We start from the raw sequence: 72,089 nt of genomic DNA, 5'->3' as shown, positions 1-72,089 counted from the left end.
TGAACCCAACTGTGACTGCTTCCCTGGGGTTTTAGGTTTAGATAAGCTAGGAGTAATGGTGATTGTAGAATGTGTTTTACAAGGTGTTCAGTCAGGCCCAGCAATGGCTGGAGTGAATAGTAAAAATCAGAAATTGGTATCAGGGTCTCATGATAACTTAAATAAAATAGAGTTCAAGAAGATAGCTTAAAATAAGCAGTGGTTTGTGAAATGTCTTCTACTTGAATGTTTCTATGAAGGAAAAATGGAAAGGTAAATATATTAATTTATTGTCACAGCTCCCTGCTTCTACTGAACCCGTAATAAAACAGGAGAATGATAGATTTAGGCCATTCCATTGTACAGCGCTACGGAATCTGATGGCGCTATATAAATAATAAAATTAATTCTCGTCTAGATCATTTAATAAATTACTGCAAGTGTTCTGCATATTTGCTAGCATGGTACGTGAAAAACATCCTACGGCGAGTGTTGGTTTATTTCAGCATGTAGAATCCATTCTTGATGCTTATAAATATTATAAACAACCCTAAAAGAGCAAGAAATAGTGTACCTAGGAAATATAGATAATAAACTTCAAGTACAAGAATTAATGTCTAAGTCTACAAGAAGAATATCGATCAGACAAAGTACTCCACTGATAAAGCTAAAAAAAAATAATTTTTTATTATGAATACATATAATACCAGAGTATACCAAAAGTGCTAATGTACACAAAAAAGTGAACCTAAAAATAGGTAGTGAAACCGTTGATAAGAGTAACCTAAATACTATAAAAACAAATATTACAGTGGTTCAGACTAAATAGTCCGTTTAACACTGCGTATGAAATCTGCAGGTAAGGATGTTCAAAAAGGTATCTTAATATCAATTACCAAATGCTATCTCTACTAACAATAACCTTGTAAGGAGTCTTACCTGATGGGGAGTCCAGCTTGCAGAGTTATACGCTGACCCTTGCAAAGTAGACACAGACCAGGGTGACCAGGTAAGACGCCATCTGACCTGTGAGTCTGTGCACGGGGGCTTTCCAGGAAAAGTGCTCCAAGTCGCAGTACAGCAGGGATAGCAGAAGCGTAGTCAAGGAAAGCCAAAATCAGGGAAGCCAGAGATCAGAGTAGTCCAGCAGGAAAGCCAAGGTCAGAAGCCAGAATCAGTCAGGAAAAACTGGAACGCTGATACGGAGAGACAGGAACCAAACAAGGGAACCAGAGTCAATGAACTAACACCCTTAGCAGGGGGGAAGCAGGCTTTTATATCCAGCCAATTAATATGGGATACAGGTGTGCTAGAGCAGCCACAGGTAAGTTCAGCTCCCAGTGCTGTAAACAAGGCGAGGACACCTATTAGGGCAATACTATGAATGGCTGGATAACACAGTGGCAAAAGAGCAGGATTCAAGAAGCCAAAGTCCAGGGTTCAAATCCCCTGCTGGGGTGACCTCGTCCGGCAGACTTGATGTCGTGGCGAGAACTGTGACAAACCTCCCTTCCAATTACTTCATATAAAGAGGTTCCATATTGGTGCTAGATACACTTGATAGGGAATATTACTATGTGCAAAAACAATAGCAAACTACTATGGTAAGTATAATGAAGAGATGCAGGTAAAACAGATTCTTATTAGTCACAGCCTTCTGTCGCTCAGTTGATGTAGCCTTCTGTGCCCAATAAGTGCCTATCTAGGCACTAAAATACTGCCAGTATTGATAACCTGTGGGAATGAATATCTCCACAGGATCGGCAGACAGACCACAGGTAATTCGGTATGTATATAATGTAACTTAGCAAGTATGTTCAAATATCCATAATATGGGGAACCTAATACAAGTTATAATTGCTTGATAAAAGGAGGTTACTGATGAATCTTAAAGGCACTAGGCAGAAAGTATCGATATGATCCTCACAAGTAAGCTATCTGTTAAATAGTCTGCCATAAATTGTTGATGTTAAGTTGTTACAATTAGTCACTCGATACAAGCTGTATCTATGAGGTAAAGTGAGATAAAAGCGAACTAGCACTTAGCAAGTACTAGGGCTGAAAATATCCAGTGCTTATTATTCTCCCTGTGCCTTCAAGGGCACCTGTCTCTAGTTGCCAATTACTGCTAGATACTAAATCCTAATAAACAGAAATCATAATGAATAAAATAAAAAGAATAACGTAAATATTAAACTAAGTAGCGCGGTCGCAAGTCCATGTGCTGAACTCTAAATCCATAAGAGTAGCACACTGCAGACCCCTGACGCGCGCGTTTTGCCCAACCTGGCTCGTCAGAGGAGAGGTGTACCTTATTTGGCTCTGTCTGTTTCTCCTTTTGCTTTATAAACAACCCTGCTAGTTTAATTGTGATGATTTTTCTTTCATTCTTTAAATAGGAAGATTGACGCTTCATGATTTATGCTTCACTTCTTTTGATGATTTAGCTGACAGGATCATTGAATTTGGGAGTAATGTACTGCATGTGAAAGTCAATATAAAAATTGCTTTTTATTTCTTACCAGTTAAACCAGAATATGTTATGATTATGTTATGATTTCAGTTAGACAGTAAATTTTATTTTAAGTGCATGCCATTGGGAATTGGGATGCTTCTTTTAATTTGAATTACTTTAGACTCTTCTGGAATTCGGTTTGAAATACAAATCTGGTTTAGACTACATTGTTCATTATTTGGATGAGTTTTCGTTAATTGGCCATACAGGAACCAATGTTTTTTTCAGGGCAGCCATCAGAAATCACAATATTCCTTAGAAAAAAAAGTTTCTGACCCAACACCCCACCCCCCACCGCCCCGCATACACTGTCTGACATGCGCACTAATAAAAACTAATAGACACATAAACATTTCCAAACACCGGATAAACTCGGACAATCACAGATACACACTTTACAGACAAACATATGCATTCCCAAACAAACACTGTGATTTGCATTCATAGACACACATACCAACACACAAATACACACTGGCAGATACACACAAAAATATACATCCCTACACACAGATGCACACATTAGTGAATAATTGCAACATATTTTTAGACAACCTCCTGTTTACATATCTTTTGGGTGGGGAAGGGTTGGTTAGGATAGAATTGCTGCTGGTCAATGTTTACCTTCTGTATCCCCTGCCCCCTTTGTATGCAGTGATCTACAATTATTTCCTCACTTTCCCAACACTGCTCATTGAGGACTAAGTTGTTTTCTCAATGTCCTGGTCTGGGGGATTTAAAAAAAATAGTTTTTATTGAAAGGAGGAATGGAATACAACATGATTCACACACTGTTACAATAGAAACAAAAGTGTGATGGGGGGTGGATTACGCTCTTCCTGTGCCACAGCACCATCTATTGGTTGAACATTCCTAGTCACCAATGTGATTGCATATATTTTGCATAGCGTGACAAAATAGAATGTTTTGAGTTCTTATGGTATATGTTACAGACCTCCCTTATGTCAAGGTCACATTTCATGATTGTACTTGTCAGTATTTTTACTATGTGATTACATTTTACTTTGAGTGTGTCACCACAAGTTAAAGGGACACTATAGCACACAGACCACGTGAGCTCATTGAAGTGGTCTGGGTGCACTGTCCCTATCGGTTTAGTCCTGCAATTGTAATTATTGCAGTTTTCTGATGCTTGTTTGATGTACGTGTGGAATCTAAAAGATACCACGTACGCTGTTGTGATTGAGCGAATCCTGTTTTGCTCTCGTTTTGTGAGTATACATCCTTTTATTTTTTTTATTATGGTATCAATACTAAGAGCACCATGTTCTGTTATATTTTCATTCTATATACTGGAGTAATTTTAATGCTACAATATGGCTTACTGGAGAAGAACACTTCCAAGTGCTGATCACCACAAGTCAGGGCCGGATTAAGAGCCCAGTGGGCCTGGTGCTGACCGTTATGATGGGCCTAATTACAGAATCTTATCGACCAAAAACACTAAAACAGTCATACCTGTCACGATTCGGGGAACCCAACACGCTAACACACACACAGACACACACAGAAAGTGTGCATTACCGGTCTTTAGAGTGGCCGGGCTAAGCACACACAGAATAGTCAGGAGACAAGCCGAGTAAGGGGAACCAGAAAACAGAATAACGAGAAACAAGCCGAGGTCAAAGGGTAGGAGAAAGTCACAAAGTCAGTATAACAAGCCAGAGAGTACGTAACCAGAAAACACACGTTCAGAATCAATACCATAAAGCAAAGACCACAACAGGGCAGGGAGGAACAGGAAAGGTAAGTATTTAAACCATCAGGTTAATTCTGATTGGATAATTTCCAATCAGAATTAACAATCACACGTGGGAGATATCTAAACCTCCCACTGTGATTGAGGCACTGTGCCTTTAATGCCGGGTCAGGTGACTGACCCCGGCGTGACATATCTTGGACAGTCTTCCAGCGTGCAGCGTCATGCATGCTGCCGCTGGGGGGCGTGGAGGAAGACGCGGGCGGCATCCGAGGCTGGAGGGATGCCGCTCGCCGAACCCACGTATAGAAGGGGACCGCGGACGGCTGGAGGGTGAGTGCCGCGATCGGACTGCAGCCTCCCCTTGCAGCCGCCCGCGGGATCCTGACATTACCCCCCCCTCGAAGACTGCCCAGAGGGCGGGAAGCAGAAGGCTTCAAAGGAAACCGGGCATGAAAGGAGCGGACCAAAGAGGGAGCGTGCAGATCAGAGCACGAAACCCAAGATCGCTCCTCAGGGCCGTACCCCTTCCAATCCACCAGATATTGCAGCCGACCCCTAGAAACACGAGAGTCGAGAAGGGCAGCCACTTCGTACACATCACTGGGGACAGCGCGAGGGGAAACAGGCCGCCCGAGGGGACGAGAGAACCGGTTGCAAAGCAAGGGCTTCAAAAGCGAAACGTGAAACGTGTTCGGAATGCGCATGGAAGAGGGCAAGTCCAGGGAGTAGGAAACGGGGTTAACCCTACGTAACACCTTGTAGGGACCAAGGAACCTGGGAGCGAACTTCATCGAGGGAACCTTGAGGCGGAGGTTCCTAGAGGACAACCATACCCTATCACCCGGAACATAGGAAGGGGCCGCACCCCTATGGCGATCAGCAAACTTCTTCTGAACAGCCGCTGAACGGGACAGCGCAACATGGACCTGATCCCACATCTTCCGCAAAGAGGCGAGGTGCTGGTCCAAAGCGGGCATTCCCTTGTCGGAGAACGCACCGGGAAGGACGGAAGGCCGAAACCCATAAGCAACCTCAAAAGGACTTAAGCCAGTAGACGAATGTGAGACCGTATTCCTGGCAAATTCAGCCCACGGAAGGAGGCGAGACCAGTCATCCTGGTGCGCATTAGTGAAGCAGCGCAAATACAATTCCACAGACTGATTAGCACGTTCGGCTGCACCATTAGATTGCGGGTGATAGGAGGAAGTAAACGACAAGGAGACCCCCATCTCAGCACAAAAACCCCTCCAAAACCGAGAGACGAATTGAGGACCCCTGTCAGATACAATATCCTCAGGTACCCCATGCAAGCGGAACACTTCCTTGGCAAACACCTGAGCAAGCTGAATCGCAGAAGGCAGTTTCTTAAGCGGAATAAAGTGCGCCATTTTAGAGAACCTATCCGTCACAGTTAATATCACTGTCTGACATTCGGAAGGAGGAAGGTCTACAATAAAATCCATGGATAAGTGGGTCCATGGTTTCTTGGGTATCGATAGAGGCATCAGGAGACCCTGGGGTCTCACATTAGGGGACTTACACTGCGTACAGACCCGACAAGCCTGCACAAAATCCACCACGTCTCGCTTGAGTGAAGGCCACCAGAACTGTTGAAGGAGGCCCTTATAAGTCTTGGTAACCCCCGGATGACCAGCAGTTTTGGCGGTGTGAAATAAAGTTAATAACTTCTTTCTGTCATTCACTTTAACGTATAGTCTGCCAACAGGCGTCTCAGGGGGTGCTTGAGTTTGGTATGTCTTAATATTATCAAGAACAAGAGACGAAACAACCAAACGGGTAGCAGCTATTATCTGAGACGCAGGTACAATAGGTTCAGGGGTCGGGTTAACAGATTCTAGAGGTTCATACTGTCGAGAGATAGCGTCAGCTTTGGCATTACGGCAACCAGGTCTATAGGTAATCACGTATTGGAAGCGTGAAAGAAATAGAGACCATCTAGCCTGCCGGGCGGACAACCTTCTAGCATCAGCTATATAGGAGAGGTTCTTATGATCTGTTATAACCATAACTTTGTGTCTAGAACCCTCTAATAAGTACCTCCATTCCTTAAAAGCTAACACAATAGCTAATAGTTCCCTGTTCCCAACATCGTAATTCTTTTCCGGATCAGATAACCTTTTAGAAAAGTAGCAACAGGGATGAAGGGGTTCGTCATACGATGACCTCTGTGACAGTACTGCTCCCACGCTTGATTCAGAAGCGTCCACTTCCATAACAAAGGGAAGAGAAGGATCAGGGTGGCGTAGTACTGGAGCAGAGGCAAATGCCTTCTTGAGAGTGTCGAAGGCCTTAAGGGCTTCAGGAGTCCAAACCCTAGGGTGTAGACCTTTCTTAGTCAGCTTCGTTATAGGGGAGATAAGTGGTGAAAAGTTTCTTATAAATTTCCTGTAATATTTGGCAAATCCTATAAAACGCTGGATAGCCTTAAGACCTTGGGGAAGCGGCCAGGATAGTATGGCTTCTAATTTAGCAGGATCCATACTGAAACCCTGTTCGGAAATTATATATCCTAGAAATTGCACCGAGGTCTGATCGAACAAACATTTTTCTAATTTACAATAAAGTCCGTTCTGTAATAACCTTTTAAGCACCATCCTAACATGATTATGATGTGTCTGCAAATCAGGGGAATATACAAGGATGTCTTCAAGGTACACCACGGCACAGACATGTAATAGATCCCTGAGGACATCGTTTATGAGGTCCTGAAACACAGCGGGAGCATTACACAGTCCAAAAGGCATGACTAGATACTCGTAATGTCCGCTACGTGTATTGAATGCTGTTTTCCACTCATCATTCTCCTTTATACGAACAAGGTTATAAGCCCCCCTGAGGTCTAATTTAGTGAAGTATTTAGAACCTTTGACCCGGTCAAACAACTCCGTGATGAGGGGAATAGGGTAGGCGTTTTTAATCGTTATATTGTTCAGGCCTCTGTAGTCTATACAAGGCCGTAGGTCACCCTCCTTTTTGGCAACGAAAAAGAAACCAGCCCCAGCAGGAGAGGAGGACCTTCTGATAAAACCTTTACTTAAGGCTTCCTGTATGTACTTCTCCATTACCTGGTTCTCTTTTTCAGAAAGAGGGTATACCTTACCCCTAGGCGGCATAGTACCAGGTAAGAGGTTTATGGCACAATCATATTCACGGTGCGGGGGTAGTTTATCTGCCTCCCTTTTTTCAAACACCTTAGCTAGGTCTGCATACACAGGAGGAACATAAACAGAAAGTGGTTTGGCTGTGGGTACATTAAGCAAGCCAACAGGACAAACACGAGTCATACATTCCCTTTGACAAGATTTCCCCCAGGAGCGAATCTCCAAACAACCCCAATCAATCATCGGATTGTGTTTAACCAACCAGGGGAAGCCCAAAACGACAGAGGCTGTAGGGGAGTTGATTATTTGAAAGGACAATCTTTCCTTGTGCAAGGCACCCACAGACATAACCAGTTCTTTGGTCTCATGGGTCACCAGAGGTTTCTCCAGTGGTCTACCGTCTATGGCCTCCACAGCCAAGGGAGTGACCTTTTGGATCAGAGTCAAAGATGCGGTTTTAGCAAAACTCTCATCCATAAGATTGTCAGCAGCCCCTGAATCTATCAAGGCTTTGGTAATCACGGTAGTATTACCAACAAAAAGGGTAACCGTAATAAACGGTCTAGTAATGGGGACGTGAGGGGTAAACGACATAACACCCGAGGCCGACCCCTCTATAGGCCTTGGGTGCTGCAGTTTTCCCCGCAATTCAGGGCAGGTTCTTAGAAGATGTCCCCTTTTCCCACAGTAAAGGCATAACCCTTCCCTTCTTCGGTATGATTTTTCTACCTCAGTTAACCCAGTAACACCCAATTGCAAGGTTTCAGGGGGAGGTTGGCTAGAAGGGGGTAATGCCAGTAACGCAGTACTGGGTAAAGCAGGTAACATCTGTGTATACATACGCCTCTGACTACGTCTCTCTCTAATACGATTATCAATACGGATGATATAATCTATAAGATCATCCAGAAGGACAGGCAATTCCCTGGACGCTATTTCGTCCAGGATGTAAGCAGCCAAACCCTCCTGAAAGGCTGTAACGAGGGCATCATTATTCCAAACCACCTCAGCTGCTAGAGTGCGGAATTCGATAGTGTAATCCGCTACAGATCTGTTAACCTGTCGGACCCTAAGCAGAGCTTTGCCAGCAGAAGCAACCCTACCGGGTTGATCAAATGTGCGTTTGAATGCGGTCAAAAAGTCTGCAAAGGACATTGGGGAAGCATTCTCCCACATGGGATTAGCCCATGCTAAAGCTCTCCCTGACAAGTGGTTTATCAAAAAGGCAATTTTAGTTCTGTCAGTGGGATAGGAACGTGGATTCATTACCAAATGGATGTCAATTTGATTGAGGAAACCACGACACAAAGCTGGGTCACCACTATAGCGCTGTGGCGGTGTCATATGGACTACATGAGCAGGAACGGGTACTGGAGTGGCAATGGGTTCGGACACAGCAGCAGCCACCTCCTGGACGGCAGGCTGCAAGTGTGCAGTACGAGCCAGTATGGTCTGTAAGGCTTGAGCAAACCGATCCATACGGTGGTCCAAGCCATCCATTCTAGCCTCCTGATTAACTAAAAGCTGGGGTATGTCAGCAGGTTCCATTATGGCCCTGTTGTAATGTCACGATTCGGGGAACCCAACACGCTAACACACACACAGACACACACAGAAAGTGTGCATTACCGGTCCTTAGAGTGGCCGGGCTAAGCACACACAGAATAGTCAGGAGACAAGCCGAGTAAGGGGAACCAGAAAACAGAATAACGAGAAACAAGCCGAGGTCAAAGGGTAGGAGAAAGTCACAAAGTCAGTATAACAAGCCAGAGAGTACGTAACCAGAAAACACACGTTCAGAATCAATACCATAAAGCAAAGACCACAACAGGGCAGGGAGGAACAGGAAAGGTAAGTATTTAAACCATCAGGTTAATTCTGATTGGATAATTTCCAATCAGAATTAACAATCACACGTGGGAGATATCTAAACCTCCCACTGTGATTGAGGCACTGTGCCTTTAATGCCGGGTCAGGTGACTGACCCCGGCGTGACATATCTTGGACAGTCTTCCAGCGTGCAGCGTCATGCATGCTGCCGCTGGGGGGCGTGGAGGAAGACGCGGGCGGCATCCGAGGCTGGAGGGATGCCGCTCGCCGAACCCACGTGGAGAAGGGGACCGCGGACGGCTGGAGGGTGAGTGCCGCTGTCGGACTGCAGCCTCCCCTTGCAGCCGCCCGCGGGATCCTGACAATACCTCTCTAGCGTCATGTATATGATGGAGATGGTGCTAGAGGGAAACTCAAAGGATGCAGCTATACGAAAACACATACTCTATGCTAATCTTTTTATCTAATTTATGCTTTCATCTATCAATTAAATCCATACCCCCTAACAGCAGTGTCCAGTGAAGCAGCAAGTCAATGGGCGGGGTAAAAGGGTTGGCCACTGACGCGAATCACGTGACCAGAACTGCCAAAAGGGGAGAACATGCCCAAAAAGGGGGCATGTCTGTCCAAAGAATTTGAAGGACAGCCTGGCATGTAGCCTGCCCAACTAAGGGCATACTATGCAGGCAGCAACCTGAGCTTGACATAAATACGTCTAATGATGCGCTCACTCCATGCTTTCTAAGGACTGTCCCCTAGCACTCGCTAGTCCACTTGACTCCTTACCTTCTTACTAGCAGGCAGAAGTTCCTGGTATATAGTCTGAGACAGAGAACAGGGGGATGTAGTGAGTGTTGAAGAAATGGGACATGCCACAGTGACCAACGTCTGCATTATCTAAACTAATTTTATTGTCAGCCAGTCCACACAAGTTTTGTTCCCATACATCCCTCTTAAGCTTCCAAACTTAAAGGGACACTATAGTCACCAGAACAACTACAGCTTATTGTATTTGTTCTGGTAAGTAGAATCATTCCATTCAGGCTTTTTGCAGTAAACACTGTCTTTTCAGAGAAAATTCCTCCACTGGCCACTCCTTAGATGGCTGCTAGAGGTGCTTCTTGGGGCAGTACTGCCTAGTGTGCAGCACTGCCATTCAGCGTCTCCACCCTCTGCATGCAGACACTGAACTTTCCTCATAGAGATGCATTGATTCAATTTGTCTTTATGAGGAGATGCTGATTGGCCAGGGCTATATTGAACTTGTGCTGACTCTGCCCCTGATCTGCCTAGTTGACAGTCTCAGACAATCCTATGGGGAAGTATTCTAATTTGCTCAGACCACCACTTCTGATGATGTCAGCAGACAGTCAGTTCAGAGGCAGAGCCAGCAGCTGCAGACCTGAATACAAGTAATATTTTACTATATTTAGCGAGGCAAGAAGGGGCCAGGGTGGTGGTTTTAACATAATAGGGTCAGAAATACATGATTGTGTTCCTGACCCTATAGTGTTCCTTTAAGCAAGAGTATGTGAAGAGTAGTTCCACCTTTCTTGGAAAAAAAAATACCAGCCATTTGTATAATTAATTAGTTATGCATGACATCACATGATGTAAATCACAAGGAGTGACATCAGAGAAAATTCTGTAAAATCACCAACAAACTACTCACAGTTTGATTTTGCTGTATAGATGAATTGCTCCCAGTGTCTCCATGTCTCCCAGTGTCTCAGTCTCGCAAGTCACCCAGTGTCTCAGTGTCCCTATGTATCACAGTGTCAGTGTCCCCATGTCGCCCAGTCCCCCATTTCTCCCAGTGTCCCCATTTCTCCCAGTGTCCCAATGTCTCAGTGTGTCCCCATGTCACTAGGATACTGGGGACACAGTGAGACATGGTGACACTGAGAGACCGGGGGACACTGAGAGACATGGGGACACTGAGACATTTAGGGAAACTGTGAGAAATGGGGACACTGAGACACTAGGGACACAGACACTGGGAGACATGGGGACACTGAAACATTTGGGGACACTGAGCTACTAGTGTCTGTCTCCCAATGTCCCTATGTCTCACAGCGTCCCCATGTGTCTCAGCGTCCCCATGTGTCTCAGTGTCCCCTAGTGTCTCAGTGTCCCCAAGTATCTCAGCGTCCCCAGGTCTCCCAGTGTCCCCTAGTGTTTGTATTCCCATGTGTCCCCTAGTGTCTCAGTGTCCCCATGTCTCCCTGCAGCCTTTCCCCCCATCCCTCACTTACCTGAGCTGTAGAGCTGCTGTCTGGACTCTGTGCTGTGTAGCTGCTCCCCCAAGGATCAGTGAGTAGTAGAGAGAGGCAGGGATATGCTGTAACTTCCTATCCTTGCCTCTCTCCACACACACAGTGACCCCTACTGGCCGGTGCTAGTATTGCAGAGTATTACCGGTATTACTGCAATACCAGCATGGCCAGGCAGCCTTAAATACCGGCTGTGCCAGTAAAATACCAGTCAGGTGGCAAACCTAAGAGTAGTGTGTGTAAAAAAAAATATTTTTTTTTCAATGGGCCTGTTCCATGGGCCTGGGCCTGGAGCTGCAGCTCCATCAGCCCCTATGTTAATCCGGCCCTGCCACAAGTTATCCACTGACCTTGAAACATCTCTTAACAAAAAAACAGGACTATCAGTATATCCACAGGCAGGAATTGTACCACCCAGATGCACATATTTGGAGCTGATCATAAGCTCCAGAAATTAGTGTTATTTCTCTTATTTATACTCACCAGCAACTCAAATACTTCACTATATTCCATACCTTTAGCCTATTTTCTTCCATATTGCTTCACACTGTTCCAATTTGATTGGATATTCTGAAGGCCCTGCTTCCCTGCACCATCTCTGCTACAGAGGGTATATTCCTGCCTGGAAGGAGACGGTAGTCCATGAAAACTGAGGAGAAGGACAGACCCTATAGTGGGACAGGTCTGGATTACAAGTCATGGACAATCACTCCCTGTTCCCGTTACACTCCTCAATTGGACCAAACAAAATTAAAGATAGACCACTTCCTGCAAAGTATGCTCAATCAGCAAAATCCTACCTCAAGGATACTAAACATCTATTGCAGGAACTGGATTCCATTGAGTGGCACTAGATGTGAGTTGCTCAATTTCTGCCTAGGAGCTGTTAAAGAAAATCTTGATGAAGACACAACTTTGACTTTACTGCATTTCTATTAGAATCGATTAAGTTCATACTTACACATACGGTTTTTATGTTCAATGAAGAATTTTTCCTACAGATCAAGGGGAGTGCAATGGGCACCAGGTTTGCCCTAAATTATGCGAACATATTTATGGATTGTTGGGAATGCTCATCTGTTTGGGACAACCCATATGGGGCAAGCCTGGTGCTCTGGCATTGATACATCAACAATATCCTTGTTATTTGGAAAGGGTCTGATGAACAGCTACAATATTTTTTGAGTATCTTAATAACAACACTTTCTCATTGGTCCTTCTTTTAGTTCAGCCTCCATTTGATTTCTTAGATTTAACTATCTTTCATGTAGACTCCATAGTTAAGACCAAAACATTCTTTAAACCAACAGATATGAACAGCTTCATTGAGTCTAGCAGTGGACACCATCCAAGATGGCTCTCGGGAGTTCCGAAGAGACAATATACTAGACTCAGACGGAACTGTTCAGATCTAGAAACGTATTCCGAACAAGCGGAGATCCAACTTGAAAATTCCTGGAAAAGGGTTACCAATTTGAATCTCTACAATCAGAGGTTCAAAGAGTCAGTGATATCAATAGAGGAGATCATGAGTGTTACCACTCGTTTTGATATATTTTGATAGCCCCTTACATAGGGCAAACATCTATTACATATATTTAATGGTAATATGTGTATATTGTCCCCAGCACCAGGTCAAGTGATTGTGGGCATGGTCACGTGACCACGACAGAATTTTGGCGACAAAATTTTAAATGAGCTCCCTCAAATCCTTGGTACTGTTCGATGCCTCACCACTTCCGTTGTTGCCCCTCCAAATAGCACCCTGTTTGGTGGTCCAGGGACCGAGAGAGACCTTGAAGAAGTTTTACCAGGCCGCAGTAATTCCGTGACCCTACTTAGAATATTTGTAGGTTGCTCCCAGTCAGGCGCACTGTCTCCTCCAGGGTTTTGATGCCTCTGGGACAGTTGGAAAAGGTGTTGAGCTGGGCCGCTTGGTCTGGAGGGGGAGAAGGGGAATGATCACAGTTCTTTTAGGGGGAGATGGTGGTTGTGAACCGTGTACTAAGTCCTAAGTAACCAGGTGGTCTGTCACAAGCCTGATGTCAATTGTGGGGTGACACTCCCCAAACAGTGAATCTGGAGCTTGATGAACAGATGGGACTACTAAAAAGATATGTAATAAATATGAGGCTGATCAGAAAGATGACTGATGACTGACAAACTGCTTTGTGACAATTCAACTGCTTATCACCATAAAACCTATCTTGATTTACTGGCTGACTTTCAGCTGTTTAAAGAATTACTCTCACTGCATTTTTCTTTGGACTGATAACCTGGCCTTGAACTTTGGAAAGGGTAAATTAAAGGATTAAAGGGACACTATAGTCACCAGAACCATTACAGCTTCATGTAGTGGCTCTAGTGTCTACAGCATGTGCTGCACTAGTGTTCAACATCTCACACATTGCATGGAGATGCTGAGCTTTCCCCATAGAGATGCATTGATTCAATGCATATCTATGGAATTATAGATGGGATGGAGCTTCACAGGGCCAGCCTTGGCGAGACCAGAGCAGCGTGGGAGAAAAGGTGAGTAAAATCACCTTTTTACTGTACAGATATTGGGCTGGTTACCTTAACCGCCAATTTAGTACTATAGTGTCAGGAATACGTTTGTATTCCAGACACTATAGTCTTCCTTTAACCCTTAATATTACTGCATGGTCTCCCGGCTGACAAGGAAAGGGCTCCTGATTATTCTCTCTCTCATAACCTTTTTACTTTTATGCAGTTATATGGTTATGCCTAAATATAATCTTTATCCTGCAATTTAATATGTAAAAATTAAAATAAAGCTTCCTACACCTATATTTAAAACAAGTCTGTCTCTGAGCTGATGTCACGTAAGGTTGAATTCTGCCTAGTCCGCAAAAACTTTGTGGGTGAGCCCCACATTGAATTGGCAAATGGGTGACCGATTCCAGTTCTTCCTTATGAGCTGGAGACCATCTCACCTCATGCTTACCTTTATGACCATGAGTGGCAGAAATCCCTACACGGGCATTAAGAGAGGCCTTAAAGTTGCCCAAGATAAACTTTTGGATGTAACAGAACCTCTACCTCAGATGTTGATACACCTTGATGAAGACTTTTAGCTTTTATGGTGGGACTGGACAGTGGTGAGAACACTATTTAGTTTGACAAATCTGTACTGTGTCCATCATGTAATTGGCTCTCTAATCATTTATAGCTATTTCCCCCCCCAAATTTTTAACAATCTTTTAAACTAATATTGTATATATATAAATAAAATATTTGCTTTCTGCTACACTATGCTGTTGTATGATCGTTAGAGTGGAAGATGATCGGTTTATCTGAAGCTAATAAGGGGGCACCCCTTGTGCATTTATTCATAGAGCCTAAAGAGTAATCTTTATTATTTTAAAACTTTTTGCACTATGCTGTTATATTCTATATTTGTTCCGTGTAGGATGTTGCAAATACTCTGCTGCTACGTTGCCAGTGGAACTCACGCACGATGGACATCGCGTTCCCAAGAACTAGGCCGGGAACGTGACGCAAGTAAATGAACCACAGATGTAACCACTCGGTGTGGATTTGTTTCCATGCTTTCTCTTCTATTTTTTGTGTTTTTTCTCCGATTTTCTTGTTGGTCAAATATCTTGCCATTAATCAGTTTTGCATATGCTATTATGTATGTTTGCTAATTTACTGGTTCAGATTTTCCTGTTTTCTTTCTATTTCAGTCTGATTTCCCGTGTTCGCATTCTCAGGATGAAAGTTAGTTTGTTTGGATTTTCCAGGTGGTTTCCTGAAGTATTTTCTACATCTTTTGATCCAGGTTTCTGCTTGATGATTTTTCTTTGCAATTATTCGAGCTTTCAGTTCTGTTCACTGTGCCATCAGAGAAAGAGGAGGTTCTTATGTTGGACTCATCTCCTATAACTGCTTTTTTTGATTGGTTCTTTGTTTCTATGTTAATTTTGATACCGGAGAAACTGACGGAAGCCAAGCACAGAGAGATGGGCACAGGTTTCTTCAGGAAGGAAGAGATTCTTTATTGGATCACCGATCGGGACTCAGAGGGACTAATGTCACCAAAATACAGCAAGTTCTGAGCCCCGGACAATAGTGCAGGCTCCTTATATAGGCACATAACTCCTCCCATATTAAGCTCCACCCGCACATTCTCTTGACCAATCAATACAAATAAGAATTAACTTCCTGCTTGACCGCATGGCCTGTCCAGCACAATGGAGGAGGGGAATACTATATCCTGTATTCTTGCACATGCTCCGTACACTACTGATCGTATCTTGCCTCGTGCAACCAACTGATCGATACGTCAGCATATGCACGTACACATGCCACGTGGTAATCTCGGCCTACTAAATTTATTTTTACCGAGATTCCACCACATTCCCCCCTTTGATGCCTCTTAATATTTCACAATTACTTGAGGCATCACTTAACCTTAGTTTGCATACACCGCAAGTTACCTTGAACCAGACCAGACTTATCTTATGATGTGAATCTTCAACACTCATCTTCCTGCATTGGTTCTCCCTGATCTAGAGCCTTATATTTATAAATTGCCATTATCTGTGCAGCAGCCTTCCTCTCTGCTATATTTTCTATCAGGCTTTGCACAGACCTAACTACTAAGGGTATAAGACACGGCAGGAGTAGACACAACATCAAAATCAGTAGGACTCCACCTACCACTGCCTTAAGCCCTCCAAACCACTCATACCAGCTACCAAACCAACTGCTTGGATTATACCCTTTCCATACCTGAGTAGGCACATGCGCTAGTTTAACCATATGGCTAGTAAGCTCAGCTATTGCTTGCCATTCGTCATCTATTTGAAGACAGCAATTGCTCAGGTTAAACTTCCCACATACACCTCCCTCTACTGCCAATAGGTAATCCAAGGCTAATCTATTTTGGTACACTGCTGTCCTCATCCTGGTATTATGCTTCGCTAGAAGATTGAGCGCTTGTGATGTCTCATTAGTAATGATCTCAACCACCGCTTGTAATCTTATAATACGGTTGAGCATATAAATTGGGGTTCTATAACCAAAGGTACCATCCTCTGCCCACGTGGCTGGCCCATAATAATCTATAATACGCTGGGGAGGCCATTCATTATCTTCCCAGGCGCCTATCTCTATGGGTCCCCTTTTCTTCCTATGATTCACATCATACACTTTAACACCTAAAGTCTCACCTGTTTCAATAGGTAACAAGAAGAAGGATGGTTTGAGCATACCCAACACACATGCCCCTTCCCAGTCCTGTGGCAACTCCGAATAGGCTTTCTTACCACAGATCCAGTACAAATTTGCTGGGGCTCTCCAGTTAGATGTGATGGATAGGTCAAACCACACATCCTTTAAATTGGCGTATCTAGCAAACGGGTTAGATGGTTCTGAGACATTTGAAGCCGACCACCAAGTTGTATTCTTCGTATCATCATCATAAGCTTTTTGCCCTAGACAAGTTAATTCTCCTACAGAAGTATTATACATCATTCCTTTCCTTGCTATGCAAACATAACCTATGATGGAGGTCTTTAATCTCCACTCAGATTTACCTCTAACACTCATATGATAATCGGCTTGTGTAGATATTAATTGGTCAACTGCCTCAGAACCGGACATTACCTCCTTTGCTTCCCAAGGCCATTGGTCTCCCATGTTAGTACCTCCACACACATAGCAGTTGGTAACATTAAGACTACCGGCAATACTTTCGGCTAAATCAATAAACAGGTTTTTAGCATTATGGGGGATCTTATTTTCTATGCTCATCTCTTCATAAAAGGAATGGTATACTTGATGAGTCTGGGAGGATACCGTATCAGTCTCTATCCCTATAAACAATACTGTCCCAGGATCTAAACCCGTCCCATATATTTGAAACCCAAATAAATTACCATATTTATCTAAGAACTTGTCGGGGTTATTTATAAGTATATGGATGGGATTGCATTCCATAGACTTACAATATGGGCTGGTAGGCAACTTAGTCACAATCATGTCCTTGTCTACTGTCTGTCCCCAAGTTGCCCACCCCACACAAGACCAATATGGGCAAAAGTTATAATCTCTATTTGGGCATCTAGGACTCACATATTTATTTTTACTACTGGGACAAATATATTTATCGTTAGACCCATACGTCCTCTCCCATCTAAGATCCCCACATACATTCCACGGCTTTCTACCACTTGATATCGCCTTACACGCATCAAATAGCAGAACACCCGAAGAATGTACGGATTCTAATACCGTCTTATTAATTAGGGTCCCCTGAGGATCTCCATTCCTGAGAGTCAACCAAATTGTACGAGGTTGATACTCCGGACTGAAGCACTTAGGTTCTCCTACTCCTAAATGGCACACACTATATTCTATATTTAGGTATCTACATCTTGATACATCTCCTTTACACTCGTATTGTGAATGCCAAATTAGGGTTTGGGAAATATGGTTACCTGTTCTTGTAGTCTTAATGCATACCTCACAGCTAGGAGTGTCGGTACCTCTACCTTCCTGAATATAAAAATACACATATAAAAACATTATCATAAACACATCTTTCGTCGTCATCCTCAGTCTTCGTCCGTGCGAAGGCACCTCAGCTTCCAGGATGTAAGGGCTGCAGGGAATGGAGTTCTGCTCGTCTTCACAGGGGTCCCTTCGAGACTTTTCCTGGCTTATATACTATACGTCGGTGAGCGGACAGGCTTTATTATGGCCTTCTCACTCACTTACCAAATCTCTGAAACAATAAAATTTGTAATCCACAAGGTTCCTCGTCACTCCGACTGAGTCGTGCGCTTTAACCGGATCTTGCAGGGATTCTCTGAAACTGCTGTAACTTGCCAAGAATCGACTGCTGCTGGTTTAACCCTGGAGTGATGTATCCACGGAGTCACTTCGGCTACTTTTATCGCTGTAGGGGTAGACAAAAGAACAACATAAGGACCTCTCCACTTGGGCCCTAACGGTACATTATTCCACTCTTTAATCCACACTTGGTCTCCTGGGTGGTAACTATGAACTGGGGGATAAATATTCACAGGTAATCTATCTTGTACCCATTTCTGTACCTCCTCCATAGTCTTACCCAACTCTACAACCTGCTGCCGGGTAATTCCTTCTCCCAACTGACTCAAATCCCCCCTTAAGTTACCAAGTACGGGAGGTGGTCGCCCATACATGATTTCAAAAGGAGAGAGGCCCATCCTTCTGGTAGGTGTACTGCGGATTCGCAATAGAGCTATGGGCAAGAGAACGTTCCACTTAAGTTGGGTTTCCTGACACATTTTAGCCAACTGATTCTTAATAGTTCTATTCATTCTCTCTACCTTACCAGAACTCTGGGGTCTATATGCCGTATGAAGCCTCCACTTTATACCAAGCATATGAGTCAGTTGTTGTAGGCACTGATGAACAAAAGCTGGACCATTGTCCGATCCTATAGAGCAGGGTAGTCCATATCGGGGTATTATTTCTCGTAGCAGGAATCTCACAACTTCTCCTGCTTTCTCTGTACGAGTAGGACATGCTTCTACCCAGCCTGAATAGGTACACACAACCACCAGCAGGTAGCGATGTCCACCCGATTTAGGCATTACTGTATAGGCAATTTGTAAATCGGACATGGGGAGTCCCCCCATAAACTGGACTCCTGGTGGCTTTACTGGTCCTTGCCTTGCATTATTTTTAGCACACGTTACACATCTTCGTACAATGGCCTGAGTCAAGTTGGACAATCTTGGTATGTAGAAATGTTTTCTGAGAGATTCTTCTGTGCTGTCTCTCCCAGAATGTGTCCCGTTGTGATAGTTTTGGACAATTTCTACCGCTAGTGATGCTGGAATGACTATTCTTCCATCTTCTAACTGATACTTTCCAGGTTCAGTCTTTAACCACTCTTCTTCTTGAGCTGTATAAACTGGAGTCCATTGAGACAGTGGAGTTGGTATAAGAGCAGCTATATGACCCACATACTCCTGTCTTCCCGATTCAGCGGCACGCTTAGCTGCACTATCTGCCATCCGATTTCCTTTGGTTACATCACCATCTCCTCTCAGATGCGCTCGACAATGTATAATACCGACTTCTCTCGGCTCCCACACTGCTTCCAATAGTTGTAGGATTTCAGCTGCATACTTGATTTCTTTGCCTTCTGAATTCAATAGTCCTCTTTCTTTATACAAAGCTCCGTGGGCATGAGTGGTTAAAAACGCATACTTGGAGTCCGTGTAGATGTTCACTCTTAAACCTTCAGCCAATTGTAACGCTCGTGTCAGTGCTATCAATTCTGCCTTTTGTGCTGATGTTCCTTTTGCTAGTGGCCGAGCTTCTATCACCTTGTCTATTGTTGTCACTGCATATCCTGCATAGCGGATCCCTTCTTTCACATAACTACTGCCGTCGGTGTAATATTGAACATCGGGGTTCTGAATGGGAAAATCACAAAGATCTGGTCTACTTGAAAATACTTCATCCATTACTTCCAAACAATCATGTTGACTTTCAGTAGGTTGTGGCAAAAGGGTAGCTGGATTTAAGGTATTTACAGTCTCTAAATGCACTCTTGGGTTTTCACACAACATTGCTTGATACTTGGTCATACGGCTATTACTAAACCAATGATTTCCTTTGTAATCCAACAACGTCTGTACTGCATGTGGGACTCGTACATAAAGTTCTTGACCCAGAGTGAGTTTATCGGCTTCAGCTACTAGCAGGGCGGCTGCAGCTACGGCTCTTAGACAAGGTGGAAGTCCGCTGGCCACTGCGTCCAGTTGCTTAGACATGTAGGCAACAGGTCTTTGCCATGATCCCAAGTACTGTGTCAATACTCCCACAGCCATTCTTCTTTGCTCATGTACATACAGGTAGAATGGTCGTGTGTGATCAGGTAGACCTAATGCTGGGGCACTCATCAAAGCCTTCTTCACATCTTCAAATGCCGTTTGCTGTTCTTGAGTCCATAAGAAGGGGTCGTGCTCTGTACCTTTGATAGCTGCATACAGAGGTTTTGCCAGTATCGCGTAGCTGGGAATCCATATCCTACAGAAGCCTGCTGCCCCCAAGAATTCTCGCACTTGTCTTCTATTCTTGGGTATCGGTATTTGGCACACAGCTTCTTTTCTCTCTGGCCCCATAATTCTTTGACCTTCAGAGATATGGAATCCCAGATATTTGACAGTTGGCAAACACAACTGAGCCTTCTTCCTAGACACCTTGTATCCTGCCTTCCAGAGAATGTGTAGTAGATCGTGCGTTGCTTGCTGACATATTTCCTTTGTAACTGCTGCTATCAACAAGTCATCTACATATTGTAACAATACACACTCTCCTGGGATGGACTCGAAATCCAATAAATCTTGACTTAGAGCTGAACCAAATAGGGTAGGTGAATTTTTAAACCCTTGGGGCAGTCTTGTCCAGGTCATTTGGCGTTTTGAGCCCGTTACAGCGTTTTCCCATTGGAAAGCGAAGATACATTGACTTTCTGCGGCAATTCGGAGGCAAAAGAAGGCATCTTTGAGGTCTAGGACTGTAAAGTAAGTAGCCCCGCCCGGAATTAAAGCAAGCAGGTTATATGGATTGGGCACAACTGGATGTATACTAACAACCGCATCATTGACTGCTCTCAAGTCCTGCACAGGTCGATACTCATCTGTACCGGGCTTTTGAACAGGCAGCAATGGGGTGTTCCAGGGGGAAGTACAGAATTTTAGGATACCATACCGTATGAACTTATCCAGATAAGATTGGATGTTCTTCTTAGCCTTCTGCGGGATGTGATATTGTCTTAGGCTCACTGGATAAACCCCAAGTTTTAGTTCGATTTTAATAGGTGGAATATTGCGGGCCAGTCCTGGTGGGTTGTTCTCTGCCCAAACTCCTGGTATGTTGAATAAGGATTCATCACTCCTAGGGTTTTGGCTAGTCAACGCTGTATAAAGTCGCCACTCTTCTTCCTTTGGTACGGATAATGTCATAATACCTGAAGGTCCATTAAACTTTAAGGATGTTGTTCCATTTGGTAGGAACGTAATCTGCGCTTGTAACTTAGATAGCATATCATATAAAGGAATTGATGTTTTACTACGTGGCCTCCCAATGTACAGAGTCGACTTTTAAGAACCGGTTTTGCAGCACTTCTTCCAGTTGCTCCTATTACAGTAATAGTTCTTCCAGATGGAGGAGCAACTAGGTCAGTCACCACCGAATGTTCAGCACCAGTGTCGATCATGAACGCACTCCTTTTTCCCCCTATTGATACATCGACCATAGGCTCCGCTCGACCAAGGGGGATGGAGCCCGGTTGGTATCAATAGTCCTCCATGACCGTGTCAGCCAATCCTACAAAGTCCCTACCTTCTCTATCGCGGGACCTTTGCGCTGCTGGATAGTACCTATCTTCCCTTACACTTCCTCTGTTCCCATTACTCCCTCTATTACCATTGCTCCCTCCGGGGCCTCCTCTACCTCTCGCTCTGCCTCTAAAGTTTCCATAACCTGTCCTAGGTCTGTCTCTCTCATACTGTTCTCTTCGCGGACACTCATTTCTCCAATGCCCTTCTTCCCTACAGTATACGCACTGATTTCTACTCAGAGGTTCCTCATTCCACTTACTATCGCCTCTATCTGGGCCCCGTCTATCTACGCCTGCGATCGCTACCGCTAGCATATCTGCCTTTCTACGCATCTTGCGCTCTTCCTCTTTCTTTGTCTCTGTTTCCCTGTTCATATATACTTTATTCGCTACCTCCATTAGTTGGGTAATAGACATACCTGCAAACCCTTCTAACTTTTGTAGCTTGCGCTTAATATCTCCGTAAGCTTGGCTGACAAAGGCGGAGTTCACCATTCGGGAATTATCTGCGTCTTCCGGATTAAAGGGGGTATACAAGCGGTATGCCTCCAATAATCGGTCATAAAAGACACTGGGCGCTTCATCACTTTTCTGAATCGTCTCAACTGTCTTCGACATGTTAATAGCTTTCTTCCCTCCGGCTTTCATGCCAGCAATTATAGCGTCTCTGTAGGCTCTGAGTTGAACCATATCTGCGCCATTTACATTCCAGTCGGGATCGGTATTAGGGTAATGTGTTGCGGCCCATGCTGCCGGATTGGCTTGATTCAAAGCACGGGCTCTATCCTCTAGCGCTTTAATGGCCGCTTGATTAATCCTTGTCCTTTCCTCATTATTAAACAAAGTCATTAATAACTGCTGGCAATCAGCCCATGTCGGATTATGTGTCTGAACTATCGAGGTGAACAGATCGGTCATAGCTTGTGGTTTCTCAGTGTACGAGGAATTGTGGGTCTTCCAATTCAAGAGATCGGTAGTCGTGAACGGGACATATACGAAGACTGGGTCAGCATGTGCCATTTGACCTGCGGCATCGATATAGGCTGACCCAGGATTCAGACGAAGAGGCATCTGATAATGTTTTAATTGTTGGGTACCGGTCAGTTGTCGGGTTAATATGGGGCTACGTGGAGGGGCGTCAGTTATAGGTTCCAGTCGGGGAGAAATAGGGCATGAGGATGTGGGAGCTTGATTTGGGGAAAAGTTAGTAAATAGAATACTCCCAGCCGAGCTAGAAGAAGCTTGACCGGAAGTTTGAAGTGGCGCCAAATCAGGATATTTAGATCTAACGGGGGTTGGTTCTGGTTCCGGAAGGGGAGGTTTAATACGAGGGGGGGTGGATTCTGTACTAGAGGAGGAAGCGGAAGTGGATGAGGGCAATGAGGGGAGGGGTATAGAACTTCCTGCATTCGCGTCATTTCCTCTTAAAGGGAAGTAAGGGGGCGGCAAAGGGATCTCGGACTCAGGGGGCGTGTCCAAAATGGGCCTAACCACCGTCCTAGTGGACAAACAAGTCCTGGCCACCATGAGGCGACATTGCTCCTCGTGGCATATCTGAATCCATCTTGGCGAGTCGTTTACGGCCTGTCTCCAACAATCAATATATGGAAACTGTCCGTAAAGTTCAGGCCTACCTGACACAGCCACGTGTACACGCTGTATCAGGGTTGGATCTAAACTACCACGTGGCGGCCATGCCGCAACCAAAGTAGGCCACTCCCTAGTGCACAGAGTGACCAAACGTACAGGAGACATTTTAACCCCAAAATCACATGTTTTGAATCCCTTTTAAAAATTCTTTACCATACAACCTAAGGGATCCGGAATTGTTGACTCCGACGCGCCCATACTTAGCAATGGAACGTCGTTGACAACGAATACTATGCACGCGTACTATTCAACAGTCACACCCGTTTCCTCTGGCAACAGCACCACGTGGTACGGTTACCAAGTGAAACGTACACAATAACACAATAAACACTCAGGGAATTCCCGTACACACACAGCTGTTACACCAGTCACTAGATAATCAATATTATGCCCTTTGGCGAAACTATACAGTCACCCACGCTATAATTCTCTATATATGAATTACCCGTCTATAACACACCCCAGTAACATCGTCTTTTACAAATAGCGGTTACAGTACGGTTAGCATAGGTCAAAGCACAATTTAAGGTCACAATACAATTATTAGTGGTTATGGTGTTAAACATGCAATGGACGACAGTGATTAGTACTTATATACAGTGTCAGTAAATATACAGGGTTATGGTACCGTGCACTATGATACAGCAACACACTATTAACACTCTCGCTAGACGGCTGAGCTCGCGCTATCTAACAAGATATACACTTTACTAACAATCTTTAACACATTTACAATTCCCAACTAAACTATTGGCCAGTACCTTGAATGGACTACCTAAAACTATCTACATCCGTTTTGGTTAGCCACACTGCCCAAGCACCACATATAGCGAGCTAGAGGACCGAATTTACACAGACGCCTCTTAGTTGATTACTATCAAAAATCTAGTGGGTTCCAAATTTACACGCCTTCCCACTTAGCCAAGATAGGTTGAGAGCTAGCGAACCGAATTTACACAGACGCCGCTTAGTCTCCCGGTCCCTCCGACCTAGCGAACAAAATATACACCCTAGAACGCTAATCTAGACAAGACACCGGTGTCCGGCTAGGGCTATTTACACCAGAACCCCGCCTGACTAACCAAATCAAACGGTCTTACTAAAGAGCGTTCGATTGAGCGGTGCGCCTTCGCTCCTTCCCTCCGACAGAGGGGGCAGATTCCATACACAATTCAAACCCCTTATGGGCCTACCGCACAATCGGTATACCCCTAGTGGGTCTGCCGTCTAAAACAGCAGTTGTCTTACCTCCTCGTTCCTGAACCTGAGTTCACACTCATCGACGGGGACACCCCAGCACTTCTTACGTAGAGGCCGATGATCTCCTGGACAACAGACCAGTGGCGCCGAGACGAAGGGAGGTCCACGCAGAAGTTCAGGGGTGCAGCCGTAGAGAACGTGGGCAAAGATAGACCGTCTCACGCCTCTGCCTCTCAGCTACCGTTGAACGATGAGCTTCCCGGCCAACGCACCAAATGATACCGGAGAAACTGACGGAAGCCAAGCACAGAGAGATGGACACAGGCTTCTTCAGGAAGGAAGAGATTCTTTATTGGATCACCGATCGGGACTCAGAGGGACTAATGTCACCAAAATACAGCAAGTTCTGAGCCCCGGACAATAGTGCAGGCTCCTTATATAGGCACATAACTCCTCCCATATTAAGCTCCACCCACACATTCTCTTGACCAATCAATACAAATAAGAATTAACTTCCTGCTTGACCGCATGGCCTGTCCAGCACAATGGAGGAGGGGAATACTATATCCTGTATTCTTGCACATGCTCCGTACACTACTGATCGTATCTTGCCTCGTGCAACCAACTGATCGATACGTCAGCATATGCACGTACACATGCCACGTGGTAATCTCGGCCTACTAAATTTATTTTTACCGAGATTCCACCACAATTTTACTGCTATTTGGAGTAAGTCAGGTAATGTAAGGCATATGCCGAAAAGACGACTATGCACAAGTCAAGTTTGCTCATGATCAATAGAACAGGGTTAATTGCGGGGGTGCTCTATATTGCAGGGATATAACTGCATATAATTTATACATGATTATATTATTTTATTATATATTTGGTGACCTGCCTGACAATCCAGGCAGAAATTCCAGCCTTAATATTTGACCCTGTAACTTTCCAAAACCCCATAAAGCATGTACATGGAGGATACTGTTATACTTGTGAGACATCGCTGAACAAAAAGGGTTTTAGATCAGTAAAACGTATAATTATGATGACATAATAAAAGTGTGGTTTATGTGTGAAAAATGTAAAAACTAATTGGAACACTAACTTTGGGTAGGGTGACGAAGTGGCTACTAAAACAAACTGGACTGGGGGGGGCATCATTATTCTTGTGAGACATCACATCATATAGATATGTGTTTCATTGCATTAAAGGTTAACAGTATTAGAACATTCTTAAATTACATTTCTTACACTTTTTATTTTTATTTTATTCATATTAAATTATGTTTCATATATACATTTTTGATATGCAATGAAACTCCTGCTTCTCCTGAACAAAATTATATACAATACCTGTGGGTGCAATAGAAAGTAGGTAAATTATGGTTGAACAAACTTGTAGCTCAAATTCCATTTTTGGGGGGGTTCAGGATTTGTACAATTGCCTCCATTCTGAAGGGGTTAAGTACAGTATGAAACAAACACTTTAAAAGAATAAGGCCTTAGGCTGGCCTACCTAAACTACATTTCCCTACATGCACTGCGCCCAATAACAGCAGCCAATCAGCACAGCGATCTCTTCCTGATGCCATCACAAAGAGAAAAAGGCTTCTCCAGATTGGGAAGGATTAGCAGCAAAACGTTCTTTGATGGGAGGAAGGTTAGTGTGCAAGTGTGTTGCTGTATTTTGTCCTTGTAGTATGTTGCTGTGCACTGTTAGAATGTTTAAGTGTGCATGTGATGTGTACAGCTACATGATACTCCAGCTAAGTGTCCTAATATGTCATCACAGGGCAGTGAGCAATTCAATTTCTGCATCAGCTGCCTAAACACCTTTTCTTACTGGAGATCACCTGCTGCATTTAACCCTTTCAGTAGCAGAAACTGCACTGCCGCCTATAGCAGTTTACACAACCCATTGCCCCTGGTACTCAGGGGGTTAAGGGGACAGCTGATCCTCAGTGAGGAGTGACATGAAGCTGATATACATGTCTCTACAGAGGATATCTGAGAGGATCATGATGCAAATATACATTATTTAAATACATTTAGGATGATAGGCTCTTGTGTATAGTTCCTTGATATGGCATGATGACTTTATCTTTTATTTTTTTGCATTTATCATCATCATTATGTAACTAAGTTACTTACTGGTTGGTCCCAATAGTTTTGCACATCAGTTCTGTAATTATTGCACTTTTATTGATATATTTAAATAATGCAGTCTATAGATTTAGCTACAGTATGATCATAGCTTCTTAAAACTATACTATAGATTTAGAGACTTTAATGGTTCTACACCATTGTAGGGCACATATTGGTGATATACTTCAAGGCTTAAGCCCTTTTATTTAACAAGGCTGCATGTCCAGTTATACTTTTTATTGTTCTATGTTTGTTGTAAATCCCATTTAATATTCTAATCTTTCTATATCCTCCCTTAACTTTCTGCACCCTTCAGGATGAATATGCGGTCTCTGATTCCTGGAAATATGCAGACATCAGAGGTAAGGTGCCATACAAATCACACGCAAATGCTGTTACTAGTTGTATTTTATAGTTATTGTATAAGTGACAAAATATGTAGCTTATTAGAAGTTTAGTGTATTACATAGGTAGCCTCAATTCATGGGAGGTGGGAATAGAATTATAGTTGATATTTCATTCATTTGGTGTAAGAACAAAAAAAAAAAATACACTTAAAAGCATTACAGACTTGACCCGTAAGAAAACCATTCAAATTGCGACACAAATTTTATCACAATGTGATTTCTCACTTAAGTGTGACTTTCAGGAATTTAAATTGAATTTAAAACTTTAGCCCAAAATAGTCAAACTGAAATTTTTTTGGCCAGGTTGGATAATTTTTAGATTTTTTTTTTTAAATTGATAATTTTTATTGTATTTCAGAAAGTAAATCATGTAAAATCGGATACAGAAAAGAAAAAAGGGGGGGGGGGGGGGGGGAGGAGGTGAGGGTAACATTGTTCTGAAACAGCCAAAATACCAATACATTGTTAATACCCTGTGACATTGTCTCTAACACCTTTTTATTTTTTACAGTAGTGGTCCCTCAGCCTGGCCAGACAATTTAAAGGGACACTATAGTCACCAGAACAACTACAGCTTATTGAATTTGTTCTGGTGAGTAGAACCATTGCCTTCAGGCTTTTTGCTGTAAACACAGTATTTTCAGAGAAAATGCAGTGTTTACATTACAGCCTAGTGATAACTTCACTGGCCACTCCTCAGATAGAGATCTTTCCTGGGTCATGGCGGCCTAAAATGCATCCAAATATTCAGTATCTCCTCCCAGTGAACTTTCCTCATAGAGATTCATTGATTCAATTCATCTCTATGAGGAGATGCTAATTGGCCAGGGCTGTGTTTGAATCATGCTGGCTCTGGCCCTGATCTGCCTCCTTGTCAGTCTCAGCCAATCCTATGGGGAAGCATTGTGATTGGATCAGGCCACCACTTCTGATGATGTCAGTAGACAGTTTGTGTTTCTAAGGCAAACAGCATGCAGATCTACAGCTTCAGGCTTGAATACAGTAAGATTTTGCTATATTTATGGAGGCATGTGGGGCCCAGGGAGGCTAGATGGGGGCTTTAACAAAATAGGGTCAGGAATACATGTTTGTGTTCCTGACCCTATAGTGATCCTTTAAACTTTTCAGCTCGTTGAAAACATGTATGTACCGTCTAAGGCTGACTCAGTTAGTTACGGTTTAACAAAAGGTATAACCTATTTACAGAGATTGGTCAACTAAGTGCAATATAAAATATATGGTATAGTGTACAAATCTATCCGTGCTTACCTATTGTGTTTGGGGTGTATTCCCCTGTTATTGTACTAGCGTGTTAGCAGAATGTTATACCTGCTGGCTCCATGTTAATGAATGCATCTAAGGTGTTGGAGCCTCCAATATGTGTTGCGTGATGTGGGAGGCTGTTTCCACTTATGGCAGTTCAAGAGGATACTTCTCCCTATATGCTTGCCACAAGATGGTGACCTCTCTCTGTGTAGACCCTGTTTGCCATTGGAGTGCTGCCCACATTTCATACTCCACATTTGTGGATATTAAGTTGATCAAATCCCCTGTAGAGGGTATCGTAGATGACTTCCAATTTCTCACTAACAGTGTTGCCGCCTCTACCAGTATAAGACGCTAGTTTGCGAATCGGTTTCGAGAAGCCCGGTGTTAACAGATACGTTTCTATAGTTGGTGAGATCTGCGTATCTGTGCTTACTTTTAACAATTTCTCTACCTTTGCCCAACATATTGTTAGCCTTGGGCATGTCCACCAGATGTGTAAGGTGTTACCTGGGACTTCTTGACATCTCCATCATTTATTGTCTGGTGTATGGTACATTCTGGTTATTTTGTCTGGTGTCAGGTACCACCTTTATAATATTTTCCTTGAGATCTCTAAGTGTGAGGTGCAAGATGACAGGCCTTTACACGCTGCCAAGGCTTTTTTCCATGTCTGGGATGTTAACTCTCTCCCTATATCCTTGTGCCATTCTTTTTGAAAGGACCAAACTGGGTCTTGGGGTTCCTCTATGAGTGTGGTGTAGCAGAATAAGAGTATTTTCTTCTGCTTTTGTACGTTTAGGCACATTTGTTCAAACTGGGTCATGTGTGTGGGATTGCCCTCCTGCCCTTCGTGGGTTTTCTGTATCCTAAGCGTGTGGTGCAGTTGCATATATGAGAATTGGGCGGTGTGTGCAATATGATATTGATACTTCAAGTCTTGGAAGCTCCTATTAGCAACCTGTTGGGTCACATGGTGTACGTGAGTCACGCTATGCTCTGCCCAAAGTCTGAAGTTAAATGTGGGGTTAAGTAGGAATATGGTTTTCAGTTGAGTCGCTGGGGACCATTTGGTCGGCGAGCAAACTCTGTGTCTGTTTGTATCCCATATGGATAGAAACAGTTTGGTAGCAGGTAGCATTTAGCGTGGGGAGGGTCTTAACACTATGGGTATCCAGAGACAGTGTGATAAGTGTGGTCTTTCTAAGCCTTGTGATTCCAGATCCACCCACTGGGGTGGGGGGGGGTATAGGCCCGGGAGTGACATGTGAGGATGTTGGCCATTTGCGTGGCTCTGTAGTATTCCTTCACGTTGGGGAATCCCAGTCCCCCTTACTGTACTTTGCGAGATAGAAGCCTCCAGGGCACTCTTGGTTTCTTGTTTTGCCAGCTAAACCTCACCGGTGTTGTATGTAGGGACTTAAGAAACTTTAAAGGGACAGGTATTTGTAGCGTGTAAAATAGGTATAGGATTTTAGGTAGTATTACCATTTTGATTGGCGCACATCTACCCACCCAAGATATATATTTCCCTTCCCATATCTTTAATGTGTTGTCTATCTCTGTGTGCAGTTTTTGATTGTTCATCTTAAACAAGGAATTTGGTGATTTTGTCAGTTTGATTCCTAAAAGTGAGGTAATATTGTTGCCAGTCGAAATTAAATTCCTGTTTAAGTCTCCCTATTGTACGGTCGTCCATGCCTATATCCATCGCTTGGGTTTTCATGATGTTTAGCTTGTAGCAAGATTGTAAGCTGTATTGTTGTAGTTCTTTTTTTAGAGTTGGGGAGGGAAATGTTTGGTTGGGATAGTGTCAAGAGAACATCGTCAGCGAATAAATTTGTATTTGTAGTTTGTATTCCTTACCACCTATTCGTATGCAGTGAATATTAGGGTTCCGTCTTATAGCTTCTGCTAGTGGTTCTAGTGCAAGTACATAGAGTAGTGGTGACAGAGGGCAACACTGCCGCGTGCCATTTGTAATGTTAAAGGGGTGGGACAAGAACCCCAAGGTTAATACTAAAGCGTTGGGAGGCTGTATGAGACCTTAATAGCTGTCAAATACTCTTGCGGGAAGCCAAATTTTGTAAGAACTGCTTCTAGAAATTGCCAATTCAGTCTGTCAAACGCTTTTTCAGCGTCTATGGAAATTAACAGGCTTTGCTCCTGGTCTTTGTGTATTGTCTGTAAGATGTCTATCACTTTCCTTTTTTTTTTTTTTTAATTCTTTATTTTTGCATGTGCATATTAGGTACAGACAAGCGTGCAGGGCCACGACAGCAACTGCAGGCATATTCATAGCATTACAATGAGTGGCATGATGGTACAGCACATTTTTTTTTTTTTACATGAACAGAAAGATTGCCGGCACATTTTTGTTTAAACGTTAGAGTGATGCAGAGTAGTTCTAAGTTTAGATAGAGTATAAGATTATGTCTGCGAGTTATAAACAGGCTTGTGTAGCCACTGTAGGAAGTACAGGCTAGTGTTCTATATCAAGCATTTGAAAGGCACCAGTTAATGGCACTATATCCCATATAGTCGGCCTAAGTCAAGACAGTTAAACAAGCATTATACGGGTGTCTAAAGCGTAAGACAGTTAGTTAGTAGTTTTTTAGAAAGATATAACAGGCTAGGAACATTTTAAAGCTTATGAATATATGGGCAAACTAAATAATGACAGCTAGAGCATACACAAGAAATCACTGCGTGGCTAAAAGGTACTGCAGTTTTACAGTGCTCCCCTCTCACCACATACCCTCTCTCTAGTACAATAGCACACATTTGAGCTAGCAGAAGCATGTAAACTTCTGTGGATAAAACAAAAAAGAATATGCAACTCAGCCTTGTATCATTGGTAACGGTGGGGTAGTCTGTCCTGGGAGTCAGCCTTATGTGTCAGCCGCTCATCCTATACCCCTGCTGGGCTGAGGGCTGCCATGTGGGGATAGTTCATGCTGGGCTTCCAGCTGCTTGTCCTGCGCCTGATACCATGTAGTTGGTGGTTGTTGTTGATGCGCTCTGTTCCGTCTTGAGGGCCTGGGCTTCGCGTGGGGGCCCGTCGCTGCTGAGATGTTCTGTCTCCTGGGTGTCCTTTGTCCTCGTGGATGCTTTCTCGCTGTTTGCGGTCGGCAGGTGAAGCGCCTCCGTGGTTGTGTTGCTTTTCTCCGCTTTGGGGAGGTGCGCCCCTCAGTCTGCCGCCTTGTGGGAGCCCCCGTCTTTGCGGATTGTTGCAGGCCACTGAGTAGGTGAGTACGTGGTTGTGGTGGGGTCTGTTGGTGCAGTATACCTTCGAGTTTTGTCCAGAAATCCTGAAAGTGCTGATCCAGCCGGGTGAGGATATCTTCGTCGTCGGGGCTCGGGGGCCATGTGGCCGCCGCCATTTTGGCTAGGCCTCGGTCGACCAGTCGCAGGTTTGCGGTTTCAGCCCGCTGACTTGCCCGGTTTGGGGTGGCTGTCGATAATGGACCGGGATCACCCCCGCCGGTCCTAGGGGGGGGGTAACGGGGCGCCCGCATAGGGGGATGACTTCGCTTGCAGCGCTTGTTTAGTATTTTGGTCGCCGTCTCCGTCCGGCCTGTAGTAGGCCGCTCTTGCCTCGGCGGGGCTTGCAGTCTGTCAGTGAGCCGCCGACCACCTTTCCACATCTCAGGTGGGTCAGGCAGCCTGGACCTCGCTTGGTGCTGCCCCTGTCTCGGGCAATAGGGCTATAGGGCTGTGAAAAGGCCTTTTTTAACGAGAGTGTGGAGGAGCTCGTCCAAAACACGTCTATCCTCCATTGCGGTCAGGCCCCGCCCCCCGTCTATCACTTTCCTTGTTTTGTCTGGTCCTTGTCGCCCCTGTCCAAAAGCCCACTTGATCATCGGATACTATTGACGGCAAGATTGTCTTTGGTCGAGTGGGTAAGATTATGGCATATAATTTAGAGTCTGAATTTAATAGCGATAGCGGGCGAATGTTCTGACAGTGAGTAGGTTGTTTGCCTGGTTTTGGAAGTGTGATTACTCTTGCAGCTAGGAATTCCGAGGGAGGGCTAAAAGGTGTTTAAATGTCACGTAATATGTGTTAGTGTAACCATCTGGTCCAGGGGCCTTTCCTTTGGGCAGTGATTTGATGCAATCTAAGATTTTGTCCTCTGTAATGGGAGCTGCTAAGGTTTGTTTCTAATTAGATGTCAGTGTCGGTAGGGGGAATCTCTGATAAGTAGTTTCGTGTACTTGAGGCCGTGGGGCATGCAAATTCTGTACATATCTGTGTCTGAAGTAATAGTTTTTGGCCCTGCAGGTTGTATATTTTGACATTAATTTCCCTATTCCAATTTTAGTGAGAATCCTGGACAATATAACAAGGTCGCCATTTGGAACATCTCATCGTTCACTTAGGTGTTCACTGTAGACATAGAAACTGCTTTACCTCATTGAAGTGGTTATAATGTCTGAAGTCCCCTAGTGCTGTGCTTCCATTTTTATTGTAAATGAGTCACCAGCAGCACATCCTCTATGCGTAATATCTCTGTCTTAGCCATTCTTACAATAGGGCCAACTGCTGGAAAATCATTTTACATGAAATGGGCGAAAAGGGCCAGGGGTCAGTAAGATGAAATGGTTATAGTGCCTACAGTGTCCCTTTTAAGAAAAGCATGTGTTATCTAACTCCTTAGTGGGTATTATTGAATTCACTGTGTAAATTTACTTGCCTCTGAAGCCTTTGTTATCCTTATAGCAGTCCCACAAGGACAAGGGAGTGATCTACTAAGAAGCTGAAAGACCAAAATCACAAAGACTTTACTAATACTTAGTAAAAAATACTTGGTATTGGTAAATAAGGGAGTTTAAATCCTCCCTCCTGCCCCCACACGCCGTGACACAAGACTGGGCTAATAAACTTAAGCCAACTAATCGCACAGTGTGGGAAAGGTTTATAAGGCTTTCCACACCCTGCGAGCTCAGTAAAGATGGATGATTTTTTTGTCAATCTTTCTTTTATTAAGGCATGTAAGATGGGTTACAGAATAGAGAAAGGGAAATATACAAGTGGTACACAATATAGGGTTAATACAGCAATAACATTGATGGTTTATATTTCCGCGATATTAATGCCCCATTTTTGTTTTTATGTTAATTAACGAAAACATATTATAAATAGGCTTGAATAATATGCAATGGCACTTATGTGACAGTTTCATTATATATCATAACCTAATGTTGCGGGAGATACATAAAGCCTAATCTATGAACATGAGGGTTATGTTGATAAGGTCATTGAACATACTGCCATTTTTATATGAAGTGAGAACATGTGAGATATGCAGGATACATCTGGTGTAAGGATTATACGCTAGATACATGGTTCATCAGGCGAGATAGGCTCAATGTACGCAATACAAGAGGTTTGCTTCATGGAGTATTAGGTTAGAATTGGAATATTTGATGGAATATGATGGAATATTTTGACAGGCGTTTACACTAAGATACGATATGCATTTGTCGATTAATAAATCCAAGAAAAACAAAATCAAGAGCACCTTGTTACCCCCTTCTGAACCTAGTATGAAGCGCTTGTACTTCGCTAATCATAATGCTTATTGGTAGGGCTTATAGCACTGCAGGCTAATACACAAAGCTAAACAATTGCTAGGCAAACATGAATAGTAAAAACAGTATGCTTTGGTGCGCGATTTTTCTGGGGCTGCAGCTGCATTCCAATAGATTTTTCCCTCTTGGTCCTCTGAGGGTCTGGGTCAGCCATTGTGGTGAGCTTGGTGTCACTAGCGTGTTCGTCGGTTCGTGGGTCAGTTTGTTGCAGGCTGGGTGGGAGGTAAGTAGGTGGTCTGTCTCCATGCCGTGGTAACCCCATTTGTCAGCATTCTGGTGGGAAAAGACGGTGTCTTGGTAGTGTGCGGCAGTAGCTGCTGTGTCTCTGGTCCAGACTTTTGAGGGGGGCTATTTCTGGCTGTGTGCTGGGTGAGTGGTAAACTTGTTCGGCCCCCCAGGTCAGTGTTTGCGGGCCCAGCGGCGTCGGGGGTTCGGTGGTCGTTGTGGCTTAGTGTTATAGGGGTTAGCCTGTAGGGTCTTGCTCTTTTGATGCCCCCTTTATCTATGCTCGTCAACTGTGGTTGTACCTTTGGTGGTGGTCAGCCGACATATCACTGGGGCCGGCTGTAGTGTTGAAAGGCTTCCCCCTCGCTCCGTTTGCGGGTAGGTCGCGCACATGGCTGGCTGGCGTGCGGCAGCCATCTTAATGAGGAATGCCCTATGGTCTGCGGCAGGGTATTCATTTGCTTGCCCGCTTGCTGCACCTCTGGTTGCCCATGCAGACCGGGATAACCCCCCCGGTCCCGGGGGGGGGGGAGGCCAGGCACCGGCCGGAGACCCGGGAGAGCGGCCGTCTCGTCCTGGCTCAAGCTCCCATGTGCCCCAGGCCCTTGTAGGGACGGTGCTGGTGGTCTTGGCGGGTGTCCCCGTGTACCTCTGCAGATGGGGGTCAGTTTGGTTGCTGTTTCGGTGTGCTGGGTGAGCTATTTCTAGCGGTTTGCGCCGTTTTTCCAGTCCTGGAGCAGGAGCTCAGACAGAACGCGTCTGATCCCGCCGGCGGCCAGGCCCCGCCCCCGAGATGGATGATTTTTAAAAAATTTTTTACAATTTGGTTCTTGTAAAATGTATTTTTTTTTTTTTTTAATAGTTTGATGCAACCTTATGGATTTTGTTTGGCCTCTTTTGGAGCTGAAAAAAGATGAAAGACAAAACAAGACATCTAATGGTAAATATTATTTTTATTTTTTTTATTTTAGTTTATTGCCCCACTTTTAGGTAGGTTAGTTAGGTGGTTAATTTTTTCATGGGGGAGTGACTATGACCTTGGGAATCGGTAGTCACTGTGGGGTGGGGGGGTGGATTGACTAGGGGTTTAGGGAGGGGGGAATCATTTTTCTCATTAGCCTCCACCTGCTGCTGCCAATGGTTTGGAACTGGGGCGGTGGGACAATAGGTCCAGTCCCCACTTTTATAATTAGGGCTCCCCTGGTGGGAACACTAGGTCCCTCTTTAGTTTAATAGCCCCAACTCTCAGGGCACGGGGGACACTGTCCCCATCCAGTCATTATTTTATTAGGTGCAATGAGATCATAAGCAGTTAGGCCAGAGGCTTCAATCGTAATCAAGCCAGAGTTGGAGAGGCAGGCGTGGTGAGACTAGCATTCTGGGGCACTAAAGATAGATAAAACTATTTACTTTACTTAAGGTGGGGGCAGTAATCTATCTTGACATGAAAACACTCTAATATTATAAATACATGTGGCCTGGTGCAATGGTCCTGTCCTTTGTAAGCATGCATTGTAGTGTATTAGAAACTGCAGTGTTTATATGCAGGGTTAAATCCACCTCTAGTGATTGTCTTCCTGACAGCCACTAGAGGCGCTTCCGCTGCATTGACAAATAAAAATTGGTCACAAGGTGCAGAAACTCCCATATTAAAGCAGTAATTTAGTGCTGTTCTATGTGGAAGCTTGGATGCTTGGGCAGTGCTCATTGCACATGCGCATCAGGTGCCATCACAGACGTCACATGGACCATAATAGATGTCGCAAGAGGAGGAGGAGAGGTTAGCTGCGGTTAGACTAGCAATAACCAGACATTACTTTGAATCCAGCATTCTTTTTTTCTGGCATAATGCCAAGAGATTGGTGTAGAGCAGATGTGGTCTTTATTTAAGAAGGGATCAAATCTTCAGCCTGGAAATTACCGGCCTTTGAGCTCTTCATTACTTTATTATAGAGTGTATATTTTCAGTTTTTCCCTTGTTCTTTTTATATTGCAATGGCACTTTAGTTCAATAGACAAACAAGAACTATTGTTAACAAGTGCTCTGAACATTCTCTGAAACTGCTATGTTTATGAAAAAATGGGTTAACCCTAGAAGGACCTGGCACCCAGACCACCTCATTAAGCTGAAGTGGTCTGGGTGCCTAGAGTGGTCCTTTAACCCCTTAAGGACCAAACTTCTGGAATAAAAGGGAATCATGACATGTCACACATGTCGTGTGTCCTTAAGGGGTTAAGGTGATTGCCAGCCCCTCGCTGCCAGGAAATCTCAGTAGTTGTGGGTTTTGGTTGGACTAAGGGCTATTTCAGCAGGAATGCAAAGGTGTTATAGGAGTGGAGGACTTGATGGGGAATTGTATTTACTGTTGGTTGTACTATTGTATGCTAATGACCATAAATAGTCCTTTCCCAATGTAATAAAATCTGATCTGATTTTGACCCGTACATTTAGTGGTATGGGTAACTACTATAATCACTGCTGTAATTCATATCTGAATGCTGATCCGATCACTCTGAGATGAAGATCTGAGCGCTCCTGATGGCACCGAGTAATTAGACTCTGCAAAGGCAATAGCTGATGGCTTGAAATTAGCAGGGGAAGCTGGGAAGTAGCGGAGGTACTCAGCCGGAGTACTAGAAGACCATGATAGTGTAATCTTTACTATTTTTGGCTAACTTGACTAGGAAACTAAATGGTAAAAACTTTTTTTTAAAAATGTATTCTTTCTGAGGAAGGTGGGGGGGGGGGGGAGACTACAAAATCTAATTCTGCACAGGGTTATTTGCTAAGCTCACTGATTAAAAAAACCAACCTTTTTTAGGTGAATTCAATCTAAATGGCAAAAATAGCCAAGTTGGAAAGCTGGAAAGGTTTTTCTAGATTCCCTCTATCTCTCAAATTAAAGAAACACTATGGCCTTAGTACTATATGTTTGTATTCCTAACGCTGTAGTGTTACCCTACCTATTTAGGTTTCCTGTCCCTCTTCTGTGAATTTAAAAGGTAAGTACGAGGCTAGTGCACGTGCTGCGCCAATCATTCTGCGCCAATAAAATGTTCTCTATGAGACGCATTTCATTGAATACATGAGTCACTCCGTTACTGCAGCGGAAGCGTGTTTAGTGTCTGTCAGCATGACAGCCGCTATAGGTGTGTTAACTGTGCAATGTATGATAATGTTTTACTTTGCGGGGCTAAGAAGACAGGACTGCTGCACCCATAGTGGTTTGGGTGCCTATGATTCTACATCTTAATCCAAATCATTTGCACTACTTAGGGGTAAAATTTTATATATTTTTTTTATATATATTCCCTAATGAGAGCTTGCAGTGTGATATATGCAGTGGGAAAACAAAGATTATTTATTTACTCTATATCTTTGCTATTACTAAACATCCTATGTACGGTAGTTTATATGAAATCTCATCCATTTACAGACCTTGTAGAAATTACCCTACTGTTCCATTGACGAGTTCCAGCTTTTTTAGAGTACATCTTATTTATGCCTGGGTTTTTTTTTACCCCCTTTGGCCTGCCAATTACTTTCTTTTATTAAAGAAAGAACAAATGTAGTGTTTAAACCAGCAGTCTGGTTGTTACTGAAAAAATCTTCTTCCGAACCCGTTGGCTCATAACATATGGCTAACATATGTGTCTGTTGCCTGTTCATCTTTTTGCTTTCAAACTTAGTTCTGAGTCAGCCAAGGACATGCCGGAAAGTTTTGGTACAGTTTATTTCCAAGCTTTTAACCATCTGTTCCTCAGTAAAACAGAAAATTAAATGAACACTCCAAACCCCACGCTTCAAGAATGGTCGGTTTCGGTGCTCCTCAATGAGTGGATCACATCAATTGCTGTGTGTGTGCACCCTGTGTTTCATATGCTTCTTTATGAGACACATTGGATTGGCCAGGAGGTCTTCAATAGTACTGATCTCCCATGGGCAGGTTGCAGCTCTTCCGGATCAGAAGTTAGACAGAGCTGCAGACTTTGTAAGATCACCTAATATACATTCCTTACTCTTACTGGATCCATTCGTTGAACTTGTGATGTCATGAGTGGGCCACAAGTGACATACTTTAAGCGGGTCATCTGAGAAAATATGGAATTGACTTAATTCAAGTTTAATGTGTATCTGTCCTACAACAAATTATTATTTGTAAAGTGCCAACAAAGTCTGTAGTGCTGTACAATAGGTGGACTAATGAACATGTATTTGCAAGACGAGCTTACGCACAGGAACAGAGGCTGTTGAGGGCCCTGCTCAAACAGGCTTACATTCTTGAGCGAGTGGGATAAAGTGGTACAAGGTATAGGAAGGATTTATTTCACGTATGGGAAGAAGTATATTGTTAGTTTTTTTTTTGGATGATAGTCGCAGGAGAAGAAGCAGGATGGGTCCCAAAGTGCGGGGAGGGAAAGCTATTAAATTTCATTATTATGCTTTCTTAAATAGGTGAGTTTTTTTTTTTTAATTCTTTATTTTTCCGTCTTGGCGGACGAGGTGATACAACGTTAGCTTGGAGGCTTGCGCAGAAGCCACATATTGAATCATGTACTTGTACATCATTACAATAATAAAAAGGAGATGAGAGAGGCTAAGCGTGTCAAATATTATTGTCGTTTTTATCTCCGTCCGTGAAGGGATTTTTCAAATTTCTTTAACTAAATGAGAGTTAATTTAAAATAACAGACATGTTTGATAATCTAGTTCACCCGTTGTAGTAACCATAGCTTTATGTCTGTGTGTCTGTGCCATAGTATGGTGTGTGTGTGCTGCTCATAACTTATATAGTCCTTATATCCTATGTGTGTGTTCATATGTGTGTGTGTGTGTCGTGCTTTTTTTAAATTTCTTTATTTTTTTACTGATTCTTACTTTTGAAGCTTTTCTGAGGGGGTTCAAAAGAGAGAAGGAAATGGGTAGCGCAATTGATGGTACCTTTCGTCTCCAATGCGCAGTTTGGTCGTTTTGTCCTACCTTTGAACAATTTGACTTCGTATATTATTTGGGTCGGTAGGGTTCAGATATGGGGTGGGTGGGGTGCAAGTTTCCGACCAACGCTGGCCGTTTTGTAGACCTGTATGGTGGTGTTGTGGAGGGTAGTAGTTTGTGTTGGTTGGTGGTTGTTTCGCAGGTCTCTCCTGTTGGGTCTGGGTTGTTGTGCGTTCGTTGTCCTTTTGAGGTCTATGTCTGGTGTTTGCTTTCCTGTGGGGGCTTTGGTGCCCTCTCGAATCTGGAATGTGACTGTGGGGGGTGTTCTGGGTGTTTTGTGGTGTTTGTCGGTTGTCGGTGTTGTGTGTAGGGTGTGCGGTCCCCTTTGTTCTCAGGGTCTGTTTTGTTGTTTATTGGTTAGTTCCCTATTGGTCGTGTCTGGTAGTGGTCTTGTCCTGGTTGCGCTTGTGTTGTGTTTGTGGTGTTAATCGCGTCTTGGTTGGATGGTCGAGGGTGAATTGTGTGTTCTTTGTCATGCTAGGTTCTGCAGGGTTTTCAGTGGGCATGTTTTGTCTTGGGTGTACTGTGAGTGACTGGTGGGTGGGTGGGGGGGGTAGGGGGTTAGTGCCGTGTGGGCGAGGGGGGTGGAGGGAGGTCCTGGAGCGGCCCGAGTCCTATACCCCTACGAGGTGCCTCATAATCCATGGGTCCCAGATTTTGTGGAAGTGTTTTGTCGTGTCGTGTAAGATGGCTGAGAGTTTGTCCATTTCCATGGTTTCGTTTGTTTTTTGGATCATTTTGGTTAGTGTAGGTGTGTTGTGGTTTCCCCACTGTTCTGCTATGGTGCGTCTAGTGGCGAGGGCTATTTTCGCCACTAGTTTGATTTATGCTCTTGGTAAATGGGGCTGGGGTTTTGAGAGGAGCCATGTCCATGGGTCCATGGGTATGTCGTCATGCAATATTCTGGATGTGAGGTTGGCAACCTCAGTCCAGAGTTGCGAGCTTTGCGGGCAGTGCCACCACATGTGGATGTAGGTTCCTTGTTGTCCGCATTTTTTCCAGCAGGTGTATGTGGGGGCTATCCCCATTTGTTTGAGTCTCAGGGGTGTTGGGTACCATCTGAACATGGTTTTGTACGCTTGTTCCTTATGATTCACACATATGGTGAGCGAGGTGGTTGCCTCCCATATGCTTACCCAGACTGATGGGTCTCCTGGTGGGCCTATGTCTCTACCCAGGCCTTCGTGTAGGTGAGCATGTCTGCTGGAGAGTTGGAGTTCAGTTGGGAGATTTGTCCCTTTGTCCCTTGTGTGTGGGGGCTTGTAGGCAGTTTGTCTTGAAACGTGTAAGTTTTGTGGTCGCTGTTTTTATGTTCTGGGGTTCTTAAAGAAGGCTGCGTAGTTGTAAGTAGCGAAAGTGGTCGAAGGTGTTCAGTGGTGTGGCGCGCGGGAGTTCTGGGAATGGTATGAGTTGTTGATTTCTGTAGAAGTCCTTAAGTCTAATCAGTCCGTTTTCCTCGTAGTGTGCAAAGTCTTGTGGCATCATGCTGGGGGGGGGGGGGGGGGGAGAAGCGCTTGTTTCTAAGGATCGGGGTGAGTGGTGAGGGGGAGTTTATGAGGGGGTGTCGTACGGTGGTTCTATCCCAGACTTGTAGGGATGTGGTTAGAGCGGGTGTTGTTGGGGGGAGTTCTGGTCTGTCATTTTTGGGGAGCCAAAGAGGAGGGAGGGGTGGTCCCTGCCCAGGAGATCGTGCTCCATGTCTACCCATAATTTTGTTCCTGGGGGGGAGTGGAGGTGTTGTACCTGGGCTAGCTGGGCTGCTTGATAGTATTGGAGGAGGTTAGGGAGGCCCAGGCCTCCGGATTTAACCGTTTTGTAAATCGTTATCCGTTTAATCCGTGGTCTTTTATCAGCCCAGATATATTTGTCTATTTTTGATTGGAGGGCTTTAAAGTCCAGTCTAGAGATGGGGATGGGCAAGGTCTGGAACAAATACAGGAATTTGGGTAGGAGGTTCATTTTAATGGAAGCGATTCTGCCCAACAAGGATATGTGCATGGGTTGCCATCTTTGTAGGTCTGACTGGGCTTGTTCGATTAGGGGGTTGTAGTTTAATGTATAGGTTTTGGATAGGTCTGCTGGGATGTGTGTGCCTAGGTAGTGGATGCTTCGTTGGTTGTATCGGAATGGGTGTGAGTGCTCTATTTGGGTTAAGAGTGGTTGTGGGAAGTTGAGGGGGAGGGCTTCTGTTTTATCTAGGTTTAGTTTGTATCCTGAGAGATGGGCGTACTCTTGGAGAAGTGTGAGTAGTGGAGGCAGGGAGTTAGTGGGTTCTGTGAGTGTTAGCAGTATGTCGTCTGCATATGCTGCGATCTTGTATTCTTCCTGTCTAACTTTGAGACCCTGGATTTCGGGGGTGATGCGGATGAGTTGGAGAAGGGGTTCCAGGGAGAGGGCGAACAGGAGTGGGGAGAGCGGGCAACCCTGCCTCGTTCCATTTCTTATTGTAAACTCGTGTGGGCTAGTGTTGGGGAGGAGGAGAGTCGCTTTGGGGTTGGAATATAGGGTTGTGAGGGCTGTAATGATGGTGTCTGGGAAATGGAATTTTTGTAGAGTGGCGAATAGGAAGGGCCAGAGCAGGCGATCAAACGCTTTTTCTGCGTCCATTGAGAGTAGTAAGGTAGGGATAAATAAGTGAGTTTTTAACACTAGTTTGAAAGAACAGAGATTGGGTGAGAGTTTAACGGAGCAGGTAAGGGAGTTCCAAAGGAATAGCAAAGTCATGCTTTTAAAGTTGAGTGCTAACAAATGACGTTGCTGAACGTCTGTCTACATAAGCTCCAAAATCATGGTCTGCAACAAATAGTTTTTTTCTACTGTTCCAAAAAGCTGCAGGATAATACTGTGGTAGATGCATTTGACAGATTACGAACAAAACTTGAAAAGACAAATATATAGCACAAATTTGGAATAAAAAAATAATCCTCAAACTCTTGTGCTGCTTTTAGCACAGCTTTGTAACTTGATTTTAAATCTTCGCTATTTCAGTGTTACTATTTATAGCCTAGATTGTTTTTGTATTTCTCTTGTACATAAATCTGATGATCTGTGAGGGGGCGGAGCCTAGCAGCCAAGCTAAACGGTCGCACATTGACTGAGCTCCGTGCAAAACAGACTGAATTCAGCCAAAATCACAGCAAATAACCATAAAACTGCCTGTTTGAGAGCCCAAGAGACAGGGGTCTACCACAGCAGTAGTCATTATCAAGCAATTGGCCGAATTTGACGACTACGCCCAGGGGATAGACCTGAGGCCTACAGGAGGCCTACTCAGACGGCACGAGGGAGGCAGCCGATCCCCCCCACCGTCTGCAGCCTACTTAAATGGAGGTCTCCCCAGCACACTCTCTCCCCCCCCCCCCTGCCGGTGAGGGATATCCCGGAATACTCAGCTAGCAGCTCAAGAACACGGCATCACACTGGGCATACCAGCGTAGCCAGACCAGCGACTTGTAACATGGCGGATGCCACATTCGAGACATCACCCAGACACCCTCTGCCCACACTTGCGGAACGACTAGACCGCTTACTAGCAGACTTCTGGGCCAGACTTACACCCTGCAAGGGCACTCCAGGAAGGGCCCCACTGACAATAACTCCACAAGACACCACGCCACGGCCAGCGGCTCCAAGACGGAGCCAAGTTACAGCCAAGATGGCTGGGAGAAGGAGATGGGCAATACGGCGGAAGCCTCAGCAAACTAACCACAGATCAGCGGTGAGTCGCTTAAGACCTAAACAGCGACATACCCCAGGGTCGCTTAAGACCTAAACAGCGACATACCCCAGGACTGCCCCCTCAAAACCTCTATCCCCTTGGGGAGACCACCGCTCCACCTGGGCGACAGCAACATGCCGATGGACCCCGGGCTACTCTACATAACCCAGCCAAGAACCGCTACTTACCTAGGCCGCGGACGGACACGGGATCCCCGGGTGCTCGCCACCACCACCCATCTGGGGTTCCCAGCCGTCGCAAGCCTCCTAGGCTCTACCAGAGACACCAAATTCAAGATCTGCTGGTACCCAGACAGGAATATAAGGTCACTAAAACCCCAGACTACATCCCAGCTTGGAGCTGGAAAGGCACGTTTTGGGGGGACTCCCACGCCCACCCCGAGATTACAGCCGAGGCCTCAAGACTGGGCATCGGTTAGACACAGGAGGATTGACTTATCATGCCTTTTACACCCATTGCCCAGGCTTGCCCAGTGAAAACTACCCATTTGATACCTTGTGTTGCGCCTACCTGCTAGTTGATACACTAATATAGCATGTTTAGAAACGTATCTAACATAATTCATTATCTAGTTTATAGTTAAAGTACAACCGCTGGCTATTACCAGAACCTTTTTAGTCTTGATCTCCATATTTGTTCAGACATAGCAATCTTACATTAAGCGATACACCTAACATGCAGACGTTGTAGAAACACTGTCTTACTTTGTTTAGCCTACTAAAATTTTTCTTGTATATGACAGCCTATAGTTTTGTTAATACCTAGGCAGATGTACCTGACAGGCATCTTACTATACATAAAATCATACAGGTATAATCTGTGTATCATGCTAACCACTTACATATTAAGTCATTCTTTTCATTTACGATTACTATTCTCAACTCATAACCATTCATAGTCACAACTAGCCTTCATGTCATAATATACAAAAATGTGCATTTTATTCCCATGCCATGCCTCTGTTTACCCATGTTAACTGTTAAATAGTGAGCACATGCTGTTGGGGTGTGTAAAATGCATTTGTAACCGTGTTTTTTCTATGCACTCAGAAATAACGAATTTTAATTAAAAAAAAAAATCTGATGATCTGTATTGTAATTCAATTTATTTAGTATTCTCAATTTCTGGCCATGTAACATTTATTATTATATTCAGTATTTTACCTACATTTTAATTTGCAGTTCTAAACTTCATGAAAATATGTATTGCGATCATTGTTAACTTGAGAATTTTTAAAAATAAATAACAAAAATCACTATTAAATTGATACACTAAGCTGGCACTCTGGGTCAATCGCTACCACCCATTGTTGCTCAGACTAATTTTAGTATTAAAACATTAAAACATTAAATGCAATTTAACACTGAACGGCAGGTCAGCGCAATTGACCATAACCATTTCAATGAGATGAAGCGGCTACAATATCTACTGTATCATTTTTTCTTTCTTTTAAAAGGTATTTTGCTTCAAAGGTATAGGCAAACGGATTTCAAATTTTAAGAAGCCAGTCATAAGTTACTTACCACTTCTAGCTTGGAGGGCCCATGGCACATTTAAGAGGGCTGCATTTTCAATTGCTAGTGGGTAAGTGGAAATTTGAAAGCCTTGCCTATCTGAACCTTACTTAAAAGGTTTCCGTTAAGAGTGGAATATGACATGCTCAAAACTCAATTGGGGACTTACAATTAAAACAACAGTTGACAACAGAACCACGAATGTGTCAAAATAGCTGTTTGGAAAATGTCTTCAGTTATTTTGTACTAGCATTGCAAATTCCTAATTTTTGTACCATCATCGTAGTAGTGATTTTAAGTTCCAATATTTAGTAAATGGATACAATTTCTTTAGGAAGGTGGCAGAGCTTTTGGTTCTACAATTGTTTTGGGTGGTTTTTAAAGGCTAGTTCTGCTGGAATAAGCTTGTTGGAAGTAATTTTAGCAAATTGAAATTGTAAAGGACATCTCTTGTTTGCTACCTAATGATTAACATTCTAGGGTATCTCTTATGTTACTCCACGCTGGTGTATATACATTGTTCTCTCTGTATTCCAGGATTTCATAACTTTTAATGACATTGCGGTATATTTTTCGGAGGAGGAATGGAGATGTCTAGGGGAAGCAGAGAAGGATCTCTACAAGGATGTGATTATTGACAATTATCAAACCCTTGTGTCAGTAGGTAAGGAGATATTAAGTATTCCTCACTGTGTGATTACATACCCAATTCATATCTGGAGCTTTTTTGTGTTTTTTTTTTTTTAATTTATTATGTGAGCTATTTTAACTAAATGACATAATTGGATAAAACCAAGCTTTTGATGTATTTTTTTTTTTTTTTATTAGAAACATAGGTTGATGTGATAAACCACAACAACTTTTTTTTGACAGCCCCTGCTTGTAGTCTTCTCCTGCAGATGAATCTTGATAGCTCTATCAAGCTAAAACAGGACCGTACTTATTGACTGAGTGCTCTCAGCCAGTGAGCACAACTCCGCATCAACAGTACTTTATTATAGACACATTCTGGCTTCTAGTGCAGCAAGACACTGGATGTCGTGCAGGGACCATGTAATATGTCAAACTGGTGGGATGGTGCCAGCCAGTCCTGCACTAAAACCCCTGCAGCAGGCTGTAGTGGTTATGCTGCTTGAAGTGTTTGTTTCAGCCATATTTCTTTTGGCCTCTTGCTCTTCGAATCTTACAGTTCCCATTTAATAAAAATAACCGTTTACACCTTTCAGAGTCACAACCTTGTTTTCGTAGACCCCCCCCCCCCTCTGCATTTTTCATAATATTCTGACTAGTATTATAATACTGATCACAAATTCAGTAGCTGATTACAGTTATGCTGATATGTGCCCCTTCCATAATTGCCAACAATTCAACTTTCCATCAGTACTGCAGTTAGTACTGAATGGTGTTATATATTCTAGCAAGTCATGATCCAGTGCCCTCTGTGCTGTGGTCTGTAATAGTTAGGGCTAATCATCGTTAGAAATGACCGGCATAATGATGAAAAGTCAATATCTTTCATGCCTAGCTATCATATTTCAATACTGATTTTCAACTAACTTCAAAATTGGAAGCTGAGTTTTCTAAAGTGAATGAGTCTAGCAGCGGAGGAGCTGCTATTCTGGAGACACCAAGACAAAACAATAAGGTATTCATACATATGGAAAATTGGGACATAGAATGGACTTTTAGGGTTATTTACTAAAGTGAGAATTTATTTTTTTTCCCATCTTCTTCCTTATTTTTAGTCCACATCTAATTTTACAGCTTTTTGATCCTTTATTAAATTAGGCCTCTTGGTTTGGTGAAGAGGAACGAGGAGCCAGAAGACTAAGTTGTTGGACAGATTGGGTGGTGTACTATGTAATGGCAAGATAAGTGTTCTTTAGAAGTCCTGGTAGCATACATGTCTTGTTTATCACATGTATTCCTTTAATTTGTAAGACAATGTGCTGCCAACTATTTTTATAGAATGTTCTTGGTTGCTCTTGGAAGAAAAGTATGTTTCATTATTCTCAAAACTGTTGTAATTATGAAACCTATTGCGCTTTTTATTTAACAGGGTTTCTTATTGAAAAACCTGAAATTGTGTTGAAGATTGAACATGGGTATGATCTCTGTGCAACCAATGAGCAGGAACATCTATGGAGATATACAAGCCAAGACATCTGCACAGGTAGAACAAATAATGCAGTATTGTTCCTTGTCCGGTGTGTTGCCAGGCTAATTTTTCTTTTTATTCTTCTGGTTCTTCTCACCACTGTGATTCCAGGCTAAGGTAGGGGCTGTTTCCTTATGTACAGGGATCTTTTCATTTCTAGTGGCAGGATTGCAGGCCCGCATGTTCTCTGAGACGTGGGAGACCCCAGTGTGAGTGAACGGCAGAGTAGATGCTTCTGTACGTGGGCCCCAGTGAGAAAAGCGAGGTGGGGCTGCAAGAACGTAGGCTTATACAGCATCAGAACTCCTGGCACAGCCGATCAAACCTGGCCTCAAAGCGTTCCCTCCACGACAGGCTGTTTGGGCCCACCTGGCAGAGTGGTAACTGCAACGGTCATTTTGGTCCCACTGCATGGTCTCAGAGCGGGCAGATGACAAATTCGCTCCAGCTGAGAGGTAAGCTTCCCTACCAGTCCATAGGGGGGTGACGGAGCTGTGAACTGCGCAACCCTGGACAGGAGATTGACCACATCCCCCAATCTCGACACTCGATAAGCCGCTGACTCGGTAGTGGAAAGTTCTTGCCAGAGCTTTTTTCTTGAACCAGGAATGTCTGCGTCATTAAAGATTCTGCCTGCTGTAATCTCTAAGCAGCTCACGCTTGTTATAAAAGTGTTTTTGAGCAAATGTAACTCGTCTGGTGATCTTTTTTTTTATTTTTGTGGTACTGGACTTCTTGATGAGCTCTATGCAGTGCTGAAACCCTTAATTCATAACACTGGCTAAGCACGATCAGAAAAAAATATCTAGCTGAATTGAAAAATTGTCTTGACTTGTGTGTCAGTGTAGTTGTGGTGTGTACATATTTTTGTATATGTGTCAACAATAAGACTTATACAGTACCTTAATCAACATTATGGATGTTATGCCTTTTTATGTTCTGATCCTTAGCCTTTCTGGGAGTCTTGATGAATCAAACCGTGTGGTTGAGTCTATCTTGTAATATGAAAATGTGACAAGAACATATTAAAACAAAATTATATGAAAAAGACAGTGTTTACAGCAAAAAGCCGGAAGGTAATGATTCTACTCACCAGAACAAATTCAATAAGATGTAGTTGTTCTGGTGACTATAGTGTCCCTTTAACAAAGGCACTTATGGCTCTCCGGCCTATCTATTTCTTAACCTGTCCCTGGGATCAGAGACCAATGGATTCCAGTAAGAGGTTTTTTGACCTTTTTACTAGTTCCAGACAGGAAACACAGTTCACAATGGAACTAGCACACAATACTTTATTTACACTCAGGATTAGTCCCTATCCATATTACAGTTATGGTGACACACTAAATTCAATACATAAAGCATAATCATATGGGATATCATACAGGTACTCCATATAACACAATACAATATTTATAAAGGAATGTGGAAGACTCTGACAAGGAATGCATCAGCTACCTGCATAAACTACAATATGCAAATCTACCTGAATATGCAACATAACGAGCCTTGCTATTTAGATAATACACATAACTGTTTCAAGAACTTCACTACCAACAGAAGTACCACAGCCAAATTCACCTAGTTTGTCGAGAGCATCAGCAGGACAGGAGAGCACATAATACATTTAACAAATAATACACACGTTGCACCTATAATGGGTACAGGGTGACTTAGACATAAGGTTTTAGTGTATACATCATGCCCATGCAGTTTCACTGCTCCATTCTCTGCCATTTAGAAGGTAAATCACTTTGTTTATGCAGCCCTAGGCACACGTCCCTGCGTGTAGCCTACACAATCTCCCCACACATTCCTGTAAAGAGATCTAATGTTTAAACTAACTTTATTGTACAGTGTGTTTAAATCAGAATTTATCATCTACTGCTCTGTTGATAGCCTGCTAGATCCCACAGGAGTCTCCTCAGTGTGTGATTTAGGTTCAATTAACAGAGCAGAAGATAAAAATGTATAAAAAAAAACATAATGCTGTCACCTCTGATTTTGAGTGTGTGTATAAAATAAACATCTATAAATCTAATATATCTACACAAAGGAGAGCACTCACTGGATTTGTAGTATTTTTCAAACTTCTATTTCCCAAATGGTTACATTACATCAACATTTCAGCCCAAACAGAGGATTTTCATCTACCACTGATGAAAGTCTGCTGTTTTGGCTGAAACAATGTAATGTAACCATTTGGGAACTAAAAATTTGAAAAACACTACAATTCCAGTGAGTGCTTTCCTTTGTGTTTATATAGTGTGTGTGTGTGTGCACACACACATTCCTCATTCTCTGGTCCTCTACCAGAGACCTGGGAGCTTGAGGGTTCTGGCAGTATCTTAGCTGTTCCAAGAGCAGCGCTCTTCTGGACAGTGATCTCAGACGCCCCTTCTGGACAGTGATCTCAGACGCCCCACCTGTAATCTGCTAAAGCCGGTCTCCCTCTCTCCCTAGTCCGCGTCAAATGCTTGGGAACCAGAGCACAATGAAGACAAGTGGGCTACTAGAAAAAAAACATTTCCTGTACACGAAGTAAGAACCTAGACCTGCTTGACAACTACTACAACAGCAGACCCAATGAGCGGGAAGATGAAGGTCTCTTTTTCATCCACAGTTCTCACATACGTTCATGTAGCCCCCTTACACAAGGCTTTGAACATTGTCAAGGAGTGTCATTACTAGAATTAGATGGACTGCACAAAACATGAAGAGCAATGAAGTCATGCAATACCAATACTTAGGGTTGCCAATCTGAATCTATTTCCCTGAATGGCATAACAGATACAAGATGCACCAGAGAAGCAGAGACTAAATGCCCTGTTTACCATAGAACCAAGGTGTATTCACAGCTGCAGTGTAACCACATATCCACCAGAGACTGAACAGTACTGGAAGAACATCTGGAAGAAGGAAGGCTCACATAGCACCAAGGTCCAGTGGCTACTAGAACTGAAAGCAGACTACTGCATGCTTCCAGAATAGGAACCACTCCCCATCACAGTAAAAGATATCCAGCAGCGAGTTGCCCACATGAAGAGTTGGTCAGCCCCAGGACCCGACATGATCCACAGCTATTGGATAAAGAAATTAACAATGCTGCAAGAACACCTAGCAGCACAAATGATCCAGCTACTAGCAACAGGCTCCCACCCTGACTGGCAACACAAGGTAGAACAATGCTAGTTATGAAGGACTAACCCATAAACCTATCGACTGATCACCTGCCTCCACACAACAAGGAAGGTCCTTTCATTCATCATAGCCTCCAATATCGAAGGGCATATGAGTCAGTACAGGAGCAGTGCTCAAAAGGGGATTGGAAACAACACCAGAGGATCAAAACTTGGCAGACCAAGTAGTCACATGGGATTCTAAGGCCAGAGAGAGGGAGCAGAAAAAGAGGAGATTCCATGGCAAGATAACTGATGTGGCTCACATTACGAAATCCTACTAGTGGTTGGAAAATGCAGGACTGAAAGACTGCACTGAGGCATTAATTATAGTGGCTCAGTCACTCAGCCCACCAGATCAATAGAAGCGAGAGTCTACCACGCCAGGCAAGACCCAAGGTGCAGACTTTGCAAAGAGGCCTCTGAGTCAATCCAGCACATAGTAGCCAGGTGCAAGATGTTGGAAGAGACAGCATACACGCAAAGGCACAGCACAAAGTTACTGGAATTATGTATCTAATTATCTGTGACTCCAAGCTGGAGGAGTGCCTTTAGCAGATGCCTGTCCAGAAGAGGGCAGTTCTAGGAGCCACTAAGATACTGTGCAGAACCCAAAGACTCCAGGCCTCCTGCAGAGGACCTGAGAATGAGGAATACACAAAAAATATATACCACCTAGGAGGGGTGAGAAAATATATATTTTTTTCCTTTCAGGTTAATATGATATTTTATTCATGCACAACATCCAGCGCACTTACTGTTGGGGCCAAATTCCTTCCTTTGGGGAATCTTACCAGCTGCAGTCAGTACTTGCCAATCCAATCAGCACATCCCACCTACGAGTTTGAAGGATTGACAGTGAAGTAATGAAGGTGCAAATTAATTTTGAGGTTTATTGATAGAATATTCAGATTATATAGGTATCTTACCACATTACATCACATCATACAGAATTAGCAAGTATTTAGAATATTTGTCAACAGTTGCTTTTCACTAGGCAGACATTACATTTAACATGGCATTTATAAGAAGGAGGCAAGTTCTCAAATATGAAGGTCAGTTTGACAGCGTTGCATTTTTGTTTGTTTGCTCCCTAAAATACTTACTGGGAAACTACTGGTACAAGGTTATTTGCGCAAACAAGTTAGTAATAACATGGATATATATATATATATATATATATAAAATTTAAAAAAAAAATGTTTTTTATTGTTTTTATTTTTTACACTGTCTTTATATAAATGATGGAAATCTACTCAAAACTAGTGATGGGTTTCCTAGTTTTGAGTAGATTTTATATATGCATTGTTTGTACATGGATTGGTGAACTCTGGTCCAGTTCTGAGCTTTATTCAGTACCCTTCTTCCTACCCCCTCCACCCCACTGGGGCACATGCCATTTATTATAATGTGGAGGTTCTCCTCTCTTTTCACATATTTTTATATAAATGATTATAAAATAATAACCTTTTGCCATTCTATTTACAAATTGTGTAGGGGTTTCTTGGAAGTCGGGATGGAGTTACCTTTCTGGCACTTGTGCTACCTGCACTGCGGGAACATCATTAGGGGTACGCTATTTTATCTCGGGAGAGGTTTCTGCAACCTTAATGTTCTATGAGCCCATACTTAAAATGTAAATTCCTTATTGGTGTGAAAACAGTAGATATCTGAAGCAAAGCAAACAAAATACAAATACCGTCTTTTCATAAAACCGGAAAATGGTTCCTGAGTACAAAATGGCGGATTGGTATATGATTTTATGCAATCACTCACTAAACCATAACTTCAAAGCTCACAAACAAGTTTTTTTTTAAAAAAGACCGACTTAGGCAAAAATAATGGGGATTTAGTTGCAGATGTACACCATTTCTGCCAGGTCCTTTTCTAACAACCTAATGCCTGCTCTTATCAGATTAATCAATTTACTTGGGAAATTCCATCACTTGGGGCTCTCTGCAGCAAGGTTAAATAGGGCACTAGAAGGAAGCATATGTAACATGGAGGTGAGCAAAACCAAAGAAGTTGGCCTGGAATCCTAAATACATTTATTTACAATAGGTCAGCACTCTCCTGAACATGCATACATTATAAGGTCTGTGTGTATATGTTATGCATACATGTATGTTTAATATTCTTAAAACAAAATCAAGTCACACTTTGTGTACAAACATGTAGCAAATTAAAATCTGAATAGCAAAAATTGAGCTATAGTATTAAAAGCTGTCACCATAGCAGAGTTTGACATTTTTTCCCCCCTGATCTATTTTGGTCTCAGACTTGTTTAGTGGATAACCATGTTACTGTGTCATGTAGACTGGTGAAATGTCAAGTTACATGGAAATTTGGTTTTATGTTTTTCAGGTCACATGACTATCGATGAGCATAATCTAGAAGAAATAAAAAAACAAAATTTGTACTATTGGACTTGTTATGATAATGTAATCTGCTATAATAACCCAACGGAGAAATGCAAGTCAAATGACTGGTTAGTAGCTGAACCTGAATTTTTTTCCACTTATGGAACACAAAATCCTTCTTTTGTAGAAGAAATTCAACTGCGCCATGCTTCAAATTATGAGGACACCATCCATGAAATAATACAAAACCAGAGACACTTCCAAAATTCATCACTTTTTCACCAGGATCTAATTCCTGAGTACAGGGCTATGGCAGCTTACAAAGCAGCGAGACGCTATTCATGCATGGAATGTGGAAAGTGCTTCATGCAAAGCTCACATCTAAAGTCTCACCAGAAAACACATACAGGAGAGAAGCCATATGCATGTGGTGAATGTGGGGGGCGTTTTGCAGAAAAGGGAACTCTAGTTAAGCACCAAAGAACTCATTCAGGAGAGAGACCTTATCCCTGTCTTGTATGTGGCAAGAGTTTTTCTCAGAACTCTCATCTCCGCATGCACAAGAGAACGCACCTTGTTAAAGAACCATGTTCTGAGTGTGGCAATATTATAAGTAATACAACCAGAACCCATATGACTCCAAGTGAGTGTTCTCAGTGTAGGCAACGCTCCACAGAAAGACTTGATGCTATCAAACAAAGAAAACTAAAAAAGAGGGAGAAGGTGTATAAGTGTACACAGTGTGATAAATGTTTTACCAGGAGTGCTAACCTGGTTGTGCACCACAGAACCCACACCGGTGAAAAACCTTACATATGCTCTGATTGTGGGAAAACCTTCACTGACCGGTCCAACCTGGTCAGCCACAGAAGAACCCATACTGGGGAAAAGCCATATTTATGCAGTGAATGCGGTAAGACTTTTCCATACCGTTCAGCACTGGTTTTACACAAAAGAACTCACACGGGTGAGAAACCATTTGTATGTAATGAATGCGGGAAGAGTTTTTTCTGTAATTCACGATTGCTTCTCCACCAGAAAGTTCACACTGGTGAAAGGCCCTATGCTTGTAATGAATGCGGTAAAAGCTTCTCCTGTAGCTCAACGCTGGTCAAGCATCAAATTATACACACTGGAGAGAGACCATACTCATGTCTTGAATGTGGTAAGTCTTTCATTCGAGGGTCTCATCTAGCTATCCACCAGAGGACTCACACCGGTGAGAAACCATACAATTGCCCAGATTGTGGAAAAGGCTTCACTGATAAATCAAATCTTTCAAGCCACCAGAGAACTCACAAAGGAGAGAGACATTATGTGTGCAAAGAATGTAATAAGAGATTTACACAGAGCTCAACATTGCTCAAACACCTACAGACTCACACTGGAGAGAAGCCTTATGCCTGCACAGAATGTGGGAAACTGTTCACACGTAGCTCTAATCTTATTATCCATCTAAGGGTCCATACGGGGGAAAGGCCGTATAATTGCAATGTTTGTGGTAGAAGCTTTTCCCATAGCTCGCATCTCGTTAAACATAAAAAAATCCACAAATAAAGGACTGTGTTCAGTGTGTGACTCAAAATATGCAAATCATTATGTCATTTGAAGTAAAACTAAAATATATCAAACTTACCTAAAGGTGGTAGTTATTGCTAAATGGCCTTTTAGCAACACAATAAAAAATGTGTATATACGTTACCTGAATATTCTCCGACATCTATGCGAAACCTAGTTAAAAGATACTTTTATATTTTTGCTCATGAACATAGGGTTGTGTGTGTGTGTTTTTTTGTTTTTTTTGTGTTTTTTTATCTGTACCCTGCATTTCTCCTCCTAATAAATAATAAATATTGTACCTAAAGGGACACTTTAGGCCCCCAGACCACTTTATCTCATTGAAGTGGTCTGGGTGCAGTGCCCCTGTCAGTTTAACTCGGCAACTGTAATTATTGCAGTTATTGATAAACTGCAAAAATTACATTGCAGGGTTAACTCCACCTCTATGAAAAAATAGGGAATGATCTGCTAAACCAATAACAAACAAAAAGACAGTGTGGCAGTGTGCAATGACAAATTGCAATGCATATTGGAACGCATACGTCACCGGACGGCGTGCGTGATGACGTCATATCGCTCGGACGTCATATCGCAGGAACACCTGCCAAAGATTATTGGACTTTGTGGACATTAGGGGGGGTATAAAGGACTGGGGAGGGGAAGGATTGTCATTATTATTCATTTGTACTTGAAACTTGTCATTGCACACTGCCAAAGTCCCCGAGGAAGTCCTGCAGACGGATGAAACGCGTAGGACCCCTGGTGGTGACTCAGAGATACTACACCCATTGTTTTTAACCTTGATGTAAGTGATTAAATCATTTTTTATTACATACCTGATTGTGCACTACAACTTTTATTTTCTCTCTATTGAGTACATATACTCGAGCCAACCCATGGTGATTTGAATACAGATTGAAGAGTGAATCCCTGGAAGGATTTTATACTTAAGGCAATTTTACTTCAGTGAAAGTGTGAGTGGCCATTTGTGAACGCAGCACTTAGAGTTTATCCATATACACCATTATACGCTATATCTTTTTGTTTGTTATTGGTTTAGCAGATCATCCCCGATTTTTTTGCATATATTTCGTGGAAGACAGGAGGAAGTCTTTGGGGATACCATTGAAAGCTTCACCTTGTACAGCTTGTACTTTATTGGGCACTAATTGCACTTTTGGTTTGTGTACACATATATTTGTGTTTTTCTTAACTCCATCTCTAGTGGCTGTCTAGCAGACAGCCATTAGAGGGGCTTCTGGGTTATTAGGTGACTTTTAGTCACCTAATTGACGCTGGACATCCTCACATTCAATAGGCAGATAAGATGCCAAGTGGGTTATAAGCTGAATCCATGAACAATAACACTTTTGGAGAATGTGCTTGTGAGCATGGGTTGAGTTTTTTTTTTCTTCAAATGGAAACATTGCTCAGACCTTTGTATTATATCACTAGCAGATTTATTTACTAAAGTGAGACGTGAAAGTGAAAGGCCATAGTTGCAATTTTGAAATCCTAGCTGACTTAGAGAATTTTTCCAGTTTGGCTTTTTTGACCTTTTCTTTCTGATAAGTTTCACTTCATTGAATAGCCCTCTAGAAGTGTTGGTTTATTAAATTTCCTCTGAGCAATAATACCAACTTTTGAAGATAAGAAAACATGAAAAGGCACTGTCTGAGGTTCAAAGCGCACGTTAAACAGTGTTACATTTTATTTGTTTATTTTTAAATCTGGAGATCCCTTCTACAGTATCTTACTGGTACATATAGCATTCTCTGAATTCTGCAAACTTGATTAGTGAAAAAACACCATTGCTTATTTGGATATTCGTATTTCATTGATGCAGATGGCATTGTTCTACATAGTTAAGTGATATATGCAATGGATATAGACTAAAATGTAATTGTGCGGGTATATTGTTAAATAATGGATCAGCAGCAGAGTGCCATAATGAATGGAATGATGGATTGTTAATTAAACACTGGGGTAAGTGGTCAATGGTATGTCTTATGGACTGTTCTTTTAAATGTAATTTTTATTTTTTGTTCCCCCTCCATACAGAAATGTCAAAATTATCCATACTCTGGTCGTAGCAGTACTAAAACTATTGCAAAGGCCTTAATACTACCCAATCTGGGTTAGTGATCAGTGGTCTTTTTTCCCCACAAATATGTAAAATTCCATCTCTGTAAAATAACGGGTTACTCCAACCACATTGTTGTGTTTTTATTGTTTTCTTTTTTTTATAAGAGTAACACTAGCTGCATGGTGCTTTCCCCTGGAAATAAATAAAAATGAAAGCCAAAATCACCTGTGATCCCACAACAAGGCCAAGTTTTCCCCGCAGCCTGGGGTGTGTGTGTGTGTGTTAAAAGAAGATCGGGATTTGAAGGACTTTCATGATGATAAGGAGTTTTATTTGCCCATGAGGAAGTTCAGGTTACTGAACGAAACGCGTAGGGCTTCTTTATTTAATGATGTGCCTTTTTTCCCACTTCAATCTTGTAAGTGTATATGTATATTAAAGTGTCTGTTTTGACCAAGATACTCTGCACTATTATTTTTTATTTCTCTGCTTATGTTTGCCATGATGCTTCAAAAGTCCTGAGGTTTTATGATACGCCTACAATCAATTTTGGTTTGTGAGTGTAATTTTCTGCATTTACTTTCCATCTTCAAATTGTTGCAACATTATTGCACTATGTTTTTCTCTGTTATTATTGTATTGTAGATTTTCTGTTTTTCAAACCATTTTGAGGACTGTGAGGAGTCCTTATCGACAGTACTTGTAGTACAAGGGTAATTGTTTTTAGAGTTTTTGTCTCTATTCATTACCCACTAAGAGTGTGTCTATTTCCACTATTTGGTGTATTTGCACATCTTTTGTTCTTGGTTATCTCCACAAGCTGCATACTATAACAGTATTTAAATAAATGTTATCTCTCAATTGTGTATGTATGTGTGGGTTAGAGGCATGCATTGATCTTGTGCTAGGGCTGAAGACTAGGTATTTCTGTAAAACGAATACATTGCTCACTATGGAAGATGTGAATTGGAGAAATAGACTCTAATATGGTCCTTGCATTTGGGAATATAGTTTGAAATGGTAAAAAGGCTTGCCTCGACAACTGGATAATTTGACTTGCCAATTAATGAGGCTTTTATTGATAACTGTTTGTTTTTTGTCTATCTCAAAAGAAAGCTTGTGTAGACTGGCCCACATAAACAAACTGGGAGAAATATTAATTAACGTGCTGCCACCATACAGAATTGTCAATTATCCAACGGGCTAAGGTCAATTAAAATGTTATTCCTATTTATTATTTTTTTTCATGTATATATATTTTCTTTTTGACAGCTGTCCATTGGCCATCTCGATGAGGTTTTCTAATAATGTATGTGAGTAAACGTTGTAAGAATGTTCCCAATTAATCTAATTTTCTTTCTCGCACATGTATTTTTTGCTTAATTCATTTTAGTTAATTTACTAATTCCATTTTTGTTATCGCATAGTGATTTATAATGCGTTTATATAATGGAGCAGTGGGGACTTTTAAAGAAGCTCTGTCACACCATATCAAATCTTCATTAAATACTCTGACTGTGTTGGAATTTCACTGAAATCCCAACCTAGTTGAAAGATATACAGATACAAAGATTTTGTGTCAGTATTTGTCCTAAGCTTGAGAAAAAGGTGGAGATATCTTTCTGTCAAGCTTATGATTTTCCCATAGACTTCAATGCTGTACTATCGCGCATGCATAAGTACAGTGCAGACGTCTGCTCCTGGCAGCTGGAGCACCAAGGGCTGTGGAAGAGTGAACGGAAGAGGATGGTGGCGCCTACGAGGGATAGGTTCCCTGGCCTCTGTCGCCAACGAACTCCCAACAGTGATGTCACCATTCAGTGGTCTTTGCAAATTATGCAAAGACCACAGATGGTGACAGAGCTGCTTTTAATCCAGGGATTTACAAATAAACACAACTATGGTAAAATGTACCATTTTATTTGGAATTCAATAGCATCAGATTAGGGTTGATCTGGCAGAATGATGCATTGCAGCTGCACTTCTTGCCAGTGAGCACAATGCTCCATTACGGTCCTCTTTTTATTACTGGCTCAATAAGGGAGTTTTGCATTTGGAGATAACGCAACATGAAGTCAATCCTTGCTTTCAGTTGTCCACAAGTTCTGAGGTCAACAAAGAAGTCACAGATAGGTCAGACCATCATGATGTCTTTTTTGGGATTAATGGTAAAGTTCAGCTCCCCCACCATGCATGTGGAACCTGCGAAGTGAGGGAATAGTTTTATATAGTGACTGCTCCAGTCCCATGCTTCCTATCTACAAGCCATTACATGGACCAGCCAGTAAAGGCAGCTGAATGATCTAACTGTAATGGCTAGTCTATTTTTTTTAGTCATTCTGTTCATGTATGATTGCCAAAATGTGTTTTGTATTTTTATTTTTTTTTAGGTTTGCTTAGTTGTTGATTCTTCTTCAATAACTCGAATTAAGAAATATATAACCTACTCATAACTAAAAGTGTTTTTTTTCCTTCCTCTTATAGTCTGACTTTTTTTTTTTTTTTTTTTTAATTCTTTATTTTTATTGTGCAGGTGTTTACAGGTTATCACATTCGCCACAACAGCGTGTTTCAAAGGTTCACAAGAGTTAGGTAGTGGCATGAGCGTTTGCACATTTTTATATTTATAACAAGTTTAGTAAACATTGGTGATCAATAGTTAAGCATGGTGATTAATAGTTAAGCATGCTAGGTTGAACGTGTAAATAACAAAACTAGTTGCGCTGGAGCTTAGACATATATTGCGTTACATTAATTTGTAGGACAGTTTTTACGTTTAAGTGCTGGTTACATGTTGTTAACTGCAGGAATAGGTTAGTAGACCCACCGCTGATTTTTTGCAGTGCAGGTAGTTACAGGCTGGTTTGTGGTGCCACAGCAGCATCGACATACATGCATGGTCAAAATTTGCAATACATAGATAAGGTATGGATATACTTTGCACATTTTTAAAAGATAGAGTAAGGCAATGCCTAGTGATGTTAATTAAGCGTAGTGAGATAAATGCATATTCAGGAGAAGAGGCACTTTAGGTCTAGATAGGTATATTGCAGATAATTGGTTCTAGCTAATAATAATAACGGGTGTGGTATACCTGAATCATGCATATAAGTGCAGGTGGACAAATACAAATGCAAAGACATGGTGATTTCTGGACGTTAGATGAAAGTCACTTGTATTGGAGTAGGTACTCGGCAGGCGTTGGAGCTGGAGGCGTCAGGCAGGCACCGTGCCACAGGCGAAGTCCCATGTACCCTTTCTCTGACGCCATGCATGGGCAGAGCAAGGTTTCAAAATTTGCAATACATAGATAAGGTATGGATATACTTTGCACATTTTTAAAAGATAGAGTAAGGCAATGCCTAGTGATGTTAATTAAGCGTAGTGAGATAAATGCATATTCAGGAGAAGAGGCACTTTAGGTCTAGATAGGTATATTGCAGATAATTGGTTCTAGCTAATAATAATAACGGGTGTGGTATACCTGAATCATGCATATAAGTGCAGGTGGACAAATACAAATGCAAAGACATGGTGATTTCTGGACGTTAGATGAAAGTCACTTGTATTGGAGTAGGTACTCGGCAGGCGTTGGAGCTGGAGGCGTCAGGCAGGCACCGTGCCACAGGCGAAGTCCCATGTACCCTTTCTCTGACGCCATGCATGGGCAGAGCAAGGTTTCCCGGTTGTGGGCTCTTTATGAGGCTGGCAGGATACCTGGGTTCCGTGTGTGTTGCTGGTAAGAGGTAGCTGGCTTGGGGGCTGTGCCGTCGAGGTTGGTGCTCGGATTGCGCCGTCTGTCTGTGTCTGCACCTCGGCCGTGTCACCTGAGGGACACACAGTTGGGGCTGCTCCAGGCACCGTTCTCCGGTAGGTTGGCACTGGTGGGCAGGAGCTTGTCTGCTCTTTTGCTGCTTGGTCCGAAGTTGCGTGCATGACTTTTCAGTCTTGTGCTAGTGAGTCCGCCATGTGAGTAGGCTGTAAGCAGGCCTTCAGAGAAGCGGGCTCAGGTCTGGCGGCCATCTTGTTTTGGGCCTCGAGCTCATGTGGCGGCGTGGCACTGCCTCCAAGTGCTCTTTATGGGGCGAGGACCGGGATATCCCCCCATGTACAGGTTTTAGGGTGTCGTAGAACGTTACAGGGTAAAATACAGCGATAGCAAATTAAATTCTCTGGACTTTCGGCCTGGGTTGGCAGGCAGGTCCCTTAAATTGCAATCAATAAAATAACTTAATTATGTAAAAATATTACATAAATACGCACGTAGAATTTAAATATATATGCATATTTATATATTTGAAGTCTACGTGTATATTTATATAATTATTTATGTAATTTTGTATATGGACATATGAATAGTTCTTTTTATTTATTTATATATACATAGATATATATACAATTTCATTCTAAGTGTATTTTGATATAAATATATATATATTAATATCCAAATACAGTTAGAATAAAATTTCGTATAGATATATAATTTTTTTTACATTTTTATTATTATTTTTAATTTTTTTAATTTCATTTAAATTATTTATTATTCGTATTTTATAATAATATACCGTGTTTCCCCGAAAATTAGACCTACCCCGAAAATAAGACCTAGCTGAATTTTCGGGGTGGGCTGCAATATAAGCCCTACCCCGAAAATAAGACCTAGGCATTTTACCTTTGCGGCCCGGCGGGACTTCCTTCTTCTATTAGGAGGAGGGGGAGGAGCGTTGCGGGCCGCGGCATCGCGCAGCGTGATGACGACGTGCGCAGCGCCGTCAGTCTGCCTTCACGGATCTCCAGCGGAAGGATCCAGCGGAGGCACCCAGTGGTCGGACTCTTTGAACGGTGAGTGGATACCGGCATTTTATGTCTGGGACTTAATTAATTAAAGGGGGGATGAATTAATTAAAGGGGGGTGAATTAATTAAAGGGGGGTGCATTAATTAAAGGGGGGGTGAATTAATTAAAGGGGGGGTGAATTAATTAAAGGGAGGGTGAATTAATTAAAGGGAGGGTGAATTAATTAAAGGGAGGGTGAATTAATTAAAGGGAGGGTGAATTCATTAAAGGGGGGTGAATTCATTAAAGGGAGGGTGAATTAATTAAAAGGAGGGTGAATTAATTAAAGGGCTGTTGGGCGATCACATGGCCCCAGGGGTCCTAAACCGCCATGGGGAGACTGTCTGGACTGCAGGCAGTCTCCCCACACCGGGAGCACCGCCGATCGCCGCCGGGGGAACGACGGCGATCGGGTAAGTACATTTTAAATTTAGGACGGTTCAGGACCGTCGTCGGTCGGCAAGGGAAAAATGCCGATGACGGTCCTGAACCGTCTAGCGTCCTCAAGGGGTTAATATGTGTTCCTGAGCGTGTGTGTGTGTGTCTAAATCGGTGACACACATGTTTTGTTTGTGTCTGGGGATGTGTGTGTCTGTGTGAGTACTCCTTAGTACTTATTTCCGAGAGAGTATGACTGGAGGATTCAGTCAGTGTTTTTTTATGGGGCTCCAACATTTTTGATGGCAGCCCTGTTGCTATAGGTTGCATCATGAAAACATGTTGCTGCTGCCCAAAGTGTCCTTTATGTCTTTTATGCATGAGTGCAATTACTCTATATGTTGAATAGGAAGTCTAGTCTTTTAGCAATTGGTTCAATGATCCCTCTGTCCCCATTTCTTGAAACATTTATGAGTCCTGGCGCGTTATTTCCATCCTTATGGATTTGAATTGCAATATAGCACTGAGTTTGAGATATTGGAATAGCTCCTGGCTGATAAAGCTGTATTTAAGGCCTTTTTCCAGGGTTATTTCAAATGCTTTCATTCTTCGGGTGTAGGACCATTAGGTATCTGCAGGTATATGATGGAGGTGTTCTGAAGTTGAGACATTGTGATATATATACACACAGTGGCGTACACATGGCCTATGGGGCCCCGGTGCGAAAATTGATCCGTGTGCCCCCCCCCGCACGCTTACTCTGCGCAGGCAGGGGCCGCAACACATGGCGGCGGGCACCTGGTCGCAGGGGTTGCAGGGCTGCGACCGCGGTATGTACACCAGTGCATGCAGATGCACACACACTTAAAGGACCACTACAGACATCCAGATCACATCAGCTCAATGAAGTGGTCTGGGTGTCAGGTCCCTCTAGTTTTAACCCTGCAGCTGAAAGCATAGCAGTTTCAGAGAAACTGCTATGTTTCACTGAGGGTTAATCCAGCCTCTAGTGGCTGTCTCACTGACTGTGAGACTGGCTTTCGCAATTCTAAGACACTGAACATCCATAGGAAAGCATTGAGCAATGCTTTCCTATGGGCGGTTTGAATGCGCGCACGGCTCTCGCCATGCATGCGCATTCGGAGCTGAGAGGCGGAGGGATCCCCAGCGCCAAGGGAGTCCGGCGCTGGAGAAAGGTAAGTGCTGAAGACACACACACACTCTCACGAACAGACGCATACACACTAGCTAACAGACACACACATTTACTGACAGAGACCCACTCAGCGACAGACATACATACACACTCACTTACAAAACATACACTTTCACTGACAAACACACTCACTAACATACATCAAACAGACTCACTAACACAAACACACACAGTAACACACTCACTGACACTCACTAGCAGACACACTCACTGACACTCACACTAACACTCACAGTAACACTAACACACACAGTAACACACACACTAACACTCGCAGTAACACTAACACACACAGTAACACTAACACACACACTAACACTCGCAGTAACACTAACACACACAGTAACACTAACACACACACTAACACTCACAGTAACACTCACACTAACACTCACAGTAACACTAACACACAGTAACACTAACACACACACTAACACTCACAGTAACACTAACACACAGTAACACTAACACACACTAACACTAATACACACACTAACACTCACAGTAACACTAACACACACACTAACACACACACTAACACTCACAGTAACACTAACACACAGTAACACTAACACACACACACTAACAGTCACAGTAACACTAACACACACACACTAACAGTCACAGTAACACTAACACACAGTAACACTAACACACGGTAACACTAACACACACACTAACAGTCACAGTAACACTAACACACACACACTAACAGTCACAGTAACACTAACACACACACACTAACAGTCACAGTAACACTAACACACACACACTAACAGTCACAGTAACACTAACACACACTAACACATTTTTTTTTTCAATTTAATCCCCCCAGCCTCCTAACCTTTTGGAGTGCTGAGGGGATTCCCTGGGGTCCAGTGGTGCTGCTGGGCTCCTGGGGGGCCGGTCACCCGGCGGGCAGTCAGGCTGGCGGGCGCGCGAGGGAGCACTCTCCCCTGAGTGCTTCCTCTTCAGCTCCCTCGCGCGCCGCGTACTGATACCGGCACCGGAAGATGACGTCATCTTCCGGCGCCGGCATCAGTCCGGCGTGCGAGGGAGCTGAAGAGGAAGCACTCAGGGGAGAGTGCTCTTTCGCGTGCCCGCCAGCCTAACTGCCCGCCGGGTGTAAGCAGGGCCAGCCCTGGTGGGCCGGGCCCGGTCGCAGCCACGACCGCTGCGACCCTGGTATGTACGCCACTGTATACACACACATACACCTCAATTGCGCATTTTCACCATACCAAGGGATAGGACACTGATTGGCTGATTGGCTAACTGTAAACAATACCAATAGGGAACCCATTGAATTAATAATGGTAACTTTTATTTATTTGGGTGAGGTGGCTGCAGGTCCTGGACAGGACAAAAATTAAATCCAGGCATTTTAAAATCAGAGCAGCCCAGGGAGAGTTGTTGTGTTATGACAGTGAGCATGTTAATTCAATAATCGTCCAGGGCATAACCTGTGCAGAGCTCCTACATGACAACTGACCAAATAAATCTTGCATGGTAAAGGCCCCGTGTTTGTTTTGCACAGTGTGAGAGCATTGAGAATATTTATAATGAAAAACTATTCTGATAAAAACACAATACAAAAAATGACAGTTTCAAAACTAAATAATTAAAGGGACACTATAGTCACCAGAACAAATACAGCTTATTGAATTTGTTCTGGTGAGTAGAATCATTGCCTTCATGCTTTTTGCTGTAAACACTGTCTTTACAGAGAAAATGCAGTCTTTCATGGCTGCCTAAAATGCATCCAAACATTCAGTGTGTCTCTTCCCTCTGCATGCAGACACTGAACTTTCCTCATAGAGATTCTTTGATTCAATTAATCTCTATGAGGAGATGCTGATTGGCCAGGGTTGTGTTTGAATTGTGCTGGCTCTGCCCCTGATCTGCCTCTTTGTCAATCTCAGCCAATTCTATGGGGAAGCATTGTGATTGGATTTTATGGGGAAGCATTGTGATTGATGTCAGCAGGCAGTGGGCAGGTCTAAAGAAAACAGGGACAAAGCCTGCAGCTCCAGACTTGAATACAAGTAAGATTTTACTATTTTCAGGGAGGCATGAGGGGGCCAGGATTGCTAGATAGTGGTTTTAACCCTATAGGGTGAGGAAGACCCTATAGTGCTCCTTTAAAGTGTTAGTGCTTTGATGTATACACTGACAATGCATTTCACATTTTCATTTTTCTCTGAGGTTGTGCTTCTGTAGAGACCAACAATTATACAAAATACAGATTAAGGAACTGTTTTTTAATGGGACACTGTAGGCACCCAGACCAATTCAGCTAGTTGAAGTGGTTTCGGTGCACTGTTCCTTTTGCACTTAGTGCTGCAATGTAAAAGATTGCAGTTCCATAGAAACTGCAATGTTTACATTGCAGCTCTAAGTCTGCCATCAGTGGCTGTCTACCAGACAGCCGCTAGAAGGCTTCCTGAATTTAAACAGACCTCTGGTTCGGTATCGGATGCTGAATGTCCTCACACTCTGCAGGAGGACCTCCAGCATAAGATAGTAAAGCATTGATTCAATGCTCGCCTATGTGGAGGTCTAATGCCCGCGCTGCATTTGTCAGAGGAGGGGACAGAGCGAGAGACATTGGCGCTGGGAAAAGGTAAGTGAATAAAACGTTTTTAACCCTTTATTTATGGGGGGCGCAAGGGAGGGGGAAGGCATGGGGAGCGATAGTGCCAGGAATACAGCTTTGTATTCCAGGCACTACTGTATCCCTTTAATCTGTATTTTAGTATACAGTTTGGTCTCTACAGCAGCATAACTTCTCAGAAATGCATGTTCTGGGCATGCCTCCCCCCCAAATTTACATTTTTTTTCTATACTTGTTAGTGGAAAGATACAGCTCTCAGCCCTTGTGGGAGTCAACAATTAAAGTTGTTAATTTGATTGCAGGTACATCAAATCAGGTCATAATCAAATAATATATAGCCAGTTGCTGTCTTGAAACTGGACAGCAGGTAATTAAAGCGGCACTGTCATGCCGAATCCCGTTTTTTTAACTCCCCTCCCGCCTCCACTACATCCAATTGACCCCTTAGTCACCCCCAAATGCCCCTAAGCCCCCCAGATTACCTATTTTTTAATCATATTTTCTGCCCCGATCTATATCAGGGCGCCGCCATCTTTGTGTGGGTAGATGAAGTCCCTGTGGGACACGTCATCTACCCACACTAGATAGCACTGAGATTCCCGCACATGCCCAGTGAAACACCTGGACATGCGAACGGGAATTTCATCTATTCATTCATTTATCAGACAGACGAATGAATAAATAGAAAAATCAGACGAACAAACAAACACCGAATATCATTGCTCGTTTGTTCGTTCAGTTTATCACAAGGAGGGAGCTACTGGCGTGCAGCTCCCTCCTTGTAATATGTAAAGGCAGTGCTCCCCACCACTTCATTTGCCCCCCAGGTCCCCCGTCACTCTATGGGGGTCAATATGACCCCCATAATAGTATGAATGAGAATAAAATCTCCCGAATGACCCTACTCGCTATACCGCGAGTAGGGGCATGTATACTAAACAGTGAGCAAAAAATAAAATCCCTACTATCCGTCCCCCACCCCTGCGCGGCGGGTGGGGGCCCTAAATAACAATAAGGGGGGCAGACCTATTGTCCTTCCCCCCGGCCCCCACCCCTGAGCGGCGGGTGGGGGCCATAAATTACAATGGGGGGGATGGGGACCTACTGTCCTCCCCCCCCCGGCCCCAACCCTTTAGCGGCGGGTGGGGGCCTTAAAGATAATGAGGGGGGGAGGGACCTACTGTCCTCTCCCCCAGGCCCCCACCCCTGGGCGGCGGGTGGGGGCCATAATGATAATGGGGGGAGGAACCTACTGTCCTTCTCCCCCCCCCCCCCGGTTCTTTGGAATTTTCTGTGTCATTTAATACAGCGTGGGAAAGTTCTTTGGAATTTTTCCACGCTGTGTAAAATGACACAGAGCACTGTGATTGGATGGATTTCAAGCCATCCAATCACATTGCTCTGTGTCATTTTACACAGCGTGGGAAAGTTCTTTGGAATTTTCCCACGCTGTGTAAAATGACAAAGAGCACTCTGATTGGCTTAAACCCACCAATCAGAGTGTTCTTAGCCTAATTGCAGGACGGGGCAAGGCTGCGGAGCTCAGTCTGCGCGGAGCCCTCCATGGGTTACAGTCAAAATTTTTTTTTTTTTTAAATGTACACTACTGTTACACCAGATATGAGTTGCACTGGTGTGACACTGTGCCCTGGCAGGCCCTGAAACGCACACGCGTGAAGGAAACTGACTGCTATTATATTACAGTCCAAAAAGTTTTATTTTCTTTAAATGCAAGCTTTTGTGACACCATTGAGTGAGTGGTGGCACTGGGCAGGCCCTGAAACGCACACTAGTGAAGGAAACTGACTGCTATTATATTACAGTCAGAATTTTTTTTTTAAATGCAAGCTATTGTGACACCAGTGAGTGAGTGGTGGCACTGGGCAAGTGGGCACAGTATATGCTGTGAGCCTGACACACAGGCTGGCAGGTAGGCAACTGCAATTACATTACACAGGAAAAAAAAAGCAGACTGATGTTCTAGCCCTAAAAAGGGCTTTTTGGGGTGCTGTCCTTACAGCAGAGATCAGATGAGTCCTTCAGGACTGTAGTGGACACTGAATACACTAGCATAGCTATCAATTTCCCTATCAAATCAGCAGCAGCTACACTGTCCCTACTCTCAATAAGAATGCAGCTTCACAATGAATGTAAAATGGATGCTGTCCAGGAGGTGGGAGGGTCTGGGAGGGAGGGTCTGCTGCTGATTGACTGGAATGTGTCTGCTGACTGTGAGGTACAGGGTCAAAGTTTACTCAATGATGACGAATTGGGGGAAGACCGAACAGCGCATATGTTCGCCATCCGTGGCGAACGCGAACAAGCGATGTTCGCCAGGAACTATTCGCCAGCGAACCGTTCGGGACATCACTACTCCGTAACTATGACAAATTAATTGTGTTATTAGTTAAGAATAATTTGAGGCAAAATAGGAAAATGTTTCTTTATTTTAGTGTAAAATTGTAAGCTAATAAGTAAGCAGGCAGCATTACCTGTATTTGTTACAAGAGTTGCATCTATTTCCATTGTGACCTCTAACTATTGGCCTTTTCGAGACGATAAAATATTTTCATCTATTACCATATTAAATTGTTTGATCTCCCTGTATGATATTACACATTATCAGCATTTCACCCTGTGCCCCCATCCGTTCCATGTCCTAATGCACGTTATGAACCGTGCTCTTGTGTATAATATTAAATTGAAGCCTCAATTATCCAGATTGTACTGTTACTGGCCTATTGATCAGATGATATAGATCAGATAGATAAATTACATTATCGCCAAACTGGCATGAGAAGAAATCCATTTTACATTTGGAAAAAGGAAGTCGTTTCTATTACCGTAAATGGAAATTAAAAAGCACTTTATGTAAATGACTTAACCCTTTCAATGCTGTGTGCCCCATACCCTTAGAGCGGAAACATGTTAAACATCATCTGTTGACTCTGAGAAGATGGTACGTTCCTCTCAACAAAATATTCTATTCCTTATTTCTTCTGTCTTTTTTGTTGAATTTGTTTACTTTCTTTTCCTTTTTTCTTCCTCCTTATTTACAGTGTTTTGTGTCCAGAGATGAGCCCCAGAGGATCGGAGGGGTCGGTGTGTGTTTTTTTAGTCTTCTCCCACTTGGTTTATGCTGGGTCCGTGCAGAAAATATGGGCATCATATACTAAAAAAGAGTCAAAGTATGAAGATAAAATAGCAATACTGAATGAACTCATTTTAAATACACTCAATGAGTGCCACTTTGTTTTACTTTATCATTTAATAGTGTGCATGTGTAATAATGGAGTGAGACTTGAGAAGGAGACAGATGTGATTTGCTACCATGAATTTACATCTGTACCCAGTGTCATATATAATAATGGATGCAGAGCGTGTAGACGCTGAACGGCAGTGCTGCCTAAAGTAATACTTAACTCAATACGCAGAGTGAAAACCACCAGTAGAAATAAAGACAGAAAGAAAGTCCCTAAGCTGGTCCTTAGAATGGCCGGATAAAAGAGATAACTACAAGAAACGTCAGAAACAAGCCAAGGTCAAGGGAAGCCAGAAATACACAAAAACGAGGAGCGAAGCTGAGTCAGGGAAACCAGAAATCAGAATAGTCGAGAGCAAGCCGGGTCAAAACCAAAGAACTATCACAAAAGGGTTACAAGAACGCACTAAAGGGACACAAGGCACACTAGGAACCACAACAGGGCACTGTATTTAGGGCAGACTGGGCTTTTATATGAATTGGGATGTGGTTAGCATAGCCACTCCCCCAAAAGGTACGTGTGCGCTGAGCACTGCAATATAGAGCTCATCTGACACCATAGTCGCCTGCGTCTGAGGCTGAGTGGAGTCTCCCCGGCGTGAGGGCGGTGGTCCGACCGATCCCAGCGTCGTCAGATTGGCGGACCAATAAGGGGGCTCTTCTCTGAAAAGGCAGTGTTTGCATTAAAATGCTTGCATATAATGATTATACTTACTAGAACAACTACATTAAGCTGTAGTTGTTCTGGTGACTATAGTGTCCCTTTAGTTCAGTCGAAAATATCTTTAGTGGTGACAAGATAACAGGACAAATTATTCATCAAAAATACCCAGGCACTTCATAAAAATGTTATAACTGGTTGCTAAAGGATTACTATTTTAAATAATCTCAATGCAGACTCATTTGGCAAGCTCCTGCAGAGGTTTGAATGCTCAATGTTCTATGAGAAATGTAATACTTTTAATATACCATTAGGGGGAGACACTACACTGTCTTATTTTAAGTCACCAAGCCTTAAATAGAAGTTAACATGAAAAGAAGTGGTGGTAATACGTTATTTAAATTATCCTATATGATTAATTTAAACTAGTGATGTGAAGGAAAAGCACACATTATAGTACTGGTGCAAATCTACAGTTTGTATTCTCAGTAAACTCCCCAATATAGAGGCTTTTTTCAATGTGGGCATTTTGGAAAGGTTCTGTGGTTATTAGACACAAATTAACACACAAAAAACATGAACTTCTGTATCCAGTTTTAGTGATTAGTCCCTAGTTTTGAAATTCAGTTTAGTCCCACAATTCATGAAGACTCCCTTTTTTTTTTATTCTTTATTTTGTCTTGACACGACATGTTACATACATGGACTTGCACGGATTAAACATGAGTTAGCGTGGTTCTACATGGGTTAACAGAGAGTAACATGGTTTAATATAGTCATTCAACGGACATGCCATGGGATCCCTGGAATCACATTGTGAACACGTTTTCGTGTTGTTAGTTATTATGTGGCTGTTACACATTAACATACATATCTGTATCTCTGGTCTTTGCGACCCAATCATTGTCTTGCTAGTGTTAGGTAAAGTTTGCGCCCTGCCTATGGCAAGTCACAGGTGTTGTTAAGGGCTATACAGCCGTGTCCCTCTTCCGAAGTGTCAGTTGTCCGTATGCCCCATGTGTCTGCTCCCGTGAATGCATTACGTTGGTCAAATATTTTGATATTTCCAATTAAGATTGGAGGAAAAGAAAGAGATAGTGAACAGATTGAAAGAGGGGGATGGTGGAGGGGGGAGGGGGGGAAGGGTAGCGGGGGATCCACTGCCGGTGCCGATGAGTTGCCATCGGGGAAGACTCCCTTCTTAAAACAGTACTGTCTGGGGATTTGTGTAACCCAAAAGCTTACAAAAATTAGCTGTAACTTCTTTTGTTTGTTTTAGCAGATATTCTTTATTTACATTTCATAGTGGGCATGTTATGAAGATTCCATTAACACATGCAATGCCATACGTGCAGGTATATGGCACTATTGAAGGAATGCCTGGCAGTGAATTGTAGAGCATTTCTTTGTTGAATGACGTGAGTCCACCTGAATCATAACGAGGAGGCAAAGTCGCTGTGAACACAGAAGTACTGCAAAGGTATTTATTTACCTCCCTTTACAGCAGCTCTACCCCTCAATATGCCCCAATAGCATTTGCTAGAAGAACGTCACTTTTATAGAAGTGACAGTTCCATTTTTAGAATTTATGTTATATAAAACGCCCCTCGTTGTAGGAACATAACATTGCTGTATGTATTGCAAGTCAAGAGCCACATTGTATAATGCAATACTCAGATATCATTGTCTCACCACTAACAAAATGGGAAGGCATGTAAGTTGGAAGAAAATTAATATTCTGAATGGTCTTAAAATGCAAGGGGACAGGACAGGTTAAGGTCAAGTCAATGGATGCGTAAGAGTAAGAGGGAGTAAAACAGAAGAAGTAATGAGATTAGATACTTTAGGCTGAAAGGACATTGTAAAGAGGTCAACTAGGGTCAGGAAAAGAATTTAACTATGGCTAGATTTATGTATCTAGCAGTAGGAGTTTATTAATTCCATTATATTACATATTATTTTATTATTTATATAGCACCAGCAAATTCTGTAGCGCTGTACAATGGGTGGACTTACAGACACATAATTGTAACCAGACAAATGGGCGCACAGGAACAGGGGTTGAGGGCCCTGCTCAATAAGCTTACATATATAACACTATGCAGAATGTTCCTTTTGCATGAACAATAATAAGTAATGATATGGTCTGAGATATTATTATTATTGGTATTTATATAGTGCCAGCTTATTCCGCAGCGCTTTACAATAAAAGGGGAATTTAACAAATGAGACAATAACAAAATGTAACAGGAACAATAGGTAGATGTGGACCCTGCTCAAACGAGCTTACAGTCTAGAGGAGGTGAGGTATAAAAACACAATAGGAAGGCTATTGAGATAGACAGCAAATAGACATGGTGGGAAAGTAGCTGAGCTGGAGGTGAGAGTGGAGTGGAGTGGAGTGTGGCCTTTAGGAGAGAGCGAGAGGAAGGTTTGTGAGAAATAAGACCATAAGCAAACCTTAAAAGATGGGTTTTGAGGGACTTCTTAAAGGATTAAAGTCAAGGTGAGAGTCTGACAGGGGTAGGCAGGCTGTTCCAAAGGAAAGGAGCCGCCCGTGAGAAGCCTTGCAGGCATGAATTTGCAGTAAGGGTGCGGGCAGCAGACAGGAGAAGGTCACCAGTAGAGCGGAGAGACCAAGAGGGGGCATACCTATGAATCCGTGAAGAAATGTAAATGGCTAGAGTTGGTTAGTGCTTTATAGGTAATGGTTAGTATTTTGACTTGACACCTGTAGGGTACAGGAAGCCGGTGTAAGGATCGATAGAGAGGTGAGGTGTGAGAGGAGCAACAGGAGAGAAAGATCAGCCTGGCAGAAGCATCTATCACAGATTGTAGCGGGGGGCAGTATGGCTTCTGGGGAGACCAATTAGGAAAGAATTACAGTAATCCATGCGAGAATTTACTAGAGCATGAACAAGCTCCTTGGCAGTATCTTGCATAATAAAAGGGGCGTATACGGGCAATGTTTTTTAAGGTGGAACCAACAGGTTTTAGCAACAGACTAGACATGAGGAGCAAAGGTGAGGCCAGGATTAAAAATGACACCTAGAATGCAAACTTGTAAGGATGGGGTGAAGCAGGTACCATCAACCTGCAGGGACAGTGAAAGAGGAGGGTCAGTGTTATGAGGATGAAAAATAAAAAACTCAGTTTTAGGGAGATTGAGTTATAAAAATATCTGATTAGTTGATTAAGTGAAGCTTTTTGTCTTTTCTGCAATATTTAG

The 72,089-nt window shown here is 43.0% G+C and overlaps 1 protein-coding gene across 1 annotated transcript; it reads left to right on the top strand.

Annotated features, from left to right (window-relative positions):
• The first annotated feature begins 26,220 nt into the window (after window positions 1–26,220).
• LOC134602939 (zinc finger protein 585B-like) lies at window positions 26,221–53,851 on the top strand. The gene is made up of 5 exons (XM_063448428.1): window positions 26,221–26,324; window positions 27,126–27,171; window positions 45,088–45,214; window positions 46,610–46,723; window positions 52,252–53,851. Exons 1-5 carry the CDS (start codon window positions 26,314–26,316, stop codon window positions 53,802–53,804), a joined length of 1,851 nt encoding a protein of 616 aa, XP_063304498.1. The 5' UTR covers window positions 26,221–26,313; the 3' UTR covers window positions 53,805–53,851.
• The last annotated feature ends 18,238 nt before the right edge of the window (window positions 53,852–72,089 follow it).

Source organism: Pelobates fuscus, chromosome 3 (genome assembly GCF_036172605.1).
Source record: "Pelobates fuscus isolate aPelFus1 chromosome 3, aPelFus1.pri, whole genome shotgun sequence".
NCBI classification, from domain to species: domain Eukaryota; kingdom Metazoa; phylum Chordata; class Amphibia; order Anura; family Pelobatidae; genus Pelobates; species Pelobates fuscus.
The sequence above is the reverse complement of the archived record's forward strand: the minus strand, read 5'-3'. Positions and strand labels throughout refer to the sequence as shown.

What these genes read in the sequence shown, in the direction of transcription:
- LOC134602939 (XM_063448428.1), top strand. An exon ending in GAAATATGCAGACATCAGAG is followed by an intron (nt 27,172 to 45,087) that starts GTAAGGTGCCAT and finishes TCTGTATTCCAG; the next exon opens with GATTTCATAACTTTTAATGA. An exon ending in AAGCCAAGACATCTGCACAG is followed by an intron (nt 46,724 to 52,251) that starts GTAGAACAAATA and finishes TATGTTTTTCAG; the next exon opens with GTCACATGACTATCGATGAG.